Here is a 72,089-nt window from a genome sequence, read left to right as displayed (position 1 = left end):
GTTGGCAAAAAAGACTGTTGGTAGCAGAGCATTTTATGCCATTAAATGGCAGAGCCAGAGGCTTGACAAAAAGTTTCAAGACAATTTAAAGCATTTTTTATGTTTTCTTCATCTTCAAGAAGAGTAAGAAAAGAATCATCAGCAAAATGACCATTGACTAACTGGAAGGAGGAATCAGGCAAGTAAATGCCACGGACCAGTCCTAAAGACACAGAGTGAGCAAGTAAATAACTAAAACTTTCAGCAGCAAGGACATAAAGCGTTGGAGCTAACGAACAACCTTGTCTGATGGAATGAAAAAGTTCAAAAGCTTCAGATTGTGAATTGTTGATGGTGATGCAAGCATTAGCATCACCAAAGAGCATCTCCACGGACTGAAGGAAATTGGGACCAAAACCTAGAGCCTGAAGCATAGCCAAAATGAAAGGCCATTCAATGCGATCATACGCTTTAGCAAAATCTATCTTTAAAAAGATAGCCTGCTGCTTAGACTTATGAGCCCATTCCATACCTTCCTAGATAGAAATGATGTTGTCAAGAATATACCTGGATTTGATGAAGCCAGTTTGTTCAAGCCGCACAATTAGAGGAAGCATATGGAAGATTTTGAGAGAGAGCACCTTAGCAATGATCTTATAAGACACATTCAAGAGGGTGATGGGCCTCCAGTTGCAGATGTCCTCAGGATCACCAGCTTTAGGTATGAATTTAATATTGCCTTTATTTATGATTGCTCCTAAACTTTTAGAATGGTATACTTCAAGATAGACTTTGTGCAGATCAGGACCAATTTGCTCTCAAAGATGTTTGTAAAATTCATAGGGAAATCCATCACACCCAGGGGATTTGTCATCTGCCATGGAGTAAACTGCCTCTTTAAGGTCTCGGAGGGAAAGAAGTTGCTCACAGAAAGTGCGTTGCTCAATCGCGAAGCGGTTTGGAGTAATAGTAATATACTTTCTGAGAGCCTCCTCCTGAGCAACTGAATGGCCCTGTGAAGCAAAAACGTTCTCATAATGAAGAACAAAAGCTTGCATGATGTTAGGCAAACTGGAAAGAACATCAATTCCCTATTTTATCTTTTTAATCCCAACATTGGTATGATGGGCTCGGAGAGCCTGGAAGAACTCCTTCGAGGCTTTGTCGCCAACCTCCAACCAGTGGAGATGGGCTTTGATTTGAGCTCCTCGGGCAGCATAGTTATCAGTAATTTTCTTTTCATGGCAAAGCTTGGCAAGCTGAAGTTGAAGATCCACATTAAAGGGGTTGAAGGTGACCACTTTAGAGGCTTTTTTGAGGGCAAGGGTGTTGGCTTCATAAGATCATTTTCTAAAAATTGTTAGCTGATGCCTGTAGATGCGCAAAAAATGAGTCGTTCTCGTAATGGCGTAATTCCACCATTGAATCCAACCTCGATGGGAATGTGGATGTGGTTCCAAATTCCAGACACGTTGTATGTGGGAGATGGTGGAGGCATACAATAGCACAGACATGTTGAGGAAGAATTGAGACTTGGCCACTTTGGGGATAGCTATTTGCCAAAAAAATGCTAAAATAAATGGGATAATAGTTTGACAATGTCACATCTATTAGGGGAATGACAGGTAGATCACGATCTTCAGAAAAGGAAAAAAAAGATTACGCTGAGATCATAGCACGATCAAGACGTTTGAATATGCGGTCAAGACTAGCTCGAAAATTGGACCAAGTGTGCCAGGCCCCATTATCATGATGATGGCTACAAAAAGGCCCAATTTATGATGCATGTAAAACCAGGCTTCTCTTTTCGCAGCTGTCCAACGGAAAGGTAGAATGCCATCTTTCTCAGAGGCCACTTCAACCATATTGAAGTCCCCACACAGGACCCAAGTAGCTGGCGGCAGGTTGTTAGCAAGCCAAACCCACATTTGTGCCCTTTCCACAACATCATTGGAGGCATAAACATTAATGACTCCAAAAGAATGATTGTTAATGGAAAGAAAAAGCCAAATAATACAGTGTGTGGGGTCATAACCGTGCGAAATAATAGCAGAATGAAGGCGAGGTGACAGGAGAGTAACTACACCACCTCGGCTAGCTTCATGCTAAGAAGAAAACATGACGCTATCCTACCAAATGACGTGGCATGCAGCATAAAGCATGAAACCAGAAATCTTAACTTCTTGCAGGCAAAGAAAATCTAAATTCCCAAGTCTATGACGGGTATCTCGGACATAGAATTTTTTGGGGAGGTTTGTAAGATCTCGAACATTGCAAGAGAGGAAGTTCATGAGAACTCTTCCATATCATCCTCGTCCTCTAGAAAGGAGTAACTATTCTACAAAAAGGTAGAAACTGGGTGAAAGTCAGATGGGAAATCCTCTAGACTTACAGCCTGTCATTTGACCCCTAATATCTTTGCACGTCCAAGAGGACTGTGAGAATGCCTTGTTGCTGGTGGTACTATGGAAGAGACTGCAAGAGGAGAATGAGCCCCAGCCAAGGACGAGGCCCTGGCGGCCGCCTTAATCCCCTGCGAACCAGCAGGGTTTGAAACCTGCGAAACCGGAACAAGTGCAACAGAAGCCGCTGGCGTCTCCACGCTAGCAGGCACTGACACTTTAGTGGAAGCAGGAGGAATCATGGTAACTGCCGCATAAGATGGCTTGGGGGCCAAAGGATTCAAGGAAGGCTTTCCTTTGCACCCAACAGTAACCCATTCTTCTTTTTTCCTTCGACCTGTTTGAAAGGTGTCACTTTAGGCTGGGGTTTGACCCTAGGCATAGCCAAAGGGCAATCCCTAATCTTGTGTTCCACAGACCGGAACCTATAACAGGTGTTAGGTAGGTTCAAGTAAAGTACCTTCTATGCGAAATTTCGAGCACCAATCTGGATTTCCACAAAATCCTTGAGATCTTTAGAAAAATCAACTTCAATGCAAACATGCTGATAAGGGTGAGCATTAAAAAATTTCTCTAGCTCCTTGGCAACAACTTTGCTAAGGGCTTGGGCAATAGACTCAATAAAAGGCCAACAGGGGAAGGGTAGACCTGAGAATTCGACCCAAATAGGAACCCTAAGCTTTTTATCATCCGAGACAGAGAAGTCTCGGGACCATTTCTGAAAAACAAGCAAAGAGGAACGCACAGACCAAGGGCCATTGGTAAAAACTGCATCTGCTTGCGATGGGGTAGCAAAGCGAAATAAAAAAAACTTTGGTAAGGTTTTGCACAGCGTCCAGGCGAACTCCATGAGGAGTCCAACTTTTGTTGACCCATTCTCTGAGCATAGCTTCAGGGGGAGTCCTACCAACAAAATACGCTATCAAGGTATGTTGTTCTAACCAGTCACATGTAGCATTAAATTCTTGCAAAGGAAGGACAATATCAGGATTATCTCGTGGAAAACCTTTGGGACAAACTTGCACAGGTGTTTGTTCGTGGCGGCGCCATGGCAGTCCGAAGCAGCAGCATGAACACCAGAAACAACTGGTTCACTGCTGGCCAAAGCCATTATATCCTAACCTAAAGCTCCCGCAGTAAATTCGGTATGACAAGTGTTGACAGAAGGGGAGTGCAAGCAAAGGGCCATACGCAAAAAAAATTGAAAGTTCGCATGAAGCAAGAAAACCCTAGCAGAGCGAAAAACTCAAAACTATCTTCCTAATGGGGAGTTTTTCAAAGTCAATCTGAAGAAGTTTGATGAGCTTAAGCTTTTTAGAGCTAAAATAGTCTACGCGGCACATGCTGAATGGATGACCTAGTCTGCACCATAGTATTTTGTTTTGTTTTAAGACTGTTCAAAATATTTGGTTAAAATATGTGAGTAAAAAGGAGTGCATTTCGATTTTTGTGTTTATTCTGATGTGTCAATTTAAAATTTGATTTGTTTAAAATAATTGGATTATCGCGTTAGTTAATCTTATTGTTGCTTGAATATATATTAATTTAATTTATTAGTCCCTCCTTTTTAATGGTGGGATTAATTTTTTCAAGTTTCTTTTCACTAATAATTTCTACATTGGGAATAATATAACTTGTAAAACATCCCATTTACACTATGGTCTCGACAATATTATTCATTAAAATGAATTTCTAAATTTTAATTTCTACTTTCCAATTGTTCTCTTATTTTTTCATAGTAGTCTTTTTATTTTCATGTGAAAAAGTTACCAAGAAAATAGGATTGTTTGAAGATGTGGCAGTGCTACATGTGTGGTGTATTGGCAAGGCACAAGCTCAAGATGATAGATGACATCTTACATGCCTCCCTGAAGTATTGTCTTGCAACTTGTTAATACAGAGTCCTAGCCTACTGGTGAAACTACTAGAGAGAGAGTGAAAAATGGAAATGAGGAAGATCAAGAAGGGTCCTTTTGTGGTGGTTCTATGGGAAATTTTAGTAAATTGTTTCTTGAATGTAGAGGAAGGGGAATTGTTCTTACTATTGTGAATTAAAGAGTTTTTGCAAGACCCAAGTAGTTATCCAAGAAGCTAGGATGTCTTTTCTTCTATTGGTTCTCCATGTTCATGGTAAGGTATTTTTTTACAATAAGGAAGGATTTGTGGCTTAAACTAATCTTAAAATAATCATTCGAGAGGCCAAATTCCTTCCAGATTATGTGGTCTTAAGATTCCTCGATTTGATAAAATGCATTTTATAACAATTTTGTTTTGTAAAGCTTAAGAATTGCAATAAGTTGGATATTATATCTTCTTATAAAAGTCAAGTGTAAGATTATTAGATTTAAAACCTTTGAAATCCTTGAAGAATCTAGATTTATCTTGCAACAAGTTTTCCTATGATTTTCCTTTCTTTGTGGGTCTTTGGACAAACCTAGCATATTTGGTTGTTAGTGTCACTCCTTTAAACCAAGCAAAATGTTTGAGGAGTTTGTGATGCTAAAGCATATCAAATGGCTCTACCTACGCACATGGAATTCCACTGGAAAAATCCCACCTTGGTTTCAAAATTTGACACAACTAAGGAATATGGAGCTCTCAGGTTACCATTAGACAAGAAGCATTCCCAAAGAGCTAAAATTCGTAGTGAAGTTGTACCAACTAATTCATTACAAAAGTAATCATAGAAACAGTTGTTAGATCATAATAATAAGTCTTTTTATAATTCTATAAATTTTTGCCCAATTTTGGTCTATTGATATTTGTTTTAGCATCAATTCAATTTGTATGTGATCAAAGTAAGTCTACTTGGAAATTCTATCAGGTGATTTTTCCTCTTTGGTAGATTGTCCTAAATTCGATTTACTGATGTGTAAAATAAGTGGTTAGGGCCTATCTTTCTACTGAATTAAACTAAATATACCCACAAGTGCAAATATGTTGAACTCAGATTGCAATTGGGATTTGATCCTCGTCAATCTATCAAAACTTGAAAACTTGGTTGCCATGACTTTGAGAACAAGATTTGAATTGAGAAAGCAAAAGGAATGGCAAATGCAACAATTATTGGCTTTTCAAAAAAACCATGCACATTAATAGAATACTAGTTCAAAGAAAGAGTAGTAGTTTGTTCAACTATTTATGTTTTCATATATATGGGAGCCTCAATTCATCTATTGATCTTTAGAATTCATGCCACATACTCATACATTCTGGTAAATTAAATGTTCATGCTTTTATCTTTTTACTAATTTCTAGATTAGTTGATTTAAATTTAAAATTAGTTAATAATATAAATTGTTATTTCCATTATCTTATTAAAGAGTTATCTTTTTTAGTTTGTTTTATTTATGATGTTTTTATCACTAATATTTATTTGGTTTCCCATAGATTTAATTTCACCCATTATAGTTACATTCATAATCTCTTATCTTGTAACTAGCATTTCTTGATGGAATATTGCCCAAAAACCTTTTGCAAGATTACACCCTTGGATGGACATGTATAGACCAACCTGAACTTCATCATAAATTCTTAATTCTTCCAAGTATTATTCGCCCCAATGTTGGCCTATCATTTTGGCATTTTTGCCAGGGAAAGGTGTCAAAGGTATGTTAGCTGGATGAGTTGAGTTAAGAAGAATGCATTAGGATGAAATCTTTTGCAATTGCTAGCCTTGCTTTAGTAATTAATCTTAATTTGTGTTGCACAAATCATATAGATGCATTATTTTAGAGTTTGCAAGTAGGTCTTAGAAATTAAATTCAATTTTAGATTATCACTAGTTATTGTGAATTATTGGCAAAGAAAATAAGCCATTTTGAAGAAAATATGTTTAAAATGATGCATTTTCAAGGTTGTTCAAGTACATCAATTTTGGGTGAAATTTTTTTCAAAAATGCAAAATTTGAAGGGAACGCAAGAGGCAAAATTTGATTGGTGCTAGGGGCATTTCCACTCAACCTTGCCCTGTACTATGACAAGGAGTGTACCTTGGGCACTACTCCAAGACCCTGCAAGGGCCCCTTGACTCCACTGGGGCTTGCTGCCCCCAGACCCCTTCTTTCAAATTTTGAAAACAAAAGAAGAAATTAGTGAGGAAATTGTGCCAACCAAAGGTGCTACCCCCAGACCCCTTCTTTCAAATTTAAAAAAAAGAGAAGAAAATGGTGGGGAAATTGTGTCAACCAAAGGTGATATTTTTATACCCTCCACACCTAATGTGAGTAAATAATTGATGAAGTTTTAGAACAATTTAATTTTGAGAATGAAAATTTAACCTTTTGGTGTTCCATTTTCTACAGGAGAGATGATCAATGCATATGCCTAAGCAATAAAGAGAACATAGTGAATGAGGTACAAACTATTTATAGGTCTCACCATGATAAGGGTGAAAGAGGACATGTTTTTCTTGTAACTGATAAACAATTTCAAACTCCAAATCAAGAAGATCAAGGAAGAGATTACTCTTTTGCATTGGAAAGACAAATTATTTCTTCAAACTATAATTATCCACCTAGTATGCATGATAAATATAATCATGCATGCTCACAAAAACCTGTATATCCCTATTATATTCCACCATATCCATCCTTACCATCTATGTTCTATCTATCCTCCTTCATGTTTAAAATAATTGGATTATCATGTGAGTTAATCTTATTGTTGCTTGAATATATTTTTATTTAATTTATTAGTCCCTAGTTTCTAATGGTGTGACTAATGTTTTCAAGTTTCTTTTCACTATTAGTTTCTACATTGGGAATAATATAACTTGTAAAACATCCCATTTATACTATGGTCTCTACAATATTATTCATTAAAATGAATTTCTAAATTTAATTTCTGATGATAGATGATAGACGAAATCTTACATGCCTCCCTGAAGTATTGTCTTGCAACTTGTTAATATAGAGTCCTAGCCTACTAATGAAATTACTAGAGAGAGAGAGTGAAAAATGGAAATGAAGAAGATCGAGAAGGGTTCTTTTGTGGTGGGTCTATGGGAAATTTGTGTAAATTGTTTCTTGAATGTAGAGGAAGGGGAACTGTTCTTACTATTGTGAATTAAAGAGTTTCTGTAAGATTTGCGTAATCATCCAAGAAGCTAGGATGTCTTTTCTTCTATTGGTTCTCCATGTTCACAGTAAGGAATTTTTTTACAATAAGGAAGGATTTGTGGCTCAAACTAATCTTTAAAGAGTAATTCAGGAGGCCAAATTCCTTCTAGATTATGTAGTCTTAAGAGTCCCTGATTTGATAAAATACACTTTATAGCAATTTTATTTTGTAGAGCTTAAGAATTGCAATAAGTTGGATATTATAACTTCTTATAACAATCAAGTGTAAGATTATTAGATTTAAAACCTTTGAAATCCTTGAAGAAGCTAGCTTTATTTTGCAACAAGTTTTCCTATGATTTTAGATTCTCAGTGGATCTTTGGAAAAACCTAGCATATTTGGTTGTCGGTGCCACTCCTTTAAACCAAGCGAAATGTCTAAGGAGTTTGTGATGCTAAAGCATATCAAATGGCTCTACCTACCCACATGGAATTCCACTATAAAAATCCCACCTTGGTTTCAAAATTTGACACAACTAAGAAATATGGAGCTCTCAGATTACCATTAGACAAGAATCATACCCAAAGAGCTAAAATTCATAGTGAAGTTGTACCAACTCAATATTTACAAAAATAATCATAGCAATAGTTGTTAGATGACAATATTAAGTCTTTTTATAATTCTATCAATTTTATCCCTATTTTGGTCTATTGATATTTATTTTAGCATCAATTCAATTAGGTGATTTCTCCTCTTTGGTAGATTGTCCTAAATTCTATTTATTGATACCTAAAATAAGTGTCTAGGGCCTAACTTTCTAGTGAATAAAACTAAATATACCCACGAGTGCAAATATGTTGAACTTAGATTGCAATTTGGATTTGATGCCCGTAAATCTGTCAAAACCCGCAAACTTGGTTGCCATGACTTTGAGAACAAGATTTGAATTGAGAAAGTGAAAGGAATGGTAAATGCAACAATTGTTGGCTTTTCAAAAAACCCATGCACATTAACAAACTATTAGTTCAAAGAAAGAGCGGTAGTTTGTTCAACTATTTATGTTTCCATATATATGGGAACCTTAATTCATCTATTGATCTTTAGAACTTGTGCCACATGCTCATACATTCTGGTAAATTAAATGTTCATGTTTTTATCTTTTTACTGATTTCTAGATTAGTTGATTTAACTTTCAGATTAGTTAATACTTTAAATTGTTGTTTCTATTATCTTATTAAAGAGTTATCTTTTTTAGTTTTTTGTTATTTCTAATTTTTTTGTTGCTAAGATTTATTTGGTTTCCCATAGATTTACTTTCACCCATTATAGTTACATTCATAATCTCTTATCTTGTAACTAGCATTTCTTGATGGCATATTGCCCATAAACCTTTTGCAAGATTACGCCCCTAGATGGACATGTATAGACCAACCTAAACTTCATCATAAATTGTTAATTCTTCCAAGTATTATTTGCCCCAATGTTGGCCTATCATTTTGGCATGTTGTCCAGGAAAGGTGTCAAAGGTATGTTAGCTGGATGAGTTGAGTTAAGAAGAATGCATTAGGATGAAAGATTTTGCAATTGCTAGCCTTGCTTTAGTAATTAATCTTAATTTGTGTTGCACAAATCATATAGATGCATTATTTTAGAGTTTGCAAGTAGGTCTTATAAATTAGATTCAATTTTACATTATCACTAGTTATTGTGAATTATTGGTAAAGAAAATAAACTATTTTGAAGAAAATATGTTTAAAATGATGCATTTTCAATGTTGTTCACCCCCAGACCCCTTCTTTCAAATTTAAAAACAAAAGAAGAAATTGGCGGGGAAATTTTGCCAACCAAAGGTGCCACCCCTAGACCCCTTCTTTCAAATTTAAAAACAAAAAGAAGAAAATGGTGAGGACACTAGTGGATTTAACCCTAAATGGAGACCAAAATTTGCGACCAAGTTTTTAAAATGGTTTGGTTGGTCGCGTTATAAACCAAAATTTTGTTTTTTTTTAATAACTAGCCCGTGTTGGTCGCAATTGCGAAGAATTACTTTGGTCAGAATTGCGACCAACATGATAGCATAAAACAAAAAAAAAAGGCAAAAATGTAATTCACATTTCATTTGCATTGTGAGTCTATGAGTCCGCGTCAACATTTGCGCGAAAAGGGCACAAGGGCATGTCTGCGTCAACATTTGTGCGAAAAGGGCACAAGGGCACAAGGGCACGGGTGCGTTAAACTTTGTTGCGACTTATTGCTATGTATTGATCATTCATGTTATGGGAATTTTTGCTCTTCTTTTTGACTTCCCATTTAGAAAAGGTGTTTAAACTTTCTGCTAGCTACTCTTTGCTGTGGAAATGCCTCCCCTAGCTAGCTTGTTTCTCCCTTTTAACACCTGCTACATTCTTAACATGGCTTCTCTTTGTTAGCGCCTTGAAATCTCCTACAATGGCCATAGCTTTCTATCACTTGCATGAATTTCTTCATTGGCCTACTCTCTGTCTTTAATCTATGCGTAAGATGGGAACCTCTTCAATAAGCTTCCTCTCTGTTTTTTGTATGGGTGGCTTTCACTGCATTTTTCTTGTATTCAGCTGCTCGTTTGCTCCTTTAATAAGCTTTGAGTGTAGCTGGGTGCACTTAGCAATTGAGGCATTTTCTAAGGACATAAAATTAAGACCCCACTAAACACCCATGGCTTGTGTTATTAACATGGACTTGGAAAAAATAAAATCCCATCAACGCACTCGGACTCCTAAATTTATAAAAAAGGAATTGAGGAGCATATATGTTGTGTTTTTTCAACCCTAAATGAATCATTTTCACCATTCAATATTTTGGAATATGGAAACTTCAAATACAAAGAGCCTCTCCTTAGGGTTTGAACATAATCACTAATTTTTTTTGGATGATTTTGCCACTATTGTTTAGATCTTTTCGCCATATTCTCCATAATTTTTATATGAAGGTAACTATGTTTGAGTAATGAGAATATGGTATCCTATTGCTTTTAGACCTTTATAATAACAAACCCCTTATCGTCTTCCTGTAGCATTTCATTTTTATGTTTGGAGTAGAATCCGTGACTTTTCCTATGAAACATTTGGGCATTATTCACCATTTTAAAGGTATATAGTGGGTTATTTCCTCCATAGAAAAAGTTATGTTTTTCCTTTCTATTCTCTGAATATAATTCTTCCATCTTCATTGTAGGAGTTGGAAGAAAATCATGGGGTTCTGAAAATCTGTTATTATTGTTGAACCCAAATTTTTTTCCTATAGAAGATTTCAATTTGTAACTCACATGCAAGTATCTCAAATGTTAGAAATCAAGTTTCATTTTCTTAGAGACTTCTCACTAGATATTTTTGTTGGCATTTCATGAGTATAGCTATTTGGGTTTGGTTACTATCATGTATGTCTACAAGTGTTTGAAAACTCATACACTTTTTCTTTTTAGCTATGCATGTAATATCTCCAATATGTGGTTCTCTTTTACTTCTTCTCCTATGTTTTAGACCTCCTTCTTGCAGGATTACGCTTTAAAACAAGACTTTGACTTATCTCTGTGAGTGACAAAAAAAAATGAAATCTACATGAACAAAATTTCTTTCATTCTTTCTACGATCGTGCACATAGAAGCTTAAACCCCTTCTAATCTTGCCTTCTTTCTATTGTATAAAACTTGAATGTATCTTTGTTGCTTAATTGTTAGAATTAAATCTTCGATTAAAGCTCTAACTCATACATTTTATTAAAAATCTTTTGTCTTGCTGATTTAGAACTTTGGATTCATAGAATTTTTATTGTGAAACTAATTAGATGGAAGCAATTGAAAACTTTTGAAGAATATGAATATGTTTACATTTTTATTCTGCAATGCATTTGGTGATTCTCGTGGATCACCATGAAAAGTGTTGGTATGAAAATTGTAATTTGTAATTTATTTTTTCAGTATTATTCTATTATGGTATGATTAATATTGCTACAATTGATGAATTAGATAAAAGTCTTCTAGGTTCAAACTGTATGTACTAATTTGATCAAAGTTTAGTTTCTATTTATATCTACCGATTTATCACATCAAGAAGAAGTGCTTGAAAAAATAGATTACGGTCTTCTTCCTTTGAAATGGATGTCATTTGAATTGACACTGAGTTTCTTATCAAATGCAATTGGCTACTTTTCATAATTCACACTAATAAAAACAACAACACCAACTACTTGTTACTCTGATAGGAAGATAAAGCATATACATTGAAGTACGCAGAAAATGATATAAAAAAAGGACAAGTATAGGCTACCATAAAAACAATAAACAAAAAAAATGTAAAGATGCCCTATAGATGATTTGTTTGAGGCTTTTTTAATAGATCTCATTTAATTATGTCAAACAGATATGGAGGGGACAAAGTATATTTGATTGACTAAACTTTGAGGTATCTTATCCATCGTCATCGTATGCATCATCTTATCTTGGAATCTGTTAGGTTAAACCTCAAGAAGATAGATAATCTATTTTCAATTGTGTGTTCTTCTAATCTAGAATCTAATAGGAAGATAAAACATATACATTGAAGGACACAAAAAATGTTCTAGAATAAGGACAAGAATAGGTTGCCCATATAAAACAATAAATGGAAAAAAAGAAAAGATTCCATACAGATGATTTAATTGATGTTTCTGACTTGGAACAATGTCAAACAAATTTGGAAGGGACAAGGCATATTTGATTGACTAAATGTTTAGGTAGCTTAAATCCATCATCACTCTATGCATCATCTTCTCTTGGAATCTGTTTAGTTAATCCTCAGGAAGCCTAGACATCATCATCAAAAGTATTGTCTTCTCTCAGACTCTATTTATGTAAGGGTTCCTCATCTTCAGAATCAGTGTATGCATGTCTCCTTCATGATTTTGCTGAAACTGGAGAATTTGTCTCGCCATCATCAGAGTCTTCTAGACCTGTAGCTGCAAGAAGATCTTGGGCATTTTCCGTATCAGCTTCTGCCTTATCACTCATATAATTTGCCTCATTTTCCATGGCAATATCAGGTTCCTCCATATTAGATTCATAAGCCTTGTGATCCTTATCCTTCTTCTTTTTCTTCTTTTCCTTCTTTCTTTTCTTTTTAGACTGACCAGCCTCATCATCATCATCATCCTTGTCCTTAGGCTTACTCTTCCATAATTCTTTCACACGTTCAAATTGCTCCTCTTGTTGCATCACCTGCCGCAATTCTTCTTCTTTCTTTCTCCTTTCCATCATAATCCTTCGTTCTTCCTCAACTTTTTTTTTTGCCTCATCAGCCAGGACAAGTTGGCATGCTACTTCTAGCTTTTGACAGCTTTGCTATTCTTCGCGTTCTGTTGCTTCTCTGTGAACTTTGGCAGCATCAAGCAAGTGTTTACAGTAGTCCACATGCAACTCTATCTTCTTCTCATCAAAGCCATGTGTATGAGGGCTTGGCACTACTGACAGTTGTCTAAACACACGGAGCACATTCTTTAATTCAGACACTGCTTGACGAACCTCATCAGCAGTACATTTTTTCTTTTGAAGTGTTAAAGTTGAAAACTTCTGCATGGCAACACCAACATCAAAGCGTAGCATGTAATTTGAGGGTGCCAAATGTACTACTCTTAATAATGTTCTTTTACAATCTTGCCACTGTTCTGCTTCATAATGTGATCGAGCTAAATATAATAAAATTTGGGCATCAGTGCCAAAATAGAATTTCCTCAAACAATTTTGATACATTTTCACTGCAAGCCCAAACAGTCCTTGTGCAAAGTAAACACGTGCTAGATTTACCCACACATCAGGCATCTGAACAAAGATGTTTCCTGTTGTAGCTTCTTGAACCTGTGTGAAAATTTCCTTTGTAATATCAAAATGACCCCTTTCGGCTAGCACAATGCCTGCCCCATTTGTAGCATAGACATTTCTAGGTCTCTGAGCCAACACTTTACACTACAGTTCCCTAGCCGTATCAAGATGTATTCCCTTTGCATCTGGATCCTTCTTCTCATTGCGTGAAGCTGCAAAATAATTCCAATTTCCAAGAGAATTAATGTCAGCATAAGCATCCTTACCATCTGATACATTTTGTGCAGCTTTAATTATTTCTTTTGCTTTAAGCCAGTCATCTGTTTTCAGTTCCAAGTTGCCAAGCATGGTAATTGCATTTACTGAGGTTTTATCCACCTTAAGTGCCTCCCCAATCAATTCTAGGCTTAGTTGGATCTCATTTCAAGCCTGGGCCATGGCTGCAAGTCATAGATATGCATCCACATAATTAGGAAACTTGAACAATATTAGCCTGTACAAAAGATTTGCTTTTTCAGTGTCATGTAGCTGTTCAAACAGCCTGGCAAGATTAAATAGTATGGTCTAATGATTTGAGAGAAAGAGTTGAGAGATAGATGGAGAGAGAGATAATACAAGTGATAGAAAGACTCCTAGATAATATTCTTGAGGACAATGTGTATTATAGTCCTTACAATGTTTTCCTTTGATCTACCAAAAGGATGGTGGCATCCTATAAATGGCATGGCTCTTTCTACCACTTGTATTATCTCTCTCTCCATCTGTCTATCCATTCTTTCTCTCAGATCATCTGACCAACATTCCCAAATCAAATCTTGACCCTATTTAGTGGATTCACAACATAAACTTCAAATGCTTCTCCTATCAAATATGTAGATTTCACAATAGCTAAGAAAAATAATTGTAGGCATCATGTTCATATTTTTTTGGAAATGTAATTGGGTTGTGTACCCAAGCAATGCAAAGCAACTTCCACACCTTCGATTCCAAGTCTAATTCATCTGTAAGAATGATCTCTTGCCAATAGTTGCTGAATACATCTGTAGCTCATGAATACAAGGTCCTCCAACAAATGTATTCAACAACTGTTGGCAAGCGATCATTCCTAGCTCATGAATACAAGGTGTAGGTCATGAATACAAGGTCCTCCCACAAATCTATTTAACAGATATTGGAAAGAAATCATTCCTAGCTACTTTTTTTTTATAAGGTTTATCTCAATCCCAATAGGTTGTAGTTTCATTTTCTTGATGCACTTCGTCACTTGGGTATACAACTCAATTACATTGATTCCAAAAACATGTGACCATGATGCTTACAATTATATTTCTTAGTTGTTGTGTCCTAAGATCTCTTATGACCCTTTATGACCATTTACAATCCCTAAGAATAAATCTTAGAGCTCTTAAAATGTCGTAAAGGGTCATAAGAGACTCCTAGGAGGGGCCATGATGAGCTTCCACCTTCACGTGGTTGGCCCTATTAAGTAGAGAATGCTATAGTTTTCACAAAACAAAGAGAAGCTTAATAATTTAAGGTCTTAGTCCATAGACAAATTAAATTAGACTTATTATCCAAAACACATAAAAAACATGCACATAAACATGGTAGGCACTAAATAGAGATAGTTGGAAGAGAATTAAAAAAAAGATTAAGGATTATGTTATTTTAAGAAATATTTAAATAACAATTATAAATTGAGTTAAATCAATAAGTATTCGTTTCTACCTTTTCCAATATAAATTTAAATATTTAATTTTAAAAAATAAATTGTTGACTCTAAACCAACAAAAGAGTAAGTTTGAAGAACAATATTAGTTTTACAAATTTTAAAAGCGATACTGATTAATTAACACTAGAATGAGTAACATATGTACAAGATGTCATAACCGACATTTGTATAAGTAACATTTATTTGCATAGGTGACATTTTCATAACTTCATCAGCAGTACATTTTTGCTTTTGAAGTGTTGAAGTTGAAAACTTTTGAATGGCAACACCAACATCAAAGCGTAACATGTAATTTGAGGGTGCCAAATAGTAGTAGTGGCCAACAATTTCATAATCACCTTTACTATGATAAGATCATGCAAGATTATAATATAAATGAGATTTCATGAGAGGGTGGTCTGTCAAAACAAGAGCTATCTCAGTCAACTGTTCATTTGGATCTCCACATTGCTAATCACTTGGATCAATGCTTTTCTCTTTCTTCAGAAAATAGGTTTGGTCCCAGAGTTCAGCAAGTCAAGAAAGTGAACCATTTAGTTTAGTGTCTCCCCTCCCAAATGATTTCCTAAAAATCAATATAGCTGGGTTTTGAAGGAGTAATCCACGTCCAATAGGAATGGGTGGTACTAGTAGTCGAACTTTAAGCCCTGTTTAGTTTTTCTTTTCTACTTCCTTAAGTACTCATTCTAAAAATTAGATGGAAGCTTGGGCTATTCTCTATACTCTTGAGAAAGCCTGTGTATTAGTTTGGAAAATAATTTTTGCAAGATGGACTATGATTCTTGTCACCCTTCTGAATAGTGGAAATTTTCTAGATTGCTCTTGGAGGCTAGCCCTAGTGGCTATGCTGATGTACAATTTAATATGTTTGAGAATGAATATGAACCTTTTTGTTAATATGATTCTAGATTTTAAGTACTTAGCTATAGATGCACCCTTATGTGTGATCTTTTTTCTTAAATCAATATAAAAAGGTGTGGCCCCTCAGGCCACAATTTACGTGGAAATGAAAAAATGTAAAATAAACATAGATATGAGATAAGAAAAATAATAAACAATGGAATAATAACAAAAGCAATAGCCATTTATAAAGTATCCTTCTCATACTTTGTCACTTGTATAAGCTCAAAAAAAGAGATGATATAAGCCCTAGAAAAGACATAGTTGTTGAACCTAGGAATTCTCATAAAACTTTTCAATGTGGAAATCATTTCTGATCATGCATCTAAAAAATAAGTCTCACCATAGATTTTTCTTAAAATCACAGTCAATGAATTTAAGGCCCCAGTGACATTTGTTGTTGTTCAAAAGCGGCACCATACTAGACTATTTGCAAACAACCATGCAAATAGGCATTCTATATATAGACTTGGGAACATCTTGCCAAGTCTTTAGTACATAATAAAGCAACTAAATTTCATAAAAGAAATTTTTGATAGTCGATTTGTTTAAATATTGTCCATAAAAAATTACTTAGTACATCTCATCTTTTTTCTGCACAAGAGCTTGCAGTTCTAAAGAATCTGATAGCGAAGAATTTGAAGAAGATATTGTAGCAAAGGTAAATTTGGTGTTCTTTTTTAAGTGAAAATGTGATTGGAAATTTTGTATATTGTCATATTTCACTTGCAGAAAGGTAAAATTGTAAATAGAGGTGAAGTTGTATGGATTTAAGTTTCTTCTTCATTATTTATAATGCTCTCGATTCCTCCTTTGTAGCTGTAAAAATACTTGTTTATTTTCACCTTTCCAGATACCCTTTACCAAGTTCTTCAAGATTCCAAAATATCTTGGGCTGACCCCACTCCAGCATGTTCTAACTCCTACTTGGTTCAGAGACCTAACTCCTTTTTGTATGTGTCTTCCTCTTACTACTCCATCTGCAGGTTGCAAACAAATCATCCTTCTTCCACCAACAAGTCATTCCATTCAAGAAAGACCATGTCTGACGATATCAAAGCACAAAAAAATAGGGAGGCAATTGCTAGACTGTGGTCTAACTTAAAAAGAAAAGGTGATGGAAAATTTTATTGTCCTTGCAAAATGTGTAAGGGCTTAAAGACTCGAAGATATCTAATCACAACAGTTGAGCAACATTGTAGGCAACATGGTCACATTGAAGGGGGAAACAAGTATCGCCCATTGGTATGTATTTTAATAGTTTATAAATTACATGAGACATGATTTGATGATGACATCATGGTCATGGTTAATATAAGGTCATCATTTTCATATAGGTCAACATCCCTAAGTTTCATGTTATGGACCATGACAATTTGGAGAATGTGAATTTCCAAACGAGGGAACATGGAGGTGTGAATATTGAAGTAGAAGGTAATGATACCATGGAAGAAGATCAAGATGCTGAAGATCATGATGATCAAAATGATCACGATGATCAAGATGATAATGATGATGATGATGATGGTGATGATGATGCAGAGTTTGATGTACCTTTACTTGAGAAGGCAGAGCAGCCCCTATATGAAGGCTCCAAAACAACTCTTCTTGCCATTGTATTGCTATTGGTGAACTTGAAGTTAATGAATGGTTTATCCAATGTAGCAATGACACGTATGTTAAGGTATGCCATCTTCTTTCATTATTTTACTCGTAGTTCCCTTACAATTAACATTGGGTTCGTGTAGCAATTAATATTCTTTAAATTAAGAAATTATATTTTTGGTCATAGGTTGATAGGTGAGTGTTTGTTAACACCATCAAACATTCTACCTCACTCGTACCGAGAATTATCTACCATAATGAAAGATATTGGAATGGAGTATCAAACAATAGATGCATGTTCGAACGATCATATTATATATTATAAACATCATGAATTTGCAACACAATGCCCTACTTGTCATATTAGTAGATATCAATCAGATCGATTAACAAAAAAGGTGCCTCGCAAGGTTCTTTGGCATATTACCATTATTCCACGTCTGCAATGATTATTCAAGTGCAATAGCTTGGCACAATTTATGGATTACCATGCACGCAATAGAAGTCAAGATGACATTATGTGAATGCCTACAGATGGTTCGGCATTTAAGGAAATAGAGAAAAAATGGTCACACTTTAAAGAAGAACCTTGTAATCTCAAGCTTTCATTGGTAGCAGACAGTGTCAATCCTTATGGAGAGATGAGATCTACTTACTCAGTGTGGCTTGTTTTTGTTATCAACAATAACATACCTCCTTGGTTGTCCATAAAGAGAGAGCACATAATGTTGACACTGATTGTTCCAGGTATTTTTTGATTTAGTGGTCATCTAAATTAATTTATTATTACTAATCCATGAAATGGTCAAAATAATTATGTAATGTATTTGCTCATTCAACTAGGTAAGTACCAAGTCAAAGATATCAACGTATATATTGAACCCCTTATCAATGAGTTGGTGGTGTTATGGAATGGGGTTACTATGTATGACATTTGTAGACCAATAGGACAAAGACAGTTTCAATTTCATGCAATGCTTGTATGGAAAATACACGATGCCTCTAGGCTAACACATTTTTGTGGTATGTTCTCTTCTTGACACCTCTTTTTTGGTATGTCAAAGTTAACACATTTAATCCAATTATACACGATCTTGTAGGTCTTCAGAAAAAGGGTAAATTTGCATGTCCAATTTGTGGTCCAAAGACAAAATCTCATCATTCATAAAGTTTAAGAAAGCAGGTGTTTGATGAGAATAGACACTTTTTGCACAGAAATCATAAGTATCAAATTACTGAAAAACATCTTTTCAATGGTCTAGAAGAGACTACATCAAAGCCACAGAGAATGACACCTCGCCTATGGAAGTTGGCATACAATAAAATAAATCATCGAGGTAATGTCATTCCATTTAATGCTTTTTGTTTCAAATTTATATTTCAATATTGTGTTTTGTTTACTGATGATGTGATTGATGGTTGTGAAGGTCGTCAAGATATCAATGTCCAACTTCCAAAAGGACTAAAAATTTATCCTACACAATTTACTAGGTTTTCGTACTATGAGCAACTCCCAATTATGCATTTGTTTGATTCTATGCATATTGGAAAGAATGTAGCAGAGACACTATGGAAAATCTTGGATGGAAGGCGTGACAAAGATCAAATTGTCAAAACTTGTAGTGACAGTGAAGAATCCAACCATGCAATGAAAAATGGTATTTGACCAAATAACAATGGAGACCAGATTGATACAAGTGCCCTTAGTTGGTTATTGTCAGAGCAGTAGAGCAATACTATAAAAGAAGTCATAAAAAAAATACTATTTCCCACAGGATTTGCTGCGAACATAAACAATGTCATATCAAATAAAAGTGAATTTGGGCCAAGGTTGAAAACACATGATTGGCATACATCTATTAAGGTAATTCATGTTATTTTGTATTCACTATATATTTATATACTGCATGTAGTTTCAATTGCATTCTTTTATAAAATATTGACAAGATCATTTTACAAATATTGCAGTATGTTCTACCTCTATCTCTCCCACACCACTTTGCCAAAAATGTCAAACAGGTTATATATGATCTTCGAAAATACATGAGGTGGTTGTCATCTAAAGAAATCAATAAAGAAGATATAAAATATTGGAAGAGAAAAATTCCTCTTCTAATGTGTGAAATGCAAAAGTGTCTACCTCCAAGTTTTTTCAATGCACAAGAACACTACCTCATACATCAAGTTGAGGAGATTTAATTGTGTGGACCTGTACCAACCAGGTCAATGTGGATGGTTGAGAGGCATTTGAAATTTTTGAAAGGCTTGGTTTGACAGAGAGCACATCCCAAAGGTTCTATGGTGGAGGGATATATGGTATACAAGACCATGGTGTACATTACTAAATATCTTCCTAAGTTTGCAGCAAACATCCATGTAGATCGTATTTGGGATCCCAACTCAATTAACAAATTTGAAGGGGAGTACTTGATGGGCAAAGGTAGATCAAGGAAAGTGAGAGGTAAATCTAAGATTTTATTGTAGTTAATTAATTCATATAAATCTTCAATATAAATTATTTTTAATTGGCGTATTTATTTGAAACAGGTGGTTGAGAGTGGGATGCAATACATTTGTATATTGCGAACAATCTTGATTGGATGATAGAATGGATTGAACGATGTCAACAAAATGGTTGCTCATTAACATGGGAAGGTGTTGCTTCATTGGTTACAAAAGCTCATCGTAATGGAGATTCCAATGTTATGCCGATGGTAGTTGATCTAGTAAATGGTTTAAGAGGTGGAGAGGTATGTAGAAATTTATTAATGATCATAACTCGATGTATGTTTTGTATCAACTCACGATGCAAATAATTTACACAGACTTCAAAAATTGCAGGTCAAGCACCACAAAGCTATGTACTATCATGGCCACAAATTCCACATAAAAAGGTTGGATGACACAAAGAAAACTTGTGATTGTGGGATAACTACAGTTTTTGAGGTCACCAATATATCATCTAGAAGAAACATACATCCTCAACAATCTCAAAATCAATACTATGGTATCTTGGATGATATAATTGAGTGTGAATTTAACACCTTCAAAGTAGTTCTATTCGTCGTCAAATGGTACAGGTTACGACTAAATCAAAATGATCCAGATAGAGTGGTTATTCAACATGATAATGGATTTAAAATGATTAATACAAGGTCGTTTGAGCTAGTTGGAGATGAGCCCTATGTTTTTCCAAGCCAATGTGAGTAAGTGTTTTACTCAGAGGTTCCAAATAAAAAAGGTTGGTCATTTGTTGTTAGACATGATCCAAGAGGAAGGCTGATAAAGTATAATGTTATGGAAGAAAAAGATATTGAAGATGATGAAGCAGGTGATGAAGATCAAGATGATGGTGATGACGATGATGGTGATGGTGATGGTGATGGTGATGGTGATGATGATGATGATGATGGTGATGATGATGATGATGGTGATGGTGATGATGGCGATGATGGCGATGATGATGGTGATGATGATGGTGGTGATGATGGTGATAATGGCGATGATGATGATGATGATGATGATGATGATGATGATGATGATGATGAAGAAGAAGATAATCAATGACTACAAACATCGTCACCCCTTCTGTTGATGATCTTGCATTCCACATATAAGGTAAATTTGTTCATGTTTATGATGTTGCATATTGTTCATGTTGTCTTCTAAGTTATTTGTAGCATACACGTATCATGTAATTTTTAGCGAACTTAAGATAAATTATTAACATATGCAGGAAATTTGATTATATATTTATTGTGTTCATTTGTAATGATTACAACATATGTTATTTATAGTTACCAATGTTTATGTTGTCTCTGATTATGACCCTTTTTGCAAACAGTCACAGGTACATCATCACCCCTTTTGTTGACATGTTTGCGATGTTGCCTATTGTTCATGTTGTCTTCTAAGTTATTTGTAGCAAACATGTATCATGTAATTTTTAGCTAACTTAAGGTAAATGAATAACATATTCAAGAAATTTGATTACATATTTATTGTGTTCATTTCTAATGATTACAACATAGGTTATTTATAATTACCAATGTTTATATTGTGTTTGATTGTCACCCTTTTTGCAAATAGTCAATTGACTATAGGAGATTTGACCCATTTGGCATGGATTGTGCACAGTGACATGGATCAGCAAGTATAAGTCAATAAATAGACATAATTTTCTTATATTCTTCTTGTTTATCATTGAGCACGTATGTTATAAATAGACATTATATAATCATATAATGTATATATAGACAAAGAAGGTCCATATAGAAATATAATTGTATAATCACTTTCAACTTACTACATTTTATATATGTCACTTTCACTTTTCATTTGATGGATTGTAGGACCCACCAAATAGGTACTTGTTAGATCTATCTACATCAAATGAGGGAAATGAGGAAATGGTAGATGAAAGCTCTACATTTTGTACGGCTAAAAGAGGGAGATCAACTAGAGGTCAAAAGAATAGAAAAAAATTTGATAAACGCATGCAATTTTTCCTTGCTAATGGGGGGTCATGTTCTTATGATGATGAGACCAAAGGTGACATCAAGGTGCCCTTTCGGTACTCACACATTGAGAAAGAATGGATACCCAATGAGCTACCTCCAATTAACATAGATTTTTGTGTTAATGAGAGGATATATCGCATTGCTCCATTCTCATTACATGGTTTGGGCCTATTTTCTATGGATGGGATAAATGTATGTTACAACAAAGTTGTTGAATTGTTCAAGTATGTCGGTCCATGTTACAATTACAATGATTGGATGCGGATTGTTTGATATAAAAAAAATATGCATAGGTATAGGGTATCAGCTAATTATATACAATGAAAAGAAAATGATCAAAGTAAAAGATTTGCTATGTACATTGATGGGAGACCAAAATAAATAGGTAATATTGTAGGTTTTATAAATAGTACGCGACCTACTTCAACTAGTAAGCAACCCAATTGCATATTTGAGGCGCATGAAGGGAATGAAGTTTTTGTTTGTGCAATAAAATCAATAAGTGCAGGGGAAGAACCGCTAATTGATTACCATTTAAATCGCATAGATACAAACAATGTTACTATCATGAGGGTTGTAAGTACTATTTACCATTTTGTTAATAAGTTTTTTTTTGCTGTCTACTGCTTTTAGTTAGCTGAATTTTTTATGTTTAATCTTTGTGACAGGACGATATGGATCCGACAGATGATAGAGGTCAGCAGGATGCTACTCCCACCCCTTCTTCAGTGAGGGTAAACCTTTTTGAAATTGTACAAATTAGATAGTTGAAAAATGTTATATTATTACATTATTTCATTTACGGTTTTTGAGTTTTTATGATATTTTTACTGATATTCCTCTCACAATTTGATGTTTGAGATAAGGATAAAGTAGTAGCAGTGACCACCGAGCCACTAGCTATGCATTCTGATGAGGCTAATATTGCTGATACTCCCAATTTTATAAAAATGTTGGAAAAAAAAACTAGGCAAATTAATTTAGAAGCAATGAAAATTTTGGATGAGGCAAATATGGAGCCTAAGGAGATGAGGAAGAGGCTATCAAAATTGAAAGCGCAAGCTCAACGTTATGAAGTAAGCTCCAATGAATATTTAGTTATAACAAAAGTTCAATAAAGATTTATATTTTATAATCTTTTATGTTGTGAAGTAAAATATGTAATATGTGCAAAAATACTTTATTGATGCAATTTTTTTAAAGAGTTGTAAGAAACTTTAACTACTAAATTCTTGTTATATAGGAATTTTTGGGAATTCATCCAGAACGTGGTCAAGGACAACGCGGTGAGGGCAGTAGTAGCAGAGTTCTGACTACCACTGGTAAAATAATCTTTGAGTTGACAAGTTATAATAAATTTTTTATTTCGAACATTCAAAACTTCTTAACTCTTACTTTTATTATTTTAGAATGTCTTTGCTAACAATGTATTGTTCAAGTCATCTAGTGCAGGAGACTCCTACGAGGTTGACGGATGCCCGTACGAGATTGCCGACTGCAATGTCGGCAACAAGGGGACATCCAGCTGGTAAATCCTTGTTTTGCTATATTTGGTTTTGTGTTAATTACGAGTTGATAATATGTACTTTAATCTTGGGATGCATCACATAGTGTATTGTTTTTTTTGTGGTAGGAGATGCACTATCTAGTACGTTGCCAAATGCGGATCATAGTACATCTATTGGTGATAATTCATTGTCATTTCCTAGAGCTACCAGTGTTTCTAGCACGGGATCTATGGAGACATTGTTGTTGATTGACCATAATGAATTAATGCCTTTGAAATTTCCTAAGCTTCCAGGTACTTTAAATAATTATTTTTTATATTGTAATAAGGATTTTCTTGCAAGATGTAAACATGATAGGAAGTGGTGAATGCAAGGGCTTTTGATGTGGAGTGATGCCTCATGACCTTTAGTGTGTCATATTGTGCAAGTTGTTTAATTATTCTGGAATTCCTTTTTATTAGGGGTTTGGTAGGATCATCTAAATTATCAATGAGCTTTTGTCTATACCAGTAATTCTCTAGTTTAGTAATTTGGTACATTGCAATTTCATGCTTTGAGTAGAAGATACTAACTAATTTTTCTATAGAGAACCAAAAGTGGGAGTCTTATTTCATATGATTCATTTTAATGGTTTTTACTATTAATTATCACATGACATTTTTTGCAGGAAATGATACATTTTATAGGAGGCTTTATGACCTCACGCTGTGAAGATTCGGGCCCACCATACGTACTAGGTTGCTATACATCATAACTGAACTAATTTTATCCCACTATTTTTTTTCATATCATTAATTGGTGCAACATTTTTCCTTTCATTCGAGTCTTTTCTTATACTAGCTATATCTAACAATTTTGTGTTTTTTCTTAAAAGGTGGAACTACTAATCGCACAAATTAAAAGATGAGCTCATCAAAGATATAGAGCATGAGTTTGGTAGTAATATTTTTGATCGTAAGAAATTGTTACAAAAAGCTGCCAGACATCTTAAGGTTGTGAGGGACACATATAGAGAGAGCCTCGTCCACAACCCGAAGTACAAGCGTCCTCCCTTTGTTTCAGTGAGGGACTGGAATGAGTTCATTTTGGATGAAAAGGAGAAAGGGCAACGTCCGCCAAAAGAAAGTGCACCAGAAAATCCAAAAAGGTATGCAATAATATTAACTACTAGTACATTAATGAGAAAATTTAGGGTTCAACTTCAGTATCAACAATTTCAACTAGCTCAATTTAATCTATCTATTGATGAAAGGTATGTAAGTCATATGCTGACACAATTGCTTATAAATCTCAATCTCAATCTGGGCATAAATCCTACATAAGATATATTGACAAAATGAAGCCCTTTATTCATATTTAGTGACAAATTTTAGAGCCTATGTCTCCTATGGGTTCTTTTCTCAGATTTTATCTTCGCTAAACTCAAACTCTAATTCAACTAAGAAATTCCTACTCAAAGTTGTGACAACCGAATCTTGTGATATGATGTACCATGTTAGATTTTGAGTCATAAAAATAGGCAACACCTTGACCACTATACTTGTTAACTTTCCCTTTCTTTTACAATAATTGCTCGCTATCTTGAGTTTCCTATCCACTATTTTCTTTTGGGTCATGTGTGCATCAAATCTGCACTTAATCTGCATGTAAATCCTGATGAAATCCATCATTGAAGATATCAAATCCCATATTCTGTAGTATTCTATTAACTATGATAATAATATATAATGTTGTCATTAGTGATTGTTATTTTATACTGTCATCAATTCCATTTTGTGCTTTGTTGCATATCAAAAAAGAAGTTCATATATACTATACATCAGATTTAAGTGTGAAGCATCACAAAATCTAATCTCTATCTTTAGATAACAATGTAGTCTGAGAATCCTAAAGAATTTAAAGCTGAGCATTTCCACCACATCTAAAATCCATTCTTCTTTTTTAGTATTTTTCGTTGCTACTGAAGCTTTGATCACATGGATTATGTGTCTATACCCAACCAATAGATTATCCTTTTTAGGGAATCCCTTCTTTTTCTCCTGTGGAAACTATAAAGATGGAAACTCATTAAGAGATTTTTCCTGATATCACCCTGCTTCCAATCTTTCTCTTCCATTCCTTAGCTCTTTGCAAGCTCACAAAAGGCGTATCAGCTTTGGTAACATGTTAATTATTTGTGTGTAGACTAATTCAAACACATATATCAGTGAAGTAAAGAGACAAAGTACCAAGCCTAACACATCTACCTTGGGGGAGCACTCTTAAAATACAACATAATGTACAAAAAAATTCACAGTGTGTACAAATGACTTTTCATGTGATTTGAACCTTCACCTACTCCTCTTGTTCCTTCACATTCTCATCCTTTTGAATTCAATATTTCTCGCTATGCTGTTTTGTCAAAATCCCTAAAATAGGAGTTATTTCTCCAACATACTACCACGCATAATCCTCAATTTTGGTATTTAAATTTTGTTATTGTAAATATGAAAGGTATGTAATTCATATGTTGACACAATTGCTTATAAATCTCAATCTCAATCTGGGCATAAATCCTACATAAGATATATTGACAAATGAAGCTTTTAATATGTTCTCTCTATGACCAACGGCACTCACCCTTATAAAACCTTCACCTATGGGTCCAAACCCACTTCCTAGAGTTGTAACTATATGTGCTTTCTCAAGGATCTTAGTAAAAATATCCCATGAATTTTGACTAGGAAATTGAACCCATACATATGGCGCATTTTTTCCTCCAAAGACATCAAACCCAAGTGAAGTAAATGTTTCCACAATGATTCTAGTATTCTCTTTATATCATCTAACATATTTCAAACTTTTCATAGGTTGCAGGACACATCAAAGGCAACAAAGGCAAGGCTGGAAAAGGTTGGGCAGCAAAAACTTGGCTCTGGGGGATATTCAAAAATCAAAGCACGCATTGTAAGTAGTAATAAATGAATTGCTAAGAAAAATTATTTATAAAATGAAAATAATTTTTTTAATTAATAAAAAAATGCACGACATTGATTTTAATCTGGAGACCATAGAAGAACACAAAAAAATTGCCTTCAAGCAAGGCTATGCAGCGGTGGCTAAATGCCTATGGCAAGCTTCCACTGCCCCAACCGAAAAGTCTCCTGCATCATGTGCATAGGTAAATATGCCCAAAAATATATTATAAATTTAATACTTGAGCAACAATTTATTTGATAATAATGTGCATGACATTGCAATGCAGCCTATTAATCCCGACACAGATTAGACACAACATCATGAAGCCCCTGATGTGCATCATACCATCGATGGAGGTGCTCATTTTTTATTCAAAACTAATTATGTAATTATTAATACAATTTAACATCTTTAATTGAAATTGGTGTAACCTTTTTGTGTTGAGGATATAGAATCATGTCGTGCTAAACAAGTGCCAGAGAATGTTCATACTGATCAGTAGGTAGATCATGTGGCACATTCAGGTAAAGAAAATCTATGTTTTGTTCTTTTTAATTAATTTTTTGATTTATAGTTCTTTTACTTAAATAAAAACTCATAATTCACTAATATAAAATGGTGAGAATTTAACCTCATGAAGTACTTGTTATTGTAGCGAACCCCCCTTTGGTGCAGCAGCCTCATGGTGTTCTTGAATGGATGAGGAGGAGACATGTGTTAGAACTAGTAGAGGAGGGGGATCCTAACGAGGACATTGATATTCCTCTTAGAAATTTTATGAAAAAAAGAAACGGAAAGAAAGCAAAAAAGAGATGATTATTCATGAATGACTTACTCTTGAATATTGTGTTAATGAATTATTTATGAATGACTTACTCTTGAATGTTGCGTGTTAATGAATTATTCGTGAATGTTGTGTGTTTATTAATTCTATGTGTTAATGAATGTTATCATGTGATTATAATGATTGAATGTTCTATTTCAAAAATGGATGAATTGAATGTTATTAAATGTTAATGGGGAATTTAGAGTGATGTTAGGGGTGGGGGGGGGGGGGCAAATGAGCTTCCACCTTCACGTGGTTGGCCCTGCTAAGTAGATAATATTTAACTATTCTCAAAACCAAATGAAGCTCAAACTTTAAAGATAAGCTTATAGTTAATAGTGACAACCAATTAGCAAGTCAAAATGAAGTTCTTCATTACAGGTACCTTTTTAGTTTTTAAAGCACGATATTATGTTTTAATATTGTATAGTTTTTTTCTCTTAAGTTAAAGTATTCTTTTACTATAACAACATAATTTATGACCATTTTAGTAACTATTCTAACATCTCTTTATGACAAATCCTATTTATTAGATGTTGAGCATGGCTGCAGTTGTGCAATTGGTGTTTCAGAGTATTGGTGTGGTTTATGGGGACATAGGAACATCACCACTTTATGTGTATGTGAGTACTTTTCCTGATGGCATCAAACATCCTGATGACATACTTGGGGCTTTGTCTTTGATAATATATTCTTTCACTCTTTTTCCCCTCATCAAATATGTCTTCATTGTATTGTGGGCCAATGATAATGGAGATGGTATGATTATAACAAATCTAGTATCACTTTGTTTTTAGGTCAAAGTTTGATCTTTTTGATGTGAAAACATGTGTTCTAAGTTTAAAGGAATGGTTTCTTTTGCAGGTGGAACATTTTCTCTTTATTCTTTGATTTACCGCCATGCAAATGTCAGCATGATACCCAATCGCCAGGAAGAAGACAGGAAACTCTCCTCATATACACTTGAAGTTGCAGGTAGATAGCCCAATCGAGCCATTAGGATAAAGAAAGCTCTTGAATAAAGTAACTTTGCCAAGAGATGTTTGTTAATAATAGCCCTTGTGGGGACTTGTATGGTTATAGGAGATGGCATCCTCACCCCTTGCATCTTTGGTACATATTATTCTTTTTACAATATGTAATGTTTTTTGTTGTTATTTTTCAATATATTGTATGCTTGTTATATCAATGTTTCAATAGTGTGATCTATTATCATATGTTAGAAATCAAATGATCTCGAAGTCTACTTAATTCACAATAAATCCCTTAGATTGTACAAAATTTGTTAACTTTTCCCTTTCATTTGTTCAAGTAGTTTCACTAACACTTAATTTGTTGATATATTTTAGTTCTTTCAACAGTGGAGGGAATCAAAAGGGTGGACAAGTCACTCAACCAAGGTGAGTTTTTTGCATTTGCTCACATTATAATATTTGAGATGGGTAGGAAGGTTATGGTGAGCAAAAACATCAACACGAAATTAGATTAATAAACTAATGACATTTCATTCTTTGTCCTATTCCTCAATTTCATGCTTGGGTTTTATAACCCCAATTGATCTTCCTTAAAACATTATTCCATTTCTTTTATGAATTCTGAAGTCAAGAATCTCTGAAATTGTAATGACTTTGCAAGGTATCCTAGCAAATCTCAAATTCACGTTCTTTCTTTTCTATCTTAAAGTCTTGCCTGTAGGAAATTGTGATCTTGTGTTGAATACACATGTTAACCTGTGAATTTATTTGACTTTCTCTTTGGACCTACTTTTGGTGTAATCTTAGAACCCATATTATTGTACTCAAATTTGGAAGGCACGCTGGAGATGGCATAGCTGTGAAACGCCTGTGTTTGGAAAGCTGTTTAGTTTTTATCTTGATTGATGAATAGTTTGCTGTCATTATGTGGATAATGGCTTCAGTTACGGGCATCTTATCTTTCCAAAAGCTGTCATACCTAATGACCTGAGAACATCTTGACATTTTGACGTGGTATATCTAATTTGGAGGAGGAAGAAGTACAAATGATTCAAAAGGTTGTCTAGAATGAGAGAGTAGTGTGCTTCCATAGTTTTCATCTATTTTATTTTTGTATATTGGAATGACTTGAATATTTTTAAATGCAAGAAGAACTGTGCCAAAAAGAACATAAAAATCGCGATGAATTTTGAAGATTACTGGAGGATCATAAAGCAACTGGCCTGCTTATAGCACAGACACACTTCATTTGAAGCAGGCTCTTTGCTTTATGATCCTCCAGTTCTTTGATAAAGCAAAGAACTCGAGGATCATAAAGCAAAGAGCCTACTTTAAATACATTTGGTTCACCACCCAAGGATTTTTTTGAAGATGTTGTAGAAGGGATGAAAAAGCAGGTAAGAAAGTTGCATATATTTTAATGATTTGATTGCAAGATTTAATTGCACTTTCAAAATCAGGCTTGCAATCATTATTACTCAAGGCAATGTATGTTTGATTCCTTTGATTTAACCATTTATTGAATATGTATCTTTGGCAGTACCAGGAGGACAAATCAAACATAAAAGATGTTATGGAGTCAGGAAAGGTGTGCCTTTTGTGCTTTAAGATTTTACATTGGATGTAAAATATATTGTAATCTTTTTGATGTAATGATTGTAGCTCACAATAACATCAGCATGGACTCTTGACAAGTTCAAAGCCTCCATTGGGGAACTATATGATTTGGCTATTGTATCTGAAACAAATCTTAAGGTTTGTTCTAGTTGCATTTCTAGATTTTTTGTCTCAGCTACAGAAGACTTCACAATAAAAGTATTTGGTATTTGCCTTTGAACAATGTTGTCACATATTGTTATGTTCCTAGTAACTACTATTTATACAAACAAGGATCTTTTCCTTATGTTCCATATGACTCTGGTTCCTAATTGATTCGATAATTGCATCAGCTATATTATGTTTTGACTCATTTTCACTGGTAAGTAGTTGCTAGAAGTGAATCGCTATCACAAATGCATTAGTTTGTTCTCATTAGTGGATAATGGATTTTTATTAGGTTAAACTGAAATAATTGCAAATTTTGAAAGTAATGCAAGTTGTTTTGGGATATATGATTTTGCTAGGTCTTACTGACATCCTGTGTATTGCTTGCAGCTTGTGTTTGAAGAAGTGATTGAACAAGTAAAGGAAAAGGAAGTGAAAGAAGCAAAAAGGAGGGAAAGGCTGGTAAATGATTTCACAGCTTTGCTTTATTCTCTAAAGGTTTACATTATTCATTTTGGAAAAAATCCTTCTAATGCAATCTCTTTTTCCTCTACTACTTTTACACCTGGAGTAAAATTTCATAGAGTTTTGTACATTAAAAATCTTGAATATGAATGAATTTCTATTCTTATCATAAAAAAATTTCTATCTATGTAACGATAAATTAGTTATATATTGTTTTTCCATTTCAGGAAATTGTTGCTTCCTCAGAATGGGAGGATTGCATACCTTTTCTCAAAGATGCGGAAGCATACAGGTAAAAGAGCCACTATTAGGAATTAATCTTATTGTGAGTAATTAAAGGTAGTTATCATGTACCTTACACTAGTAGTAGCTATAAATATATTAGATATGAATATTTAGGGCAATTAGTGATGAAAGCTTCTGTCATGAGATATTTGATAAGTACATGTCAAATCTTCATGAAAAGGTTAAGGAAAACAAGTACAAACGAGATGAAGAAGAGGTACATGACCTGATTATCATTTCCACTTTCATATCTAATTTTTTCAATATCTAATTGTTGTTTAAATACCTTTTGAAAGCATATTTGGGTGAGTGTTGTACTGAGAATGCAAATTAGACCTCCTTATGAAGATAATTGTATTACTAACAAGTTATTTTAACTACTTTTACAAACTAGCTATTAGAAGTTAAATTGTTGCAAACTAGCCTTTATCAAGATCAGATATGACCTAGATGAGATGAGTTAGGGTTAGTAGACTAACCAACATGAAAAGTCATTCCATGTTGAACTAGAAAAAAATAATTTTAAAATTTAATATGAGAGGCACCCACTAGATAAGATTTGGATGTTGTCTACAAGCACAACTCTTAACTATGAAATTGTTATAATATAGTGTGTTAAGATTTGGATGCCTTAGTTCAATTTCCTGTTGGTAGAGTTTCAAACATTAGCTCAATGCAATCCTTTTGGTTTAAAATTTGACAAAAAAAGTTTCTTAAAATTCTTATAAATGAAAAAAAGTTTGTAAAAGAAGCCCTCATATTTCCATACAGTGAAATTTCTTTTTAATTAAAAATTAGATTAATTGAAACTGTGAACTTCACTGTACTATGACCATTTCTACCACTTAGGATAGCCCATACATTGTGACTAGTTTTTTTCTTGTATTTGCAGCTTAAGTAGTTCACCGCCAACAATTTTTCTCTTCATTTTTGCTACTATTAAGTTAATCCATACGACTAATTTCTTTTTATCCGCATTTCTCTTCAAGGCTCTCATACATGAGGAAAATGGGGCAAAATTAGTGCCTTGGTTGTATTGATGTTTTCACATATTATTCACCAGACCTGATTAGAACTAACCTATGAGAACTTTCTACCACAACAACTTTAGTAAGAAAATTATTTGTGGAGTAGATACAAGGTTCTGTCTCCAGCTTTGAATGCCTCGTAGATGGAGAAGAAGTCTAGTGCCAAGGTTTGTACATTCCATAGAGATTTTTGCTATCTTGATCACATGGCACCATCATTTTTTTGTTTGATGTATAATACAAAATGGCGACGTACAAAATGTAAGGTTGCTCATTCAAATTATATTAAGTTCTTCATTTGAAGGAATAATTTAAATAGTTAATACTACAATATATTGAAAATGTTATTATTGATCAGTTTCGGAGGACGATGAAAGATTTTTAGGATAAGCAATCTATGGTTCAGAACATTTTGTTGTGCCATCATAAAAAAATCAACTCTTCAATGTGCAAGTGAACTGCAACAGTTGTCATCCTGACTATAATGATTACAAATATATGTATACATTATGGTTAACTTCAACAAAAGTCATTCTATTGGCACAAGATTCATATACATCAGCCATTTGTGAAGCAAATATTAGCCCAAAATAGTTGGAACACAGTCATGAATGTTAAAGCCAAAAGAAATACAAAAGTTGTCAACAACACTCTTGACATTCTCTATGTATATCCTAAACAAATGTGCTATCATCAAATGCACTTAACGATGATGTCAGCCATTCCAATATGCATGCAGCTTTAATGTTAAATGAAGATAATTATAATGTAACATTCAATCATTCTAGCGATTCTTTTGGCCACAACTTCTTCCAGGCTAAAATCTCTTCCTCTGTAATTAACTCTTGAATGCCTCCATTAAATCCTTCAACCTCACCTCTTGCTTCATGATGACGTTTCCTATTGATTGGAGCACGTCTCCATCGAGAACCAGAGGTATATTGATGAAGAGATATTGAATCTTATTAATATAACAACTAACTTGATAGCATTAATATACATTATGGATGAAGAGATATTGAATCTTATTATGGACCTTATCCTTGGTGGCTATGAAACGACATCTAACTTGATAGCATTAATTTTGAAGTTTCTAACTGAATGCCCTAAGGCATTGGAGCATTATTAAAGAAAACATCAAGGGATAATATTTGAATTGTGGATATTTGTAAATTATGTTGGTTTTAGATAGTTATAGTTATAGTTATATATTCGCTCTTATGATGATGTGATTGGGACAATAAGTTTTTTTGTCACGTTTATCTGTTTGAAAAATAGATGAAATTATTGGCTTTCATTCCTGATAAATAATTATTTCCTAATTTTATTCTTCCCTGTAGGAACCAAAATTTAGACGCACTGTGCCAATTATTGCAAAGCCTTTGCTCTCATAGGAGCCTTCTAAACTCCACAAAATTTGAGTTGTAAAGCATAATTGCTCGGTGAAAACAAGATATCGTGCACATTTCTTCCTCCTTCCCATTGTTTTGTATAAAATAAATCATTTGACAAATGAAACAATGGTGTGGAGGAAGAAATGTGCTTGATACCTTGACTCTCATGCATCAAGCAATTATGCTTTATAATCAAGTTTTGTGCAGTTTTGAACGCTGCTATGAGAGAAAAGCTTTAAAAAAAAATGGGACAGCGCGTCTCAAATGTGACATATGTTGGTCTCAGTTGCAACCAATATTCTTCGCAATTGAGACACCAAACTAGCACCATTTACGTCACGAGTATGGCTCCAGCATTGAAAGCTAAGGGTTTGTCGTCAGAATTCCAACTCAAAATTGGGCAAGTTTACGTCAAAATTGGGAAAATAACAGTTTAGGCTAGATAGAGAAATGGACGAAATTTGTGTCAGTAAATTGACGTTTATGTAGTCAAAATTTTGGCATGCAATGAATGTGGCAAAAAATTGACCAAATTTGTCTGACGATGACTTTGGTGGCTTTAGCGACCAACTTGTGTCAAAATTGAGACCTTTTCGCGTCGCAAATTAGGCCTAAATTTACTAGTGGGAAATTGTGTCAACCAAAGGTGATATTTTTATACGAGCTCTATACCTAGTGAGAGCAAATAATTGATGAATTTTTAGAACAATTTGATTTTGAGAATGAAAATTTAACCTTTTGGTGTTCCATTTGCTACAAGAGAGATGATCAATGCATATGTCTGAGCAATAAAGAGAACATGGTGAATGAGGTACAAACTATTTGTAGGTCTCACCATGATAAGGGTGAAAGAGGACATGTTTTTCTTGTAAATGATAAACAATTTCAAATTCCAAATCAAGAAGATCAAGGAATGGATTACTCTTTTGCGTTGGAAAGACAAATTATTTCTTCAAAATATAATTATCCACCTAGTATGCATGATAAATATAATCATCCATGCTCACAAAAACCTATAAATCCCTCTTACATTCCACTATATCCATCCTTACCATCTATTTTCTACCTATCCTCCTTATCCCCATTATTCTAACCATCTCATTCATGTCATATTCTACCCATTACACCATATCCACCAAAGGAAACTATAATGCCTCATAACATGCTTTATAATAAGGTGGATGAAACTACATATAAACTTTCAAGGATCCCTTTACCATCTACTAATGTGCTTGAAATTGGCCAGTTATAATTGGAATGTATAGACACCCATAAGAGATTTGATTTTGACATAATTGTATTTGGAGAATAATATAAATTTTTGAATTATAATCAACTTTGTTCATTTTTTCCAATTAGTGAATCCCAAATACCCACAAATGAACCCATACTTCAAATTGCACCAATTTTAATTATTGGACTCATAAGCGAGTGTATTTATATTAATCATTCACTAAATAATATTCAAATATATACTTTCCTCATTCCATAAATGTGTTCTCTGATTCTCCAAGATCTATATTTTATTAATTTTTTACTTATGCATATTGATTTTTGGAGGCCTATGGTTACATTGTGTATTCATCACATACTTGTTGATTTAAGACCAATAATTGATTAAGCACAATCTTATGAGATTATATGCATTAATGGCCAAAAAAAACTGTTACAAATGGATGGTTATTTATTCCCAAAAGCATCAAAGTATTAATATCTATTTGTCAATATTGATTCTTTGTACTACCATTATATTTCTTGATTCCTTGAATTGTCCTAATAACTCCATGATTTTGTACTATGAAATTAAGCTAGGGGGATATCCATTGAATTTTGAAATTTTTGGTTATCCTATTTCTTTGGTTTAATATTCACATGCCCTTGCAGTATGAAGTTAAGCTAGGGGGTAATCCCTTGATTTTTCTAATTCTTGATTGATTCCTAATAAATTTTCATTTATGCTTTTTCAATATAAATAATTGTGTGATTCTTGGACCACATCACAGTATGTATTCCTATGTTGATTGACATTGGTATAGTTCATTGTAATGAGATTCTATTTTTTTATGAAGTGTTCATTCATATTAATAACTCTACCTATCATTTGTAAAGATGCATTACTCACTTAATGGTAGGGTTATTAATTGGATAAAATTTCTTTACTGTACTTGATATACTTGGTTTTGAGAATATGGTTACAACTCTCTTGATATGGTGGGATGATATTAGTACCAATTCTTGTTGATGTTGTTTTTCTACATAAGCATTGAATAACACACTATTTATTTTTTGTTAACATTGTGTGGGTTTGGTAGTTATTTGGTGCCAATCAATTTCACTTGTGCTTCAATATTTGAGATCACAAGAATGGTATAAGGTGTTCACCACCTAGAAATGGAATTTTATTGTTCTTGAGTGCTCGATCACGTGGAGGACACCATGCAAATGGGTCTATGAGATAAATGCACAATGTGGCACTATTTTGTTTACCTATGACATGGAAATACTCCTTCCTCAAGATGTGTCTCCTCCTCTCTTATGCTTTACAGACACATTAGAGACTATAGTTGGTATTTCACTCCACCACCTTATCTTTGATAATGAAGGTATTTATTTCATGAAATGGACTTATTCATGAAAAGGATTGGATAGCACAACTTCATACTAGGTGATCATTGATCGTCATTTTAGGAGCACTATGTATTGTGATGATTATCATCCTTGTTAGTAATTCTCTTACCCAAGTTTCCTAGTGTGTTCTAAAGTTCTCCAAGAAATTTTCAGATTTAGTGGCATGACATACATGGATAAATATTGTTTCAGATGCAATAGTTTTGTGGTTCCTATTATGTTATGATTATCATTTGTGATAATCTACAATTCCTTTTACAATCTCATTTCACCAATGTCTTTTGTGGGGTCATGGATGGAACATAAGTTTTGGATGGTATCATTCTTCATCATCCATGTATGGATTTCTTTTCTTTGGTCATTCTATGAATTTATTGAAAAAATGAAAAAAATGAAAAAAAAAAATTTTTAAAAAGAAGACAAAAAGTAATAAAATATGGACAACAATGAAAACCTTTGAGTATTTTTGGCTAGCTAGTCTTTAAGAACTAATTTATTATGGATATTAACTCCCAAATAAATTATTAGTGGTGAAAACCATTTTTACAGCTCCATTAAGTGGTGAGTGATTGAAAACTAGCTTGCCAACACTCACTTGTCATTATCAAATAAATATAAAAAAATTGAAAACTAAAAAAGTGAAAAAAAGAGAAAAAACATAAGAAACAATGCAATGATTGTTGTTCTTGGTTTTTCTTCTAATCATTCTTTGTAGGAACCCTCATTGGCTACTATGGTTCTTTCATTCCTGACACCTCTTGAAGCTCACTCCTAAAGCTCTTATTCAGCATGGTCATCATAACTTTGATCACCCATAGAATGTGCTACATGTTCAATTGAGGTGCTTTAGTGGAATGTGATGCCTAATATTTATTCTGTAATCCTTTTGTTAGATGGTGGTGGATCCTAAAGTTGAAGTCTTTGTCACAATTTTTGGGGTCCCTCTAGTGGTATGCTCTCTAGCGCTTTCAATAAGATTGGGGTCTTTTGTGGTGTTATAGTTATGGTTTCTTTTCTTCATTCCTTGTTGATCTTTTTGGAGGCAATTTTTTCTCAATTCCTTTGTATTCCCTCATTGGTCTCTCTAAACATACGTGTTTGTAACACAATCAATTTGGTTTTTTTAATTTTATCTCTAAACTATATTTATATTTCTTATTATATTGATCATTATGCAACACCCTTTCGTTGCCTCTCTTATTTCTCATGGACGGTCAACCCTTTAACTTGGGGGGAGGTATGCCATCCTATTATATATCTTCCATCCATCACCCTTAATAATCCCATAATACTATATATTATATCCATCATCTTGTCTCCTATTTCACCCATTTTAAATAAGCTTGTGCATTGTGAGATAAAAATTTCATTAACTCTCATATACATAACCTCTTAAATCATGATGCTAAAAAAATATGAAAATAATAGAAAAAAGAACAAGAAAATAGAAAAAATGATGAAAGTTATGGAAACAAAGCAAAAATAGCCAAGCCTAAAATAATTCAATTCAAATCATATGAAGTAAGGAAAGGGATTTGTGTTCATATATGAGTTATCATGGTTCAGGGTGGAGATAAACCCAATGTGCTTCTAGTTCACACCAAAATCCTATTGATCATAATAACTGCACAAGGATGTGCAATATGCTAAGTTCAGGGTAATGATGAGAGTTATTTATGAATCATTTAATGCCATATTTTAATCCATTTCATGTGTTTTCTTACTGACTTCCCTATTCCATTTCCATTCCATTTCATCTCATTATTACCATTTTACATTGCATATGGTTTAATATATATAAGTAGTATTTAATATTTTTTTGGGATTAAAATATGGAAAAATCATTATTGATTGTTTTTACCAATCATTATAATTGCAGCATGTTGATTTATGGAACATATCTTCCTATCGCCTACTTTATGAGAACTTCTTGTGAACATTTAATGACATCTCTATGCTGACAAGGAATCTCAAAAGCACAACAAATAGTATTCGTGAATTGAAATCAGACATGAGATATTTTTTATGAAAACTATAAATTTTTATGTATATATTTACTATATGGTTGATGAATAGAAAAGGGGCTTGAATCAATATCAACCATTACAATTGCTATGAATGGTATATCTTGTGAGTGTTAAATATGGACTGCTAAATCCACACACACTTCAATTATGATCATTTTTTGTTAGTAACATCCTAAAATAAACATGAGGATTTCCATTTGACATGTCAATACAAGGAAATCTATTGCCTTCTAATTAGATGAGGTTTTACTATTCATTCTCGAAATTGAGAGCTCAATAACCAGATCAAACTTGTACAAAGGATTTATGAATGTGAATGAAATTTAATCTATGTTTTTGATGTTTTTGAATGTATAAGATATGGATTGATATAAATGAATTTCAAATTAATCTAAGAATAATGAAGATTAAGTTAAGCTAAATGAATTCATTATCTAAATGATGAGCATATAAAGCAAATGATATTTTAATACAAATTGCTTGACTGATCAATCCAAAAATTATTTGATAACCATCATGTGCATCATCCAAATGAGTGGTCAAGTGATACAAAGATCACAAAAAAATGTTTTCTTTATGGGCCCTCCACAAAATTTCAAAGTTATAGAGACAACTCTACTCTAGCACTCCTTAACCCTTTCTATGTTCACAAACCTAATGACCCTAACTAGGCTTGGATTAAAAGAAAATACAAAGGAATGGGTACATAAAGTCAATCCAAAACATAAAATATATTATTCCACTCAAATATTTGGTAGGGATTCACATTTATAATCATTTCCAACCATTCAAATGAATGTAAAAATGTTGCAACTTTTAAGAACAATTTCTTAATGAGGGAAGAATCTAAAACCCTTAATCAATCATTTATAAATTTCACAAATGAAATAATTAAACAATTTTTTTTTTTTTAATTCAATATCAGCGAATTATCAACATTTTCCCCAAGTTGTAGCCAAATCCAAATAAGGAAAGAAAAGTTATTGCAATTTCCTCAAAACTATTCATATTATGACAAAATCTAACTAGTCTTCACCAAAACAACCATAAAGTCTTCCAAACATAATGAAAATAATCCAAACAAAAATCAAATGAAATATAATTCATATAGATTTCTGAAAATATAAGTTTCAGGTCTATATCATTCAAAGTGATTTCACAGTAATAAAAATGTCAAAGAAATTGCATGAAAAAACAACCAGAGAATTGAAATATACAACATCAAACTAAGTTTTCTTCCATTCAAAATACTTCCTCCAAATTCTCCAACTTCTTCCCTTAAAATATGATAGAGATGAATTTAAAACTGAAATTATATTAGTTCCAATCTAGTTTTATACATTTGAGTGGTTTTATCAGACTTGACATTTTTTAGGACCTTGTAAGTCACTATGCTTTAAATGGCTTTTATAGCCTTATAAAATAATTTGAATGAACTCCAAATGGTATTTAGGTCCTCACATAGCATTGAAACCATATTAAACACAATGTAAAATATTAATTTATCTATGAGACATCCAATGAATAGGTGCTTCTGTTCTACTGGGGGTCTCTTTTTATAGAATCTTGGACCCAATCGAGGGTCAAGATTAAATCGAGTGTGTGGTTCAAATTGAATGTGAGATTGAGTCCTCCATTTTTTATGGAGTTGAATGAGATTAAATAGGAGATATAATTTATCCATTCAATTATGTGCTATAATTAGTTAAATAATTTGTTTCAACAATTATGATGAGAATTTTTGATAATCAATTATATATTTAATTCCTTTTTCATATGAGATGAATTAGGAAAGAATATTGATCCATTCAACATGACATCATCATAGAATATCCTAATTAATTAAATATTTAGTTTCAACACTTATGATATGTATATTTAATTAAATCAATGTATTTTAATTTCTTTTTTTTGTGTATTAGCTAAAGTGTATGTGCACGATCATGGTGTGCCAAAAAGTGGCAATCTAAAAAATATGTAGTTTTGAAATGCCTCAAAGAATTTCAAAATCTATTATGATTTTTTTCCCACCCATCCTGATACCAGACCAAAATATAAATACCCTTATAAGGCCTATTATTTCTTTGGATACCAGCCCTACATGGTCAGCTTTAAAAATGTTTGAAAATATGTTTTTGGACTACTCTTGTGTGTGTTTTACTTCAAACATGTGTCTAATGATTTTTTCACCCAACTTTGATGAAAGGAAAAGGGTTTCTTAAGAATGTTCTTATCTTTCCACAAATCTGATGTCTATCAAATTATGAGTTCAATAAGTAATTATTATTCATTTTCTAATAGAGTTACACATAAAGTGTTGATTGACACAATGATTGAAAAACAAATATAGCTTTCAAATGGTATAACATTTTTGAAATCCAAAAGATGTGTCACATTACATAATTCTTCTAATATAAGGAAAATAAAAGAAAAATTAAATTTTATAAAGTTTTGAATTAGTTGAGGTAGTCAGACACGAGAGATTTTTATTCCAAAATTACTATAGGAGAAAATTCATAATTAATTAATTTTTTGGAATAAAAATACCCAAAATAATGTGTCACATCTAGGCATGAATCTACTTCTTATATTTAGAATCGTATTAAAAAATATTATCATTTGGTTTTGATTAAGGTGGTTAGACATATGGCTACTTATTGTTGTTCTAACATCTTTGTACTATTGCATTAAAATTCAAAATTTTGACCAATCAATATTTTCTTTCTCTAGATAAGGCCTGGTAGTTCAAAAAATAAATTCAATATCTTGCAGATTCTTTTCTAACAAGTTTTTTATTGAAATTCCATAACAAGTTTAAAATTGCACATCAAGTTGACATAACCCTGATTTTCTAATTTTTCATTGCCACTTAAGTGCATAGTGTGGTTGACCATGATCCTACACATACTCTAAAGAGGGTGGGTTTAATTAAATTAAAGTACATAAAAATTATAATTAAATAATTAAATTAGGAGATTAATTTAGATAATTCCAATTAATATTTAGGAATTAAATAAAGTATGTGATTAATACGTATCTGTGATTTTTTTAATTTGACACTTAGGTCAAGTAGAGATGATCAAAATAAAAAATACCTAGTACAATAGGACTTAAATTTGATCAACAAATAGATGTTGTAAGATTGAGGAGCCAAAATTGGTTTAGAATATCAATGGTGCAATTTAGGGGTATTACATTTGCCTCTTTTTGAATAAATGTGTGAGCAACACATTGATTCAAAGAAATCAAAAGTCTAAAGTATAGATCAAGAATTGAGATTGATTCTGAGATTGATGACACAAAAACCATTTGATGAGGTTTTAGGGTTATCTCTAGAATGAAGCATAACCTTTCAAAGTCTAGATAGAACACCTAAATACCAGTCTTATACAACAAAGATTGTCAAAATTCACAAGATTGTTCTGAGAATGAGACTTAATCTTTAGAAGTTAGGGTTAGAATGCCCTAATACCTATCCATTAAATTATGAAAATATTAATCATAATTTATAGAATTATCCTCAAAACAAGGATTAATCCTTAGGAGTCAAGGTTAACATGCCCCAATACTTGTCCATTAAACAGTCATTGAAAGAAAGTTTAGAATTATTATCAAAATGACGCTTAATCCTCTAGAGTCTAGATAGGACACCTAAATATTGGTCCATAAAAGATAAAAAGACCTAATCATGAGTTTTAGGATTATCCCCAAAATGAGGCTTGATACTTAGGAGTTACGTTTAAAATATCCTAATACTTGTCCATTGAGCTATGACTAGAATTGATATAAGTTTGATCAGTTGATCAATAAGTAAGATTAAATAGCATATAATGCCAAATAGGGGGTACAGAGTTTCCTTGAGTAATGAGATGCCCTAGCGATCAAGGCATTATGTTCAAATTAAATTGAAGCCAAATTTGAAATATTTAATCATCCTACTCCCTCGAGATTGAAATCGAAAGATGACACACTAGAATATTAATGCAAAGCAGGAGATTAAAACATACTAAATGGATCAAAGATGTAGAAGAATGTAGAATTGATCAAAAGAGTATGGAGAAAATTTGAAGTTAATTCAGAGGATTTGAAGGTCCATTTGACCAATTTTGACTCAAGTTGACTTTTTTTGAAATTTTGTAAAAGAGTTGGAGAAATGGTGACTTGATGATATTTCAAGATTCATAAAGTGTTAACAAGATAGAGTGCACAAGCATTCAATCGTGTCTCCTAATTTTTTAAAGTATTATTTTGAGTTGTTTAAGTGCATTAGATTTCAATTTTGATCCCAAAAATGAGTTCATAGCAATCTAATTAGGCAGAGGGGTGAGTTTCATGTCCATAGGAGCACTTGGAAAAATTAGGTCAAAACCTATATAAGGGCCCAAAGGGTCATTATCAAATCATTTGTGCATTTTTCTTTTTTGGAGAAAGAGCCTTGAGGAAAAACTAGTGGTCCTGGTGCACACTCATCAATTTGAGTGATCGAGGTGACACACTCAACCAATAGACTATGGAGCTCCATTGATTAACTTGTAAACCTATATTACATGTCAAATTTCATGCTCTATGATTGATCTTTTTCCACTTTTCATGAATTCAAAATTTTTGTTGTCGAGGTCCTCACACAAGGACTCTATTTCTCACGCAAGGCTATAGGAAATATTGCACAAAGAAGTGTCATTAAAGAAATTTCTCACACATGTTGTGGGGTTTCCTCATGTGGGAGACATTCATCTCTTGCATGAGAAACCCTAAAATTTTGTGCAATTGATTGGTTATGTCTCGTGTGTGAATATTTTATCGTGCACTCTATATAGTTTCTTTGTGCAAGAATGTTGGTCATGCATGTGAGAATGTAAGGTTTTACATGAAATTGTGAATTCTTGGGTGAGATTCCTATTAGCTTTGTGTCATTTGTAATGAAAATATCATGTTTGTCATCATTTTCACATAAATTTTGTTTATTGTTGCATGTTTACGGGATGTTTTAAATGCACTAGTATTAGCATGCTTATACTAAAGTCATTTATTGATTGTGGTTATGTTGTTTTCATGTTCACAAGTTGACTTTCTAGATGTTAGGTTCAGATTGGACTATCCAGCCATTGAAGCATTGATCAAGTAGCTAGATGATGCTAGGTTGACACATATTGATACATCAGGTCTCTCCCATCTGTGTGATATCCTCGATCTATCATTGAATCATGATTTATTAGCTAGTTTGGTTAAGTGTTTCCATTCAGAGATGAACACTTTCCATTTGTCTCTAGGAGAGATGACCATCACATTGAAGGACATATACATGATACTTTGGATACCATTCCATGGGCCACAAATAAACTATCATAGAAAACCATGACCAGGGACATTGGTATTGAGGGCTATATTTTAGGATAATATCATAATGGGTAGAGCTACCCCATGGGAGGAGTTGATGTAGGTATACAGTCTTACCCACAAATTGGAAGTGGTACTAGGAGCTTTCCTCAAATGTTATCTGATGCCAGATAAAGGTCAACATGGGCTAGAGTGCGAATAGGGATGAATGTTGGAGTAGACAACACATTTTGTGTGGGGTCAGTGCATGCTGACCCATATGTTCCATGAGATGTACAAGATTGCCTACAGGGAGGTAAAGAGCATGGTTGTAGGGGTATATGTGTTGTAAGTATGGGCATGGGAGCACCTACCTATCATGAGGTTGATATATGAGGATGAGTGACAGCCTTAGGAGCCCTACATTTGCACATATAGAAGGTAGATGACCCAGAATTCTCTATGTAATACTAAGTGGTGGCAGGCATAGTTAGATGATTTGGTTATAGTGATATGGTAGCCTTGGTGAGAGACCAAGGCATGGGACGATGTCTGAGCACAACTCAGCTATATGTTTTCTTCTCGACCATTGATAGGTCATTATATACATGTTATTGAGTAGTTCGCACTGACTCATGTATGGATGTTATGTTGGGACTCAAAAGTGAAGCCCTAATTTTGAGTACCATCCTAAAAATCAAGCCCTACAAGTGCTTTTCAATTCAACTCTACCTAAATATTAATTTGAGGCCTAACAGGTATTTAATGTTTCTAAAACCTTCCATTCAGTACATCTATGTGTTCCATGAAGATAAATATCCATTCTGAGTCATTCTGTGAAGTCTCATTTTGAGCAATGTCCAAATTTGTATTTTTGTTCGTGTCAAACAACAACAGGAGGTCATGTTTGCAATTCAATATCTTGTGCCTAGTAATATTTCATGATTCACCACTTTGGGAGTGTTGAGTGTCCATACTAGAGAGCCTATGTTTCAGATTTTGAGTCATTTTGATATGTTTTGATTAGGTTTTGAATCCCTCAAAGTTGCTCATTTATTGTCGTCATGCTAATGCAAATTGTTCAAAATTTTGGGAGGCCCTGTTTGACTTGTTATAGATTTGATCTAGTTGACCAAAATGAGATAATTCCTTTTGAATTACATTCTAGAGGTCAAAAAATTGCTATGCTTCAATTTTGAGCTTTTGACGAATCGTTTTGATTAGTTTTTGAAAGCAATTCCAAATATAATTTGTAACTTTCTACTAGTGTCAGTAAATGTAGATTGGTAAGTACACCTATTCATGATGTCATATCTATGAATCTATGATAGGTGAGATCAAATGGATTGAACTATTATGTTCTAATCTAAAAATTCTTTAAGTGTACCTATTTTTAAATCTTGATGAATCCATCTGCACACTTTCCCAAGTCCATTCTATTTGCAAAAATTACTTTTCTGCAAGTGTTTCTAGTCTCCAAAATCTGAGTACCTCACTTTGACCACTCGCCGTTCTGTCCCTATTATTCAACATGAGCCCTACTCATAGATTTATATTATCCTCATGGTAGTGAACTAATGTTCCAATTCTTGCTCCCCCAAACATCAGTCTGCCCCACTTTCAAATCCAAATCCAAATGTGTTTTATGGTTTTTTGATATGTTCTCTTGTAGGTAATTCTGAGAGGGCAAATTTGATAGTTAGTATCTTTTGACTAGGAATTTTCCATGAGATGAGATTCAACATGGTAAGATTATGTGGAATAGAGAATTAGTAGGTTTGATTTTAAATTTTGGTTAGATGTTTGGGTTAGTTTTTAAGGCCAATCAAAGGACCTCTTGGCACAAAGTTGACAATTTGCAAGAAAGGTTCAAAATCAGATTTAAGTGATGCAACAATGTTTAAATTTTGGTCAAATCAATGTTAGATGATTAATGGATCGATTTGAGGGTTTAGTTGTTTGAAAAAAAAAATAGTTAGACCCAATTTGGGGGGCAAGGTGACTAATCTACATCAGATTGCTAAGATAATGGGGCTTGACCTACCTTTTGGTGGGCATCTTGCCCATGAGTGCTATACATCTAGAGGTAAGAAGATCTCTACAACATCAATTTACTTTGAGAGCTTTCCTTACAAGGTTAACCAGGAAACTAGGTTTATTGATTATGAAAATTTGGAGGAAAAGGCTTTGGACTTTAGGCCAAAGCTTATCATCTATGGAGGCAGTGCATATCCTAGGGATTAGGATTATGCTAGGTTGAGGTCTATTGCTGACAAGTGTAGAGCTATGCTTAGGACATAAAAGCAGCCATTGAATGAGATGATTCTTTTCTTTCTTTCTTCCTTCCCACACATTGCTAGTCATAAAAAAGGATGTCATTGTGAATATTTTTATCCAAATTTATCGAAAGTGCCCTGCCATACAGAGAAATTGGACTAAAAAGGGTAATAATGATTATATGGCTTGTTTTGATTCTAGAGGGCTTCTAAATCACTATTTCTCATCATTTTAAATGCAAGGTGATTGATTAATAATTGTTGTTGTATCATCACAAGTTTTGGGCAACTTGCATTTGATTATGGACTCATTTCAAATAGTAACTATTCAGCTCTCTTTTTTATTACTTGCAATGGAGTTTTCCTTGGGCCATCTATTTCTAAAGGAGATTCTTATATCATACATCAATTAGATCATTTTTCTTTAGGGTTCAAAAAGTTTTGGGCTAAAAGTCAAGAGTGATATTTATTGTATCCTTAGGAAGCTGCAAACCTATTTGACTATTGTGATTTGGTTACCACAATTACCCACAAGAGTCTAAGTGAGTCAAGAGTGGGCATGATCTTCTAAAGGAAGTAACCTAGTTTTTAGCATAAAGTGCAGAATAAAGGGAATGCAACTTGGAAATCTGTGAAAATATGTTGCATCTATGCTTGGATCAATCGGCGATGGAGAAACTTAAAACAAGGCTTGCATAACAAAGTTTTCTTAAATATTTTCATCTTTGTTGCCCACCATTTAAGAGTCTAATCTTGAGCTTGGTTCTTACATTCTATTTCATTGAGGAAAGCACCAAGTATGTGTTCTTTTGATAGTCATTTTCCTTTTATCCAGTGCATAGAAAAGTGAATGACCTCATTACAAGTTGTTAAAGTGGCCCTGATGCTATCAAATTAGCTACTAGCTTCAAAAGGAAACATGACTAGAAAGCTCATCTTCAATAGTCATTACTTTGGGAGTGGATTATATTAGATATTGTTGTCAATTTAAATCTTCCATAGGTGATGGAAAATATGTTTCTCTTGTTTATCTCTCAGCAATATCAATGAAGGGACAATTTCTGCCAAGGTAGAGAGGGGGAAGACCACCATAGCAATGGTAGAAGCATAGAGAAAAGGGAAAACAATGAAAAACATTTATCCCATATGTGTGTCATGGTAGTTTTATTTTGTCTTTAAATACAAGAGCCTATAACTCTGTAGTGTCTAATAAGACACAAGGCTTTTGGAGCCTTGGCCATGGACATGGGGCCCATCAAAAGGAACGAAGGACCAAAATTTTGACTAGGAAAACTACCAAAGAGATGATGTCATCAGATGATGTGAACCTAAGCATGAATCATGAAGCAATATGTGGCAGTTGAATGGACTTGATTAGAGGCACAAGATTGTGACACATGATGAATCTAACAATGGTTGCTATGTCGCTAAGGCAAAGATGCTCAATAGTTAACCATGTGACATGGCATCTAGCTAGCTACTAGTGAGGTCGACTAATGATGTGGTAATTGGATGAGGTCACGGTGACATGCACTAATGACATGATGAGCTGAGGTGGACCAATGACTTGATGTTGAGGTGGTAGAAGATGACATGTGTCACCTAGTCATCATGTCATGATTACATGACATGATGCTGATTCATCATGCAACATGATGACCAGTCATGTAGCAGACATGTGGCGGTCATGTGGCAGATAGTAGAGAACTATGTAGATCCAACAAATTAGAGCATGACACATGTCACAAGCTGGTTAACCACATTTGACCTAGAATGAAAAAGGAGGGAAAATTGAAGGAGGTATAAAATTTGATTTTTTAAATATTTCCTCTTAAAAGTATGTGCATAGTAGTTTTAAATAAAGTTTGAATTAAAGCTAATGTTGAAGCTTTAGGAAACTAGTTAAATATATGCCAAAAATGTAGCCCACAAGGCCTAGAAGAAGATTTTTTTAATTTTTAGATCTTGGGAGTTTCTGGTAAGTCCATAAAGGCTTATTATATATCACCAAAACTAGGAGAAGAAAAAATTTCTAAGTCTAGAGTTTATTTTTGCACTAGAGATCACTAATTCTAGTTATGTAGGAATTTGTCTTAGATGCCTGATTTCCAATTTCATTTAGTTGAGGTGGTTTAGATCTGATTCCTAATGAAATGATGAAATAAAAGGCAAAATTAATGTAGTTATAGGTGAGTTTTGTCACCTCCTACTTAGTTGAATCAAAGAATTATTAGCATTCTAGACACATTTCAAATAGTTTGGCAGCATAAGGTTTTTCATCATTAAACAAAAGATATTTCAGGTTGTTACAAAACAATGACAAAAACCAGATCAAGTTTCATGGATAGAAAGGTAAGAGATTTTCTACAATAAAAAAGGATGGATATTCAAGTGGACATATGTTGTCTTCAGATCAAATCTGGGATTCCATTCTTCCTCCATATCTTTCTCTTTCTCATTCATTGTAGTGGTTGGCAGTTTTCTCTATGAAACCAATAGGGTTCCAGTTTTTACTATGAGATGAGATTTTTGTTGGTTTTACTTCTTGTCTAATTGAGTAGATCTGTAGCTATGAAGGCCACACATCCATTCTTGTGCAAGTTTCATTTTCATTTAATGTATTGTTTCTCTGAGATAGTGAAAATTGATGATAGATCATGTGACATATCTTGAGTTTCATTCAATGTTACCAGTTGATGTATTCAATCTTTTCAAGGATAAATGCAAAAGGGGATTTACAAAAAATTATCTGTGTTCTCTTATTTTAACTCCTAATTCTTCATATGCTATTAACTTTGTGATTGAATGAATAAGGTTCATTCAATTTAAGATAGCTTGGATGAGTTGTATGTTAGATCTGTTGTTGCTTTTAATTCAAGGACTTAAGTAAATGCTACAATGATTTGATAGGGTTTCTAGGTGTATAGAGGGGATGCTAGTAAGAATCGAGTGTGGGGATTTCTATTGATAAACTTAATTGTAAGGCAATTAAGTTAGGTCATCCTGCTAGTAATGACTCTATGTTGCAATGGATAAGGTATTGATCACTAAATTAGATGCAAGATGATATGAAGGTCATTTGCACAAATCTTTTTAATCAAATTAGTTTAGTTCTTTCATGTTTTGTAGTGGGCTAAAAGGAATTAACCTTCACTTAGCTTATGGGTTCATAGGTTATGATATTTAGCTATTTTATTCCTATGTTATTGCATTAGTATCAAAAGATAAAAGGTGTCAACTACTATTAATAGGTTCAAATTTAATGTTTTAGCACTAATACCATATATCAAAACCTCAAGGTTAACTCACCTAGGTTTTCTAGAGCCTAAACTAAAGGAGTTATGCCTATAATTGGCCCAAGATTAACAGTCAAGTGTATCAATCATAGGAATATGCTAGCCTTAGATGTATTTGTCTAGCTTCTTGATTATATTTAAATTTATTAAATTAGGAGCCAACAAGATGGTGACTCTACTAGGGAATCTATGAAAGAATTCATTGTTAAAAGTTTTGGAATCTCTAGTATAAATAGAATTTTTTGAATCTATATGATAGACAAACCTTGATAATTTAAAAAGGATTCAATACAATAAGAAGAATTTTTCTATAGCAGTGAGGAATTGTGGTGTTCTTTTCATATTCTTGCTGAATTTTGTGTTCCCCAGTTAAGCTTTATGCATGGACAATAGTATACAATGACAATTGGATGTAAATTATATTTTATGAGTATTATAAGTCTATCTTCAATTAGTTCATTTTTTGCAATTTCTGTTGAGAAAGTTCAAAGTCCAGAATTGGTTTATGTAGTGTATTCTCTTTTCAAGATGTTGATGATCTGCAAGTTTTTCATATTGAAAGTTTGGTCCAGAATTTACATGTAGTAAATTATTTCAAATCATTTCTCACAATGTGTGAGTGGTGACTCTAGTGTAAATCTATGTACCAGTGCATGGTTTATTTTAATATCAAAGGCTTTTAGTATTTATAGGCAGATCTACTTTGTTGGGAAAGAGAAAGTATAAGTTTCTTGACTAATAAGTTTTGATGTATTGTTTAATCTATTGTCATAAGAAGTTTGAGTGTTAAGAATGAATGACATCAGATTTCATTTGGTTCTCCTCAAGGAAATGGCAGCTCTACAAGGATTTGATCAATGGTGTGAAGAATTGAAGTTTGCACCTATGCCAATTAGTAGATTAAGTTTATAGGCATCAACACTCAAGGTATTTTTCCACTTTCATGAGATTTTCTTTCCATAAAACTAAGTTCTACAAAAGATTCTTTATCAAGTGGTATTTCCTACACTAAATAAGAGAGTGGTTTGATATATCTCAACATACTTTGTCAAAGATTAACTTAGCAAGTGTCTTATTATTTTGAAGTATGTTTAGAGTTGTGAATTAGTAGAAAAGTTTTCAGATTTGGAGCAAGTAATAAATTTTGGAAGTAATTATGGTGAATGAGTTTTAAGTTTGTAAGAAATGAAAAATTTCTTTTCACCTGATATGCAGCCCATGGATAAGAATTCTAGATCTATTTATGCCAAGAGATACATGCCATTATGCTTTGATGGTAGCTATAGTTTCCCAAATGTCATTCCTAATGATATTAGAAAAGGTTTGACTAAATTTAAAGGGAACCATGCTATTTTAGCTAGTCATCATGTTCAAGATTTCAATGACTTGATGGGTGAAATGAGATTTCTCATGAGGATGTGCACATGAAATTATTTGTTCAAACATTAGAAGGTGATGCTAGAGACTAGTTTTCCTTTGTACTAGCATATTTTATTTCATCTTGGAGTGAGTTACATTCATCCTTCATGGAGCAATTTGAAGAAAGGGTAAGCATATATGGTTCTTATATAAATTTTTAAGGATTCATATTAAGAATGGTGAACTTGTTCCTAAATTTAATAACATATTTACAAGAGTTTTCAATGAGATCGCTGAGAGTTATAGACCCAATGATCAAATGTGTTTAGTTGTTTACATTGATGCATTTGACAAGAAAATGAACTATCTACTAAGGGATAAAGAACCTTAGACATTATATCAGGCTTTTATGACCACTAGGGATATTGAAAACAATTTGAAGTATGGATTGATTAGAGGTCATTTTTCTATGAATGATTGCTAGTATAATGGTTATGAAAGAAAAGTTGAACATAGTGTTGACACTTTAATTCCAAATCAGAATATCAACACCCCTGCTGTAATGTAAAATCAAATTGAAATTTCAAATTAGAATGTGTCTGTAGAGAAGAATAAGTCTATTGCAAATGAAAACACATATGTTCATGATTTCACCAAGGTAAGATGTATTTTAGACTTTGATAGGAATGAAAAATGTAATGATATTACAAATCAAGGACTAGCTACAATAGTGAGTTCTTATAGTGCTAATAACGTACATGATGATGTTGCTAATGTTTCTAGAAGTGAAGTTTCTACATCTAGATCTTAGTCGTGTGCAAGTGAGGAGGTTGAGAGTTATGTCTCTAATGATGAGGTTGATGTTGCTGATCCGACATTCCATGGAGAGGTAACACAAGATGAAGAATGTGAATCACATTTATCTTAGTCACATTTAGAAGAATAGAATGATCGAAGTGAACATTCATATGAAAGTAGATGTATGAATTCTTTTATGAATCTGAAAGTGAAAATGCATCTCATTTTTTTCATTATACAAATTAGTTAGTCAATGAAGAATTTGAGAGTGATTTTTCCTCAAGGTATGAAGATAAAGAAATGGTGAATCCAATTGATGCTAATGACTTTAAATATGAAGATTTCAAGGAAGGGTTGTCAAGTGTTTTTAGATTAGACAATAAAGTTGTAGCATATAGTGAGGGGTTCAAGAATGAATCATGGTCTATCTATAATGGTTATCCTAAACAAGATAATGAAGAGAATGTAATTATGGATAATGTATGCTTGGTAGAAGAAATAGAAATTGAGGCTTCATCTAGTTTTGATTTTTCTTCATATGTTGAGAGTCTCCATGAAGATGAAATGAGTAGTGAGTTTAAAGTGTATACTAACACTTTATATGATGAATATTTTGATAATTCTCAGTCCATATTTTGTCAAAATGTTCAAAGAGGTTCCTTGCATGGAGTTATCAATCCATTGTTTGAAGAAGACATGGAAGTTTTAGATTTAATTGAGCTAGATGCAAATGGTGACACACTATCATACTACTCTAACAAATCAGGATGTTGTTCTTCCATATGTGATAGTGAATATTCTAATGATGTTGAATTTTGTGAGCTTGAAGATGAGGTGTTTGATAGAGTTATTTTTAAAAATAAGCTAACACTTCATAGTAAGTTTTATGATGATTCATATGAGGTAAAAACTAGTCAGGATTTCAATTGTGAAGATACATTGAGAGTTTGTGCAGTGATTTCAGAATTTGATGATGATGTTATGTGTGAATATAAATCTGATTACTCATTTGAAATTCAACTGACAACATTTGAGGGGATGGAAAGTCAAGGTATGAGCGATATGTATGTATGTATGTATAACTCATTTGATGAAGTTGAATATAAGGCCTTTGTATTTTTGTTTGATGATGTTCATGAATTGGTGTATAAAGATCATTTTCAGTTTGATGTTGGTGTTCATGAGTATGCTGATGTTCTTTTTCATAGTGAGAAAGAGGTTGAAGTTATCACAAGTTTTTACATGCACTATGAAAGTAATGGTGATGATTTTGTTTTGCCAATTGAAGAAATTGAAGATGTGTATCTAATTGGTGAAAATGATATGAATGCTATTTTCAACTTACCTCATGATGAAGGAAATGAAAATCAGGTATATGACAGAGGTAAAAAAAAAATTTGAAGTTCGGTGGCCGAGGTTCATCCTTTGTACATAGTAGGAGTAGATTTCTTTCTTTCAATAAAGTTGTGCAAGAGAAGTTTTTTGTTGTTAGGTGTGTGATCTACTTTTTCCAGAGATCTAAATCCTTGTCATGCCCACAAGGGAAATGCATCTCTAGATAGAGCCAAAGTTGTGACTCAAAAGTGAAGCCCTAATTTTGAGTACCATCCTAAAAATCAAGCCCTATAAGCATTTTTCAATGCAAGTGTCCCGAATGTCCATTTGAGGCCTAAGAGGTATTTAATGTTTCTAACACCTTGCAATTAGTATGTCTATGTGTTCTAGATAAATTTCCATTCTGAGCCATTCTATAAAGTCCCATTTTGAGCAATGTCCAAATCTGCATTTTCAATTAAGTGTCAAACAATGATAGGAGGTCGTATTTGCAATTGAATATCTCATATCCAGTAACATTTCATGACTCACTACTTTGGGAGTGTTTAGCGTCCATATCAAAGAGCCTATGTTTCATATTTTGAGTCCTTTTCTTATGTTTTGATTATGTTTTGAATCCCTCAAAGTTGGTCATTTATTGTTTTCATGCTGATGCAAATTGTTCAAAATTCTAGGATGCCCTGCTTGACTTGTTATAACTTTGATCCAATTGGAAAAAATGAGATAATTCCTTTTCCATTGCATTCTAGAGGTTAAACACTTGCTATGTTTCAATTTTGATCTTATGAAAAAACTGTTTGATCAGTTTTTTAATGCAATTCCAAATGCTATTTGTAACTTTTTACTGGTGTCAGTAAATGCAGATTGGTTAGTACCACTATTCATGATGTCATATCTCCAAATCTGTGATAGGTGAGATTGAATGGATGGAACAATTGTGTTCTACTCTAAAATTTCTTTGAGTGTGCCAATTTTCAAATCTTGAAAAATCCATCTGCACACTTTCCCAAGTCCAATCACTTTGCAAAAATTGCTTTTGTGCTAACGTTTCTAGTCTACAAAATCTGAGTACCCCACTTTGACCGCTCGCCAATTTTACCCTGTTATTCGTCATGAGCCCTACTCGTACATTTATATTTTCATCATGGTAGTGAACTAATTTTCTAGTTATTGCTTCCCCCAAGAACTATTCTAACCTATTTTCAAAGGAAAATCCGAATGTGTTTTATGGTTTTTTGACATGTTTCTCTTGCAGGTAATTCTGAGAGGGCAACTTTGATAGTCAATATCTTTTGATTGGGAATTCATCATGAGACGAGATTCAACATGGTAAGAGTATGAGGAATAGAGAATCAATAGGTTTGATTTTAAAGCCTGGTTAAATGTTTGTGTCAATTTTTAAGGCTATTAAAAGGACCTCTTGGCAAAAAATTGACAGTTTGCAAGAAAGCTTGAAAATTAATGTCAGATGATTAATGGATCAATTTGAGGATTCAATTGTTTGAAAACAATTTTTTTTTAGTTGGACCCACTTTGGGGGGATGACTAATATACATTAGATTGCTAAGATAATGGGGCTTGACCTGCCTTCTGGTGGGCATCTTATCCACGGGTACTATACATCTGGAGGTAAGAAGATCTCCACAACATCAATTTACTTTAAGAGCTTTCCTTACAAGGTTAACTAGGAAACTAGGTTTATTGATTATAAAAACTTGGAGGAGAAGGCTTTAGACTTTAGGCCCAAGCTTATCATCTATGGAGGCAATGCATATCCTAGGGATTGGGATTATGCTAGGTTGAGTTATGTTGTTGACAAGTGCGAAACTATGCTTAGGACATAAAAGAAGCCATTGAATGAGATGAGTCTTTTCTTTCTTCATTCCTTCCCACATGTTGCCAGTCATAAAAAAAAGGATGTCATTATGAATATTTTTATCCCAATTTATTAGAAGCACCTTGCCATATAGAGCAATTCGACTATAGAGGAATCATAGTAATGATGATTATATGGCTTTCTTTGATTTTAGAGGACCTGTAAACCACTATTTCTCATCATTTTAAATGTAAGGAGATTGATTAATAATTGTTGTTCTACCATTGCAAGCTTTGGGCAACTTGCATCTGATTATGAACTCATTTCAAATAGTAACTATTCAACTCTTGCTTTTATTTCTTGTAATGGGGTTTGCCTCAGACCATATTTTTCCAAAGGACATTCTTATATCATACATCGATCAAATCATTTTTCTTTAGGGTTCAAAATATTTTGGGCTAAAAGTCAAGAGTGGTATTTATTGTATCCTTTGGAAGCTACAAATCCATTTGACTACTATGATTTGGTTACTACAATTACCACAAGAGTCTAAGGGAGTCAAGAATGGGCATGATCTTCTAAAGGAAGTAACCTAATTTTCAGAAAAAAGTGGAGAATAAAGGGAATATCGCTTGGGAATTTGTGAAAATCTGTTGTGCCTATGCTTGGATCAATCGATGATGGAGTAGCTTAAAACAAGGCTTGCATAGAAAAGTTTTCTCAAATGTTTTCATCTTTGTTGCCCAACATTTAAGAGTCTAATCTTGAGCTTGGTTCTTACATTCTATTTCATCGAGGAAAGTGCCAAGTGCATGTTGTTTTGATAGTCATTCACTTTTTATAAAATGGATAGAAAGTGAATGACTTCATTGCAAGTCATTAAAGTGGCCCTGCTATTATTAAATGAACTACTAACTTCAAAAGGAAATGTGACAAGAAAGCTCATCTTCAATAGGCATTACTTTGGGAGTGGATTATATTAGACATCGCTATTGATTTAAATCTTTCATGGGCAATGGAAAATATGTTTCTCTTGTTCATCTCTTTGCAATATCAATGAAGGAACAATTTCCACCAAGGTAGAGAGGGGGAAGACCACCATAGTAGGGTAGAAGTGAAGAGTAAAGGAAAAAAAATGAAAAACATTTATCCCATATGCGTGTCATGGTATTTTTATTTTGTCTTTAAATACAAGAGCCCTCAACTCTATAGTGTCTAATAAGACACAAGGCTTTTGGAGCCTTAACCACACACATGGGGCCCACCTAGAGGAATGAAGACCAAAATTTTGACCAAGAATGTTGCCAAAAAGATGATGTCATTAGATGATGTAGACCTTAGGATGATTCATGAAGTGACATGTGGTAGTTGACTAGACTTGTTCGGAGGCACAGGATTACGACATGTGGAAAATCTAATGGTGGTCACTATGTCGCTAAAGAGAAGATGCTCGATAGTTAACAATGTTACATGGAAACTAGCAAGCTAGCATTGAGGCGAATTGATGATGTGGTGACTAGCTAAGGTGGCACTAACATGGACTAATGATGTGGTGAGTTGATTTCGATTGATGACTTAATGCTGAGGTGATAGAAGATGACACGTGTCACCTAGTCACTATATCATGATGACATGGCGTGATGATGAATCATCATGCAACATGGCAACCAATGATGTGGTAGACATGTGGTGGCCACATTGTAGATATTAGATAGCTATGCAAGATTTAGCAAATCAGAGCATGACACGTGTCACAAGTTGGTCAACCATGTTTGACCTGAAATAAAAAAGGAGCAAAAATTGAAGGAGGCATAAAAATTGATTTTTTAAAAACATTTCCTCTTAAAAGTACATGCATAGCAGTTTTAAATAAAGTTTGAATTAAAGCTAATGTTGAAGCTTTAGGAAACTGGTTAAATATATGCCAAAAATACAAGCCACAAGGCCTAGAAGAAGCCTGTTTTTATTTTTTAGATCCTAGGAGTTTCTAGTAAGTCCATATAGGCTTATTATATATCTCTTGAATTGAGAGAAGACAAAATCTCTAATTTTGGAGTTTTTTTTGGCATAGGAGGTTGCCAGTTCCAGTTATGCAAGGATTTGTCTCAGATACCTCGTTTCAAGTTTTGTTCAATTGAGGTAGTTCAAATCTAATTCCTAATGAAATGATGAACTAAAAGGAAACATGGATATAGTTATGGGTGAGTTTTATCACCTCCTAGTTAGTTGAATCAAAGCATTATCAGCATTCTAGATGCATTTCAAATATTTTGGCAACATAAGGTTTTTCATCATTAAACAAGAGATATTTCAGGTTGTCACAAAACAATGATAAAAACCAGATCAGCTTTTATAGATTGAAAGATGAGAGATGTTCTACAATAGCAAAAGATGGAGATTAAAGTGGGCACATGTCATCTTTAGATCAGATACAAGATTCCATTCTTCCTCTATATCTTTCTCTTTCTTATTCATTGTAGGGGTTGGCAATTTTCTCTGCGAAACCAGCAGGGTTCCAGTTTTTACTATGAGACCAAGTTATTGTTGGTTTTACTTCCTTTCTAATTGAGTAGAGCTCTAGCTATGAAGGCCACACATCCATTCTTGTGCAAGTATCATTTTCATTTCATGTATTGTTTTTCTAAGATAATAAAAATTGATGATAGATCGTGTGATATATCTTGAGTTTCATCTAGTGTTACCAGTTCATGTATTCAATCTTTCCAAGGATAAATACAAAAGGGGATTTATAATGAATTATCTATGTTCTCTTATTCTATCTCCTAATTCTTCATATGTTATTAACTTTATGATTGAATGAATAAGGTTCATTCAATTTAAGATAGCTTCGATGAGTTATATATCAGATTTGTTGTTGCTTTTAATTCAAGGAGTTTAGTAAATGCTTCAATGATTTGATAGGGTTTCTAGGTGTATGGAGGGGATGCTAGTAAGAATGGATTTTGGGGATTTCAATTGATAAACTTAATTGTAAGACAATTAAGTTAGGTCATCCTTCTAGTAATGACTCTATGTTGCAATGGATAAGGCACTAATCACTAAATCATATGCAAGTTGATAGGAAGGACATTTGCTCGATTCATTTTTATCAAATAAATTCAGTTCTTTTATGTATTGTAGTGGGGTTAAAAGAATTAACCCTTACTTAGCTTATGGGTTCATAGGTTATGAATTGTAGTTATTTCATTCCTATGTTATTGAATAAGTATCATATGATAAAAGGGTTTCATATACTATTAATAGGTTCAAATTTTATGTTTTAGCATTAGTACCATATATCAGAACCTTAAGGTTAACCAACCTAGGTTTTGTAGAGCATGAAGTGAGGAAGGAGTTAGGCCTTATAATTGGCCCAAGATTGGAAGTCAAGTGCATCCATCATAGTAATTTGCTAGCCTTAGATGTATTTGTCTGGCTTCTTAGTTATATTTAAATCAGTTAAATTAGGAACCAACAATCTATATGACTAGCCATAGGACATTTCACAGGAGTAATGTGCATATGCCCGCTTCACCAAGGAGCTAAAGAAAGGGTGGTTATTGAGACTAGACATAGGGAGGACTATGATCGATGTGTAGAGTATCACATTTACTCATTTGGATTACATTACAGTGGTCCTAGATGGAGGGATGACACCCAAGTATAGAGATTATTTTGTTAGTCATCCCTTCCCTTATTTTATAAATCCATTAGGGATGGCAATATGAGTGCATCAAGTTAAGGCACTATACTAACCACATCAATAGGGCCTGAGACAATGAATGACATATGTTTCAATCCCTCCATGATAGATTAGAGTGGAACTAGGTGTTGATGGGAGTGGGTCTGAGCATAGGAGAGCTTGAGGAGAGATGAGAACCTTGGCTTGCATCAAAGGTGATTCTTAGAGATAGAGGGTGGATGGCCAACCTTCACAACTAACAAAGTAGGGTGTGGAAAATAAGGAGATGTGAGATTATCCTAATCCTAAGCCACATGGTGGAGATATCTTTGCATAGACCTAAGATACCCTTTGGAGATCTAGGGATAGAGTGAGGATAGAACAACCACAACTAGGAGAGATGTAGATATGGCTGACTATTTGGAGCAAATGCCTAGTAGAGTGAGATTGAGAAATTCATGAGTTTTGAGAGCACTTAGAGTAGCAATGGGATGAGGCCTGTGTATAGACAACAAGAGCAACATATTATTATGTGGCTTATGTTGGAGTAGTCTTAAAGGAGGTAGAGCAAGTGCCTCATTTTTTTTGAGTATGATAGAGCATTAGAGGGTGCTTGTCCACCAATGAGAGAAGATTCTCCTCCTCCTTGTTCTCCACTTGAGGCTGAAGGAGAAGGATATAGTTAGCTTACTCTCTTCTTTCTTATTTCTGATCATGATGTATCAACATCTTTTTGTATCATTTTTGAAATTGATAGTGCTCGAGTAGCACTAATTTTTGTATCAATGTACAATCTGACCATATATATATATGGTTATTGAGACTAGACATAGGGAGGACTATGATCGATGTGTAGGGTATCACATTTACTCATTTGGATTACATTATAGTGGTCCTAGATGGAGGGATGACACCCAAGTATAGAGATTAGTTTGTTAGTCATCCCTTCCCTTATTTTATAAATCCATTAGGGATGACAATATGAGTACATCAAGTTAAGGCACCATACTAGCCACATCAATAGGGCCTGAGACAATGAATGACATATGTTTCAATCCCTCCATGATAGATTAGAGTGGATCTAGGTGTTGGTGGGAGTGGGTCTGAGCATAGGAGAGCTTGAGGAGAGATGATAACCTTGGCTTCCATCAAAGGTGATTCTTAGAGATAGAGGGTGGATGGCCAACCTTCACAACTAACAGAGTAGGGTGTGGAAAATAAGCAGATGTGGGATTAGCCTAATCCTAAGCCACATGGTGGAGATATCCTTGCATAGACCTAAGATACCCTTTGGAGATCTAGGGATAGAGTGAGGATAGAACAACCACAACTAGGAGAGATGTAGATATGGCTGACTATTTGGAGCAAATGCCTAGTAGAGAGAGATTGAGAAATTTGTGAGTTTTGAGAGCACTTAGAGTAGCAATGGGATGAGGCCTGTGTATAGACAACAAGAGCAACATATTATTATGTGGCTTATGTTGGAGTAGTCTCAAAGGAGGTAGAGCAAGTGCCTCATTTTTTTTGAGTATGCTAGAGCATTAGAGGGTGCTTGTCCACCAACGAGAGAAGATTCTCCTCCTCCTCGTTCTCCACTTGAGGCTGAAGGAGAAGGATATAGTTAGCTTACTCTCTTCTTTCTTATTTTTGATCATGATGTATCAACATCTTTTTGTATCATTTTTGAAATTGATAGTGCTCGAGTAGCACTAATTTTTGTATCGATGTACAGTCTGACTATATATATATGTATGTATATATATATATATGTATATGTATATATATATATATATATGTATATGTATATATATATATACATATATGTATATGTATATATATATACATATATGTATATGTATATATATGTATATATATGTATATATGTATATATGTATATGTATATATATATATATATATATATACATATATAGATATACATATATATACATATATACATATATATACATATACACATATATATACATATATATACATATATATACATATATATATATGTGTATATATATATATATGTATATGTATATATATGTATATATATATATGAGCTCTTTTTTATTACCATTGCATGTGTCACACTATTGCACTCATGATTGTTCATACATGAGATGTGTAGCTATATGATTTTGATTAATGCAAATGGATATGATGTATGGATATATAGTGTAGATGAGATAGATGTTTACGATGCAAATATGATTAATGAGATATGATGTGTATAACATTACATGATCATATGTTAATGCAAAATGTATATGTACTAACAGCTCATGCTGAATTCTCATTTTATTACTCATGATAGGTGGTTTGTCAAATTCACAAATATTGACCAAGGAATCAAATGCTTGTGGAGTCAAGGTAAAATGTGATACATTGAAGAAATCAACAACCTCCCAAGTAGAAAGATAAAAATAAACAAGTAACCAAAGTTATACAATTTAAGTATGAAATACAATCTTATACTAGATGAAATCCCTAGGATTGGTCACTAAACCTGTAAAATAGTTATCATCACTAAGCTTTTAGTTAGACACACAAATGTCATATAATTCTCATTGACATTGCAATCATGAGAATACGAATATGACATATGTCTTAGTTTTGTCAGGATTAGATGTAAAAATTAAGGTATGAGAAACTAGAATGACCAAAACATGTGTCCCTTTTAGTGTAGCAAGTGAACATAAGCATCAAAAAATAAATGCTAGGATGGCTAGAATCTTTCCTGTGTAGATCCTTCTCATGCTAAACAATTAGTAAATATTTTATCCACAATGACCCTTGCATTCATGACCTGAGATAGAATTGCACTAAGTATACTCATAGTGACCCATATGCACTTAGTAGGATGAGTATCAATATTTGATGATAGCATGAAGAATTCACTCAAATAGTCAAGGAGAAGAACCAACCTCACTAAAGTGGTCATATAAAATAAGTCAAGGTACACATGGCCATTCAACATGAGATAGAGGCTCTTATAGTGGACACCCCTTTTATATGTATGCTTCAAATCATTGGAACTAAATCATCAAGCAGAAAATAAAAATAAGAGATCATGCCCTCAGTCCTCGCTTCTGTAATCAAAATAGACATCCTTGAGTTGCTCAAAGGGGAATGATAAAGAGAAAGAAATACAAAAAAAATAAAAATCTTATCACAGCTCAAGGAGTGTCAACATTTTTATTTTAGTTTTAGTGTCATTGGATTGATGTCAAGTGTCGGTGTTTAGAATGTATGTGTAAGAAATCTCTTCAGTAGGAGGATGACAATAGATAGAATTAATTAGGACAACTAGTGATTTCCATCAGAGAGAAAGCTTCATTGAGAAGAATCCTAGTAGGACACTAAGTGACAGTAGATAGACATAGCTAGAACAACTAGTGACTAACATGAAAGAGATCTTCTTCAAGAGGAATCTCAATAGTAAAGTAAGCAACAATAGATAGAAAGAGTTAGAAAAAATGGTGACTGACATGAAAGAGATCTTCTTCGAACCATAGGATGTTTCCCTTGAGACTATGACCAAATCCAATCCATGTAAGTTTCGATTAGAGTCTTAAATATTACTGAGAGTGTAGCAAAAACAAAAAACTAAGGTAGGTAAGCAACTCTACAAGAGCTAGAAGATGCATTACAGGATGTAACATTTGAAACTAGATCCGCCTATTTACCAGGTTTTCACCTTCTTGGCAAAGATTCTATTTTTTCTACCACGATACTTGTTTGCCAGGTTTTCATCAATGATACTTTTATTTTTTTTCAATTTTTTTTTATTTTTGAAATTTTCAATGTTTTTTTAATTTTTGAACTTTTAATTAATTAATTTATTACCAAGGTTCCTATTGCTATGTTTTCACCAAGATAATAGATTTTTTAGGACTTGTAAGCATGTAAAAAGAGCTTCAAAAGCATGTCAGTTGTAGAATCATTTCAAATGAAGGATATTGATTAGCTCTTTGAGCGAGTCTCTTTCAATTGTTGAGAGTTGATAATCACTAGATCCATATACTATAGTGACTATGTGTGGACCAAGCCAAATAGGTTCAAATTTCCCTTTTTGTATCCATTATTGTTAATTTTTAGGGTTTTTCCTAAGGATGAGATCACCCACTCGGAAGTCATGTGGTTTGACTTTCTTAGGGTAGATTTTAGACATTCACTTTTGAGAAGCTCATAGATGATCAAATGCTACTTGTCAACATTAATCTAGTAGTTCTAGCTCTTGCAGTTGAGATATTCTATGATCATCTGTTGCCCCACTTTTCATCCCTTAACTATTTTTCAAGTTGGAAAATTTTGTGTTCTATTAAAGTCCTAGGCATGTCCAAGTCTAAGTTCAAGTCCCCTTAGGTTGAAGGAATCTTCATTAGATTTTTCATATTCCCTTCCCCACATTTCATAACGGGGTGGTTTTCCTTTTTGTTGTGAGTTTTGAGGGTAGCTTGGTACCTAATCGAATGGAGATTCCTGTAACATGTAATGATCATTCACAAGAATGGTATCCAATTGTGGCCTATCATTTTCTCCATGAAAATAATAAGCTTGCAAAAATCTAGAAATTGTCTTCTCCTCCGTGGGTTTTCAATCCATGAAGGTGATTTCTTGCTAAGAGCACCAAATGATGCATATGAGCCAGAATAAGAAGATGATAAAGCACCTTATGATAAATTCATGTTTCTTTTATGATTATCTACCTCAGGACATATTAAAGATTCATCACAACTCTTAAAATCATCTTAGGTGGAAAATTGAAAATTGACTTCTCATTGGCAAGTTTCTAACCCATGAAGTTCATTTTCCACAAAAGGAAATTATAAAGGAAATGAAATGAGAGGTGGGTCCCTAACTATTATTTACACTCCTTATGGATATCTATGAACCCCAAGGAAGTAATAAGTCAAAGGGTAAAGTTAAAAGAAGGCCTGGGTGGAGAAATGAAAATTGTCTTCTCCGTAGTAGGTTTCCAACCTATGAGGACAATTTTCTACATTTAAAAGAAAATCAAGTTTATAAGTGAATTGAACTCACATTTTATATGAAAAATATCTTAGGATGATAATGGAAACAATCTAACCATTGTGGGAAAGATCTATTAGGCAGAATTTGATTTGACAGATATTTCCTTACAGAGTACTCTATTCATAACTTCCTAAAACTTAATGGGAAATAGGAAAGTAAGTGTGAAAGGATAGAAAGTTATTGTTGGGCCAAAAAAATAGTGAAAGGATGCCAAGTTATCTGTTAGAACCCCTACATTTATTGTTTCAACAGATTTATCCTTCAACTCATTTGTGTGGCATGAATCCTAAAGATCAAAGGGTAAAATGAAACTCCTATATAGATGAAAACAAAAATAGTTATACAAACTACCTTTCTTTCTTGAACTATTATTCCATTAATTTGCATGACTTTTTCAAATAGCCTATTTTTGTGAATTTTTTATTCTTTTCTTCTAGATTCAAAATTCAATTCATTATAGAAATAGAATGGCAACCAGATTTGCAAGCTTCGACAGGCTAAATGGAATCAAGTTTGCATTGCAGAATTTCACAGACACTTCTCTCCATTTCTATGATATGCAAGACTTTTAGAAGAGATTAAAATTGGGACCAATTCATCCCATAACTAAGAAGCTCCAAGGATGTGGGCTAGTTGAAGTATCCAATTTCCCAGCAGTAGTCCAAGCCCCAGAATTAATCTACAAATGCATAAACCACTACAACCTAGAGACCAAGAAAATTGTATTGCTAGATAATGCGGTATTGATTTCCATTGGTAGAAAAAAAATGGTGAATTGTCTACAAATTCTAGAATGAGAGGAGTTTTTAAATTTGATAGTTGGTGGAGTTGTCTCTGAATTTTTTACAATGAAAATGGTTTGGAGAAAGGAGATTATGCAGTCTTGGTTTCAAAAGCCAAGAGCAAGGTCCCAAAGACCCTTTTTAGTATTAATCTCAAACTTGAGATTGTACACATCCTAGTTCTCCTACATAGATTGAAAGGTGAGGTAGAAGCTTTAAATTTTGTTAAGCAATATTTCTTTTTGGTACAAGTTATTTGTTTAGATACCCAATATATTGATTGAGCTCACAAGGTAATTAAGAATCGATCCAATGCTCTCAGTTCTACAACACCTTCTATATGTCCTCTTTTCTAATTTACATGCTAGCTTCTCTACAGTTATGGTCAGGCCTCCCAAGGGTATAAAATTTCCCTGACAATGTGAAGTCCTATGAATTTTACCCATGTTTGTAGTTGGAAAATAGTTATGTTGAATATATAAGAGTTAATGATGCGTTTACAATGGGAATTTTTAGGGAGCTCCAAGGATGCCCAGAGATGAGATTCAATCTAGAAATAATGGTGGCTATTAGTCAGTTTGGAAGCTATTTCATTCAGTTCTCATCTTTCTTGTATTTGTGTCTTGCAACCTTTGATGGATTCCCCTTGAAGCTACCTAGGTATCTGAGCGACATGATTGTGCTGATCGAAATCATGAGGCAAGCAATTCAAGTGAAAGTGTTGAGTGGGAGTTTGAGGAAGAAGGGATATGAGTTCCCTATGAAGGTGGGAGCTTTCAACTGTGAGTCTCATTTTGATGCAAAAAACATGTTGAAAGCATATGAGATTAAATACAGATTGGAAATGTATGAGGTCTTAAGGCCTATGTTTCACTCAAATGGGTATGCAAGGGAATTGTTGTAGATTGGGAGTGTGATCAAGCACAACACCATGGTTGAAAAATACTAGGTGGATTGCAAATATGAATTTGAGAGTCAGGGAAGTTCTTTTGCCAAATTCATAGTGCATTAAGTAAAAATATATAAAATCAACCTTGATGTTGATAGAATTTAAGATGATGGGCAAAATATTTATAGTAATACATATTTAACATTTAGCTAAGAAATACCCTATTAGTTCAAAGCCCTATCAAGATGCTAGGGATGATCTAGATATTATGATGGCCTGAATTGTTAAAAGGACTAGGAAGTGGGTTGACTGGACTATAGCAAGGAGAAGCTAAAGTAAGAGCACTCCCACTCAAGCTCCTTCAACATCTCCCCCTACCTCCTCACAATCTGACACATTAGGTGTGACCCTAGCCATCAATCAAGGACTAGCTCAAGTGGTGGGTGGAGGTGACCAACCTCTAGATAAAAACATTCCTTTGGAAAAGACATGTCAAGATGGCCCTTCTCCATTGATTAGTGCCCAACTAGGAGCTAAGAAGAAAGTAGAGGAGCCAAAAGATAGTACTACTACTCTGGTTCCTTCACCTACTAATGGTCTAGTCCCATCTACTAGCCCTACACTTCTCCTTCCAAGCAGTCCTCATGTGCAAGTAGTGGACTTAGGTGATGGAGGAAGTAGTGATAGTGAGTCCACCGAGTCAGATGAAGTAGCCAAGAAGACTGTAGAGATGGAGAAAGGCCAAGAGTCCTCAAAGCTTGTCTCTCAAGCTCAAAAGAATCCTTTCTCTTTGACTATGAAAAAAATTACTATGGTCAAAATGAAAATGTTGAGTATAGATTATCTTGGGATGACCTCAAAGGTGATAGGCATGGACTCATGGTTAGAAGAAAATTTGGATAGAAAGAGAAAGAGGAAAGAGGAAAGATGAATGTGCTCCTACCAATGATACCTTATCCCTCGCTATTTGTTCTAGATTTACATTAACTAAGGTAAAGAAATAGAAGACCTTGTCTATCCTTAGGCTGGATCCTGAAACAGGGCATTTAACAATGGAGATAGACAAACCTAACAAAGAAGGAAGGATTGAGGATATGACTATAGATGATTTAACCATGAATTTAGTAGGTTTTGGAGAAGCCAGACATGATACTAAAGTTAGCTTATGAAAGTCCACAAATGAGGTGATTGAAGGACAACTACAAAGTCTTAAGTTGTCAAAGGTTTGAATGAAAGTAGAAATACAAGAATTGAATGGTTATATTAGACATTTGGTCACTTCATTGGCAAGCATCTCTAGGATGCCCATGAATAGAAACCCCACTGCTGTAGATGTTTAGGCACTTGTATCTAAACTTCAAGAAGACAAAAATTTTGGGAAAATCAGCAGAGTGTGGAGTGAGAAGATCAAGGCAGAAGGACTCTCTATTATAGACTAGATTGGTAATGCTATATTGAGATTGGAAACAAAGAATGATAATATATCATCAAATAGGGATACCTTGGCTGCAAAAAAGGTCAAGAGTGATGATTGTGTCTCCTTGTTGAAGATGATCATCCACTTGAAAATGAAGGAGGTCATTAAAAAAAATATTTTACCCAAAGGAGATGAGCCCCTAGTTGAGTGGTTCTAGATTATGCAGTTAAAATCTAAAATGATTAAGGTAGTGGAAGGACTTAAAGAAACTAAAGCTAAGGCAAATAAAGAGTAGGACAAAGACTATGAATTGCTAAAAGGATTGCATACTAATTCATAGTCTAGTGGAAAAGGGAAGGCAATAATTGGGGTAACTATCATGTAGGAAAACTTCACAAGCTTTATATACGAGCTGACCAGAATGACTTTTAGTCATTAGGATAGAATTTATAAGCTTTAGAAGCTTGGAGGATGTGTGCACATGACTATGTAAGAACTTCAAGATTGGTTGGGTGTCATCAAAGATCTAGCTTGGGAGCATTCTAAGTGGCTCTTGAGGTACAAAAATGCACATGTCCATAAGCACGAAAAGCTAATTCCAATTATTGTTTCTACCAAAGCCTATAGGGAAAAGGTAGAGAAAGGGAAGTGTTGTCACTTAGGTTTGCACCCTTGTCCAAGGCCTATGCGCGAGGACAACCTAGTGAAACATGGAAACAACCTCCAAGCTGTGGGACTTGAACTACGAGGTTGAGTCTCCGGAGAAGGCTGACTTCCTCTTACTCTCAGGGCGCACCTATCTATTCTCAGAAGGCAAAGGGAGAAAGAGAGCATTAAAGAAAATCTACCTAGTCTAATCTAAGGCGGTGATGCACCAAAACAGAGTGTATAGACTCATTCTTGCCCATATATGCACTACAGAACTAGGGTAACATACAAAAGTCATACACGTCCAGACTTATATCAATCAATAATCACATACAGATCCAAAAACCAACTGAATGACACCAGGAAAAGAAGATTTCACTTTTTATATTATCCAATAGGCCAAAGATAGATACAATATGTGGACCACTAATCTCAATAATGCATCAACAAGAGGCAAAATGAAGTACATACACATTGACCACTGAAGAGAATGGCATAGGATGCTATGTAGCTCAGAGACACAGGGATTCTACACTACAAGTCTGCAAGCAGTAGTAGCGAAAATTAGGAAGAGTCCCCCGAGAAAAGAATTACCAAATTTCCTTTATAGTTTAGGCATAACTGGGATTTTGCTTCTACATTTACTGCTCAACCACTGGCATTAATTCCCCATACTGAAAATCTGATCAAAGACCACACTTGAGCATGGTGCAGGTACAAGACAATCTGATATTCCTCTGAAAGAGAACCTTGAGAAGATAGAAATGGCACCATGAAAATCTTTCTAACCAGGTAGATGGGTTGACAATGAATGGAAAGTCCCTTCGTTACTTTAGCAGTCATTCTAGAGTGGGCGACATTGATCACAGAATCAGATTGTGGAAAAAATCATGAATTTTTTATCATTCTGAGTCGTGAGACAGCAAGGTCGAATGGGTCAACCAAGTTCCAACAACCAGCTGGGCCACGCGGGCCAATCACTCCCATTATTTTGCCACCTACGATCATCTTAACGCGTTTGACCATCATTTACTTGACTGGGTGCTATGTCGCTATGGAGGATTTACCCTAAAATTCCATTAGCGCCACAGTGCCCAATGGTTAGATTTTAATTTACTAACCGCGCCAACCTTAAACTATCATGTTTAACTGCGAAGTCTCCAACCTTAACCACAACACAAACTGCCAGCCATCCCCTGAACTGTTAATACTTTCTATGCCTCCTCCCTGGGCCCACGAGGACAAATGTCCTCCAAGTGCTATGTCGCCATCATAAACAGCTCGCAACTTTCTCATAGTGCGATGGCGCCCATCGTGGATTTCCCTTTGATCGTGTGGCCTGTATTTGATGCACTATCCTTAAGAACGTGGTGGGTCCCTTGGGCGCTAAGTCGTTATGGCATTTTTCGTGCAACTTCTTGATAGCAACATAATGCCCACCATTGATTCAATCTTATCTGATGATCAGAAACCTCGCCGTACTCTGCACATTCTTCCTTGGGACCTCTGAGCTCATGACCCACCTGGCAAGCTGACCTGACATGGAACCTAGGTGCTATGTCGCTATGCGAGAATCAAGGGGAACCTCCCATAGCGCCATAGCGCCCACTGTGAATCTCTCTTGTCTGATGCAGACGTGGCTCCAAGGTGTACTAAAAAATTTCCAGCTACGCTAACTATGATGAAGCATAACCATCTGGGACCCGCCCTGCCTGAGGATCCTGCTGCGACCTTCACTTTCCGTTTAGGTGCCATGTCGCTAATGAAAAACCCATGAGTTTTTCGTTAGTGCCATAGTGCCTACCGTCCTTGCTACCTTTCTCGGCCCGTGAAACACTGCTGGCATTGACTGCGCTAGCCATGTTGAAGATCTAGTGCCACCTCATGTCTGCATTCTGATCCAGCACACGTGGTTGTTCCTGATTCACCGTAACACTAACCACCGTTGGTACACCTTTTCAACAATGTAGTCTGCCCATCGTGAGACTTCCAACCTGCCACGAACTTTCCAATCTATGACCGGGCCCATTCCACTTGGCACCACTTAGCGATGCATCCTAGTGAGACTTGGCCCTATCGACACGTGGCGAAAGGGTGCCATGTTGTTATACTAAAAATCCTACAACTTTGCCATGGCGAGATGGCGCCTGCCGCTGATCCCTTCTAATCTGACGGTCGTGAAACCTGACCTCTCGTGACCCTCCCTCCTTTATGATTCGTCGAGCCCGCCGAAACGTGGCGTCAACTTATTGGTCTGTCGGTCACCCTGGACCTAACTACGTCGACAGCATGAAATGTGATCCCGCCAGGACACGTGGCGCAAGGGTGCCAAGTCGTCGATGTTATCTATCGAGTTGTTCTCGATAGCGAGACAGCGCTAGTCGTAAATCTATTCTAATCTGATGGTTGTGAAGACTCGCCATGTCTCTCGAAACTACTAGGCCTGCTAAAAGCATGTCGTCATTTGATTCGTTCTCCTGACGCCGATTGGTAAGACCTGATTCCCGCCGACACGTGGCGGATGGTCACTACATCGCCATGTTAAAACCCGTGCATCTCTGCCATGGCGAGATGGTGCCATCCACTGATTTGAATCGATCTGACGGTGGAGATCTTACCTTTCCATGTACCGATGACACTGACTGAACTCTGACTTGGAGGACATGGTCTCTCTTTATTGGCCCAATGAAACACCTCCTTGGTCTGACAAAGCACCAACTCGAAGGGTCCGTATTGCCTTGACCCCACTGATGAATATGTGGCTACATCTGATTCGCCATCTTGACACCGGGCTAGCAAATTGCGTTGCAGAGTACCGACGGGACCCAAATGCTTGACCCTTCCTCGCCACGGTGGATTTTTTGATTGGGCGTTATGTCGCCATCAAAAAATGCATCGCTTTTTCGTTGGCACCATGGCGCCTCGCCGGTCTTTCAAACTTCTGGCTCGGGGAAATGTGTCGCCCGCTGCCGTGAGAATTTTTGCCCAGCGCTATGTCGCCATGGAGATTTTTTGGTCGACGTGCGATAGCAACATAGCGCCTGCGATGCCGAAAAACTTTCCTGACCCACCTTCCTTTGTGATTCACCACCGGACCCACCAGACATGTGTCAATTGGGCACGATGTTGCTGATGCTAACTCTCGGGCAGTTCTCGATGGCGAGATCGCGCCGACTGTCGATCTTGCTAAAATCTGATGGAGAAGATCCTGCGGGCTATGAAATACATCATAAGGTCCGATCTTGGCATAAACAATAATATTTCCGCGGCTAGCCGTTGGACGAGCTGAGCATTTAAAATTTAAACCTTTGGCGGGTGAGCGAAAGGTAACAATTCTGGCGACTCACAGGGGGCATGAGCCTGCTCAATGCATGACTAGTGCCTGAGAATGATCCATTGGGCCATGAAGTCAGAAAAGAGGGCCTGGAAGGTAACGAACCGAGAGCTAAAAGAAACCATAACCCTAACAGAGGAAATCAAAACATTAAAAAACCCTTGAACTCTGGCTCAGCGACTTGGAAACAAAAAACAGGACCTCCCCAACAACCTGAGAATTGTCAAAATTTCAAGGACTGGCAACTCAAGGGAGAAACTCTGTGCACACGCACTTATTGGAAAATAGGAAAAAATAGAAAGAACTAAACTACTTATGTACATGGATTCCCAAACTTTCAGAAACAGGGCTTCAAATGGATCCCATTGACTGGAATGGGCAAAACTTCACCATTTGGCCTGCTTAGCTGGAATGCGTTGGCCTGTTTGCAACCGGAGATCAGATAAGGGCCACTCCATAGTGGATCAAATTTGGAATGTCTTCCTGGTTTTTCTCTATCTGAATCCCACTTGAGAACCAAATCTCCTTCTCTGAAGATTCTGGCCCTTGCCTTCTTGTCGAAGCTCCTCTTCATCTGTTGCTGATGTATCTCTAGAGTTTGCATAGCTTTGCTTCTCTTTTCTTCCTGTTCAATTAGTTCTGCCATTCTTACTGACATGGCATCATCTTCAATTAGTTCCAGCTGATGAGACAACTCCAAGGATGGGAATTTCAATGAGATTGGAAGTCTGGCCTCCCTACCATAAACCAACACAAAAGGTGAATTCCCAATAGATCTCTTGGGCGTTATCCTATCAGCCCATAGAGCAGTTCTTAGCTTCTTATGCCAGGCCCTCTAGTTGTCTTCTATCATTCTCTTTATGATTCTGATCAAATTCACATTGGAAGATTCAGCCAAACCATTACCCTGCGGGTAGTAATTTGATGATGTGCTCAGATAGATATTGTGACTCATTGCCCATGCACAAATCTGGGTTCCAACAAAAGATTTGGCATTATCTGAGATGATAGTAGAAAGAGCTCCAAACCTAGATACAATTCCATCAAGGAATTCAACAACTGATGGCTCTGTAGCATCCTTCAAGGCGACTGCCTCTGTCCACCTAGTGAAATAATTGGTAGCAGCTAAGATCCATTTATGACCTGCACTAGATGGAGGATTAATGGGGCCTATGAAATCCAACCCCCACTGGGTGAAGGGCTGATCCACCTGAATGGGATGAAGAGGAAGAGCTGCAAGTCTCTGTTTGCCTAAGAAGAAAGCGCACTTCTCACATTTTCTCACATACCTATGACAATCATGAAACAAGGATGGCCAGTAATAACCAGCCCTCATGATCTTCATGGCAGTTGTTCTTGCAGTGAAGTGGCCACCATTAGGGCCATCATGGAGTTCTTTAATCATCCTTTCGGCCTGATCCTCTTCAACACATCTCAACAGGGTCCCATTAAAATCCCTCCTGAATAGGATATCATCAATCACAACATAGGGAATGGATTGTAGTCTATATTGTCTTCTTTTAGCTCTGTCCAATCCCTGAGGGTATCCATTCCTTGATAAAAAGTTCCTCATGTCATCCATCCAGATCCTTGGGGCACTAACATTTCTTTCCCCCTGTTGCTCTGTAATTACCATAGTAGCTTCTTCATCTGAATCCTGACTTGATAACATTTCTTTGCATAATCCTCTCCCTCTTACCAATTTGGTAATCTGAATGTCAACATCATATTCCATTACCCTTGTGATCCACCAAGCTCTCTTCTCACTGATATCTTTGTTTAATAGGAAGTCTTTTACACTTGCATGGGGCACCAACAGATGGATCCTATTATGGGATAAGAGGTGTCTGAATTTCTTCAAGGCTCTAATTACTGCAAGGGCTTGCTTCTCAACAAAGCTATACTTATCTTCATATTCCTTGAGCCCTTCACTAAAGAAGGCTATGGGCTTCTCCTCATTGTTGTCATTTTTTTGAGTCAAGACAGCAGAAATACTTGACTCACCACCTAAAGTGTAGAGGATGAAATCTTTCTCAAAATTTGGGTTCATGAGGGTAGGGGCCGATGCTATGGCTGCCTTGATCTTTTCAAAACTCTCCTTCCCCTCCTTGGTCCATGAGAAGACCATATCTTTCTTGAGCATGGTTGTAAGGGGTTTCACCATGGTAGCAAGATTAGGAATAAACCTTCTTACAAAATTTATCCTACCAAGGAA

At 34.7% G+C, this 72,089-nt stretch overlaps 1 pseudogene; it reads right to left on the bottom strand.

Moving 5' to 3' along the window:
• Positions 1-12,261: 12,261 nt before the first annotated feature.
• LOC149550303 (protein CTR9 homolog pseudogene) lies at positions 12,262-68,295 on the bottom strand (annotated as a pseudogene).
• Positions 68,296-72,089: the final 3,794 nt, after the last annotated feature.

This window comes from Cupressus sempervirens, chromosome 7 (assembly GCF_028749045.1).
Source record: "Cupressus sempervirens isolate cs-2001-9-10 chromosome 7, ASM2874904v1, whole genome shotgun sequence".
NCBI lineage: Eukaryota > Viridiplantae > Streptophyta > Pinopsida > Cupressales > Cupressaceae > Cupressus > Cupressus sempervirens.
The sequence above is the reverse complement of the archived record's forward strand: the minus strand, read 5'-3'. Positions and strand labels throughout refer to the sequence as shown.